The 71,853-nt window shown below is 43.8% G+C and overlaps 1 protein-coding gene and 1 long non-coding RNA gene across 2 annotated transcripts; both read left to right on the forward strand.

The window, feature by feature from the left end:
* Positions 1-21,768: 21,768 nt before the first annotated feature.
* On the forward strand, positions 21,769-39,060 carry LOC311243427 (uncharacterized protein; the record flags this gene model as incomplete). Its single annotated transcript, XM_084332658.1, has 4 exons — positions 21,769-21,819; positions 35,488-36,432; positions 38,748-39,001; positions 39,057-39,060. Exons 1-4 carry the CDS (start codon positions 21,778-21,780, stop codon positions 39,058-39,060), a joined length of 1,245 nt encoding a protein of 414 aa, XP_084188784.1. The 5' UTR covers positions 21,769-21,777.
* Positions 39,061-39,064: 4 nt separating this feature from the next.
* On the forward strand, positions 39,065-56,642 carry LOC311244388. Its single transcript, XR_014620693.1, has 3 exons — positions 39,065-39,267; positions 40,014-40,069; positions 56,454-56,642. It is a non-coding gene; the product is annotated as an uncharacterized lncRNA (long non-coding RNA).
* Positions 56,643-71,853: the final 15,211 nt, after the last annotated feature.

Consider the following 71,853-nt stretch of genomic DNA (forward strand, 5'->3'; position numbering starts at 1 on the left):
GTTCCAGTTATCCACAGCGATCCTGTCTCCGACGTTATTGGGCATTGCACTTCAACGGGCGGGCGGGGTCAGTTGTCCAGGCCATCCCTACAAGCGCGTGTTTTGCCCGAGTGTTTAGGACCCGCCGCAGCTCGGTAAAAAAATAAACTACATTGTTTCTAATGGAGTGCAATAGCGGCCGAAGGCGTTAGAGGGCGGTATAAGACCGTCTGCCAGCTCAGACACATTCAGTACAGCATGCACAAGGTGCCCCGCTGAATTATGAATGGCAATAGCCAATACCGTGAGAAAAACGTAATCTACGTTTCCGGCACTCAACCGTCGGGCGACAGAAACGTAGTTCTACATCAATCTATATGTAGCATAGATGTTTGGCACCGGGATTGGGTTTCTTCATTGAGTGCTTATCCTTATCTTTAGGGCACAAGTATCTTGTGTTTTACTTCAAATTCAGACCTAATTACTAGCTCCTACTCAAACCCAGCAATAAACAACTACTACCCACACATAATTTTGAATCGGAATACAATTTGCCTAGCCTTTAATAAACATTAATATTTGTGGTTGTCTACAGTCTGGTTAAGATGTGGGGACTGACCCTGCTGTTGATCATGGAGGCTTCTCACACAGCTTATAGTGAATATGGAGTCTTTGGTATCAGCCTCCTCCAGGCCTTGAAGCTGCTCTCCCTCCTGACTGCTCCAGGTTTCCTCCTGTTCCTCTTTAATCTGTGAGGGCTCTGGGTCCTCCTGGTCCAGACTGAGGCTCCTCTCCTGCTGCTCAGGGGGAACCTCCTTACAGACTGACAGCTGTGGGGGGTCTGGGTCCTCCTGGTCCAGACTGAGGCTCCTCTCCTGCTGCTCAGGGGGAACCTCCTTACAGACTGACAGCTGTGAGGGCTCTGGGTCCTCCTGGTCCAGACTGAGGCTCCTCTCCTGCTGCTCAGGGGGAACCTCCTTACAGACCGACAGCTGTGGGGGCTCTGGAGAGGAGAACAGAGAATTGAAGAACAGGAAAACTGTCAACCAGAATTATCTTTGCTAGTCCGACGCCACACGCGGTATTTCCCTCAACTCATACTATGCACCAACTAGCCTACATCAGTGACTATCACGACCATTATTGATGGTAAAGCTATCACAAATGCTCCACATAGATTCCCTTTATAACTTTATAAGCGTACATGGTAGAAACATGGGGGTTTGATTAGTGTTTTACTACAGTTCTAATGTATCCAGTAAACCCTCCAATGTACAGTTTCCCCCCCCACCCCCCAAACACCTCCAATGTACAGCCCCCCCCCCCACATACCCAACCTCCTCAAATGTACAGGAGCAGCTCGATAAATTAGAATATCGTGGAAAAGTTATTTTATTCCAGTAATTCAATTCAAAAAGGGAAACTCTCGTAGATTATAGATTCATTACACACAAAGTGAAATATTTCAAGCCTTTATTTGTTTTAATTTGGATGATTATGTCTTAAAGCTCATGAAAGCCCAAAATTCTGTATCACCAATAAAAAATAGATGTATTTTTCTTTTGTATATAGAAATGTCAGCCTTCTGAAAAGTATGTTCATGTATGTTCACACAGTACTTGGTTGGGGCTCCTTTTGCACAAATGACTGCATCAATACAGCTAAATATATAGACTTTTCCACGATATTCAAATGTATTGAGCTGCACCTGTATATACTCTCCTTTTAGACTATTTTTGTACTCATAAACAGTACTGTATATTTGTAGATCTGGTATGTCATAAATGTCTAGACGTAACAGTACTGTGTGTGAATGAATGAATGAATGAAAACTTTATTTAACAGATTGCAGAATGGGTACAATACAGTACGGCTCAATACACACAATTGTTAAGGGGATGCAGACCAGAGAAAGACATTTGTCTTGTTTACATCAGGGTCCCCCATTTTCAATTCATAGTGACATTTATGACATACACAACATACATGACATCATGACATTTATGACATAGTGACATACATGACATACAGGTATATAGTACTGTTACATTTGTGACATATACGATATGCAAATATACAGTACTGTTACCCATAGATCCTGACAGAGAATATATACATATGATGGGGACGAGACTGTACATTAGGAGGGGGTGGGTGGGTGGGAGAGAAATATACATACGGTGGGGAGGAGACTGTACATTAGATGGGGAGGGGGGGTGGGTGGGAGAGAAATATACATACGGTGGGGAGAGAATATATACATACGGTGGGGAAGAGACTGTCTATTAGTAGGGGGTGGGGGGGTTTGGACATTTACGGTGGCCAGTTTCGAATTGCAGTCTCCGTAGGTGCTCTTTAACACTTTGATTGCCACTAACGGCTAATCTCGGGTTTACGATAGTTACGTTGAAAGCCACGTCGCGGCTTTTCTCGGATTTTTTTTTTTTTTGGCGATCTGAAATCATATTGCATCACCCGAGCCTACCGTTGGAAATCCAGGGGCCGCCGGCGATCAGATGTGAAAAAAGCGCCCCCCCTATCGTCTCCCAGATGGTAAATCACCCTTTTGGAATGGACTCAATGAAAATGGATGGGGAAAAAAAAAATTCCAGTCCACATTTTCCAGTCCACTGATGCAGCCGGAGTTAACAGAGTTCATTCTGGATCCTCTGAGCCGCGGCGAGCATGGGTTATACTGTACACACGTTGGATCAATATACTTATCGATTTTTTCAAATGGTGATCAGGAATTGGAATATACCATTTGGATACCATCTGATGTCAGGTAAGGAATCTATGTTATCAGTGTTAGGATAATCAGACTTGTTTTCGAGGAGATATAAGCTTTTTTGTGATATCTGCTCTAGCTGTTTCACTGTAAAATCCATGAGGAAATGAAAGCAGCTATTATCAGCGTGCGGCTCGAACGTGCGTGCACGTATACTATTGATCATCTAGCGTTTATTTGAAAACGATTCATAAATAGGCCGACAAATATCAACGTTCTGGAATATTCCAGTAAAAGGCGATTATCATAGAATGTGTTGTTTTTCACCTGAAAACGGGTGCTTTTCAAAATGCTCTCAAACGGAAATGAAGTGATAAAAAACCAATCTGCCTTGACAACACTGACTGGAAAATGATTCTTTGATAAGCGACGGGCAGATTAGACACATAGCCATAATTTAAAACATTATTTGGGTAGGGCGTTCCACATTGATGTGGCATAATTGCTAAACGTGTTTAGTCAATCAATCAATCAATCAGTCCCTTGTTTGAGCTGAATCTGGGTTTAACATGATTTGTTGAGCTTCCTCTGGTGTTGTGGTCGTGGTATTCACTGACCTTTGGGAAGTATTTTGACATGTACATGGGTACCTTCAAAAAAAATTAAAAAAAATCTACCGTACTTTTCGGACTATAAGCCGCGGCTTTTCCCCCCATTTTTCGACCCTGCGGCTTATATAGCGGTGTGGCTTATATGTGGACAAAACCCGAAAATCGAAATATTGCTTTTTTTACTGCATTGAAATGTTATTTATCCCTTATTTGCTAAACTTAATACAACTTGTAAATGAGTTAATTCTTGTTATTTGTCCGACAGTATTGTGTCCCAATGGGAGTCATTCTCTGTAGAGGTGGGAACTTAAAGCTCAATATGAGAACGGCCATGCACCACCACCCACAGAATCGAGAAAGAGCAATCAATCTGTCAATCCTTTCCGTGTCCGGGCCGGGTGAGGTTTCCCGTGTTGAGTCAAATTAAGCCGCAGGCTCCACTCCTTACATATGGTAATTAAACATTAAAGCACATGCGGCTTATAGTCCAGTGCGGCTTATATATGTACACATCATTCAATTTAGCTGCTGCGGCTTATAGTCAGGTGCGGCTTATAGTGCGAAAAGTACGGTAACCCTGACTAACCTTACTGTCATGCACTTGTCCTAATAAACGAACCTACACTGTAACACGCACCACTTTGATGAACATTGTTACTCAGCTGATAGAGTTGTACCCTTCTTGCTGTCTTGTCGTACAGAACTTGTAAGTCGCTTTGGATAAAAGCGTCAGCTAAATGACTAAATGTAAATGTATAGTGTATCTTGTAGACCAGGCCCATTGCAAGTTGCTGTACTCTGTCGTCTACTCTAAGCCATCCTAGGTAGTCAAAGTGGGCAGGGGTGAGGTGGGTTCTAGGAGTAAGGTCAAGTAGTAGTCTGACCAGTTTGTTTTGTGATGTTTGTAATCTTGTTTTTAGCGCCTTTGAGGTGCTTTGGTACCATGAGGTGCAAGCATAGTCGTAGTACCCTTGAATGAGTGCTCCTGCCAGTCTTCATGGTATTCTTGTTTACCAGAGAGGAGATCCGGTACAATAATCTTGTTCGTTGGTTGACTATTTTTATTACCTTGGATGCCATTTTGTCACAGGAAAGATTTGCCTCTAGGATGGAACCTAGGTATGTAATTTCATCTTTCCTTGTGAGAATATTGTCACCCACTGTAACTGAGAAGCCGTCGGTCTTGCTGAGTTTGTTATTTGATCCGAAGAGAATGGACTCTGTTTTACCCAGGTGTAATGATAGTTTGTTATCAGTGAGCCAGGTGCAGATTCTGCAGAGTTCTGAGCTGAGGGTTTTTTCAACCTGTAACTTGTTCTTGTCAGAGACCAGCAGGGCTGAGTCGTCCGCGAACAAGAACAAGTTGCAGTCACAAGCTGACAACATGTAATTTGCATAAATTAGGAACAGTAGCGGTCCTAGTATGCTTCCTTGTGGAACACCACAGCTCACTGTGAGGGGGGGGGGGTAGAGTACCGTTTACCATCTCCAGGTAGGATTGCATCCAGCTCACTGATAAACTATCAAAACTAGGGATGCTCAATATTGGCTTTTTTACCGATACCGATATACCGATATTGTCCAACTCTTAATTTCCGATACCGATATCAACCGATACCGATATATGCAGGGTTTCCCCCCCCCCCAAAAATGGAATAATTTCAGGTAATTAACATTACATATCGCTTGTTGTGGAATTAACACAACATTATGCATACTTTTGACAATAAATAAAATCTGAATTTGTTCTTACTTGCTTGCCTGGGTAAATAAAGGTTATAGTATAATTTTTTTTTTTCCTTTTTTTTTTAGAAAACCGATACCGATATTTTACGATATCACATTTTAACACTATGATCGCCGGGGACGAGTTAAGACGTCATTCCTAGCCATGCTCATTCTGCCGAAGACGCCGTAACTCGTCTTTGATGTCAATATTTCAAAAATCTGTGACCGAAATCATATTTCCCCTCCGGAGCCCTGAGACACACTGCAAAGCTCCACTCAACTCTCTAGCGGTTCAAGAGCGCCATCTGGTGGCCGATCGGCAGATCGCCAACCGGAAATGAGCCTTTGAACCGGTAGTGCTCATCCATATGTGGTCCGGGCACTCGCTATCGTTAGAGAGACTCCGTCTTGATACACTGGACATCGATCGGTGCAAATAACTCGAAAAAACAACATGATTTGGACGTATATACTATTATACAACCTGGAAATGGATCGGGCATTTCTCCATCCCATAATAGAATAAATTCTGTTCCACGCTCATCTGCCAGCGGCGCGAGGAAGCCACGGTAAGATTCAGCGTTATATTCTAACATGTTCCATATAAACTGCTATGATGAACATATGACCCACTCTGGATGAATCATCTAACGCTGCCCACGGAATTATAAACGATCCCCCGCCCATCCGGTCATCATCAGATGACACGTAGTAACTTCTAGAACCACGTCCAGTTGACATTTTTTATCTTGCGCCGATTGCTATCAAACTGTATTTCATCATCAATATAATGCATTTGGAGCTATAAATCAAGTTCTGGAGAAAGCTGCAGAAAACGATAAAAACATACTTATACTTTAGACCATATTTTAGTATGAATATGTGAATGAAAAAGTTTAACGTTGCTACACCCTGAACAATACATATAGGACATTGAATGGGCCATAATAATGGCAATTTAGCAATAGAATTAAAAAAGTTATAGCCCTGCAAAGAAGGGGAACTTCTCCATAGACAAATAGAGCTGGCGAGGGATGGTAAATTATGAATTTTAACCCATGGCGATCAAAGTGTTAATGCCGATATCGGCCGATAATATCGGTAGGCCGATAATATCGGACATCCCTAATCAAAACCAATTGCTTTTAGCTTGTCAATCAGAATGGAGTGATTGACAGTGTTGAAGGCCTTTTGTAGGTCCAGCATGACCATGCCGCAGTATTTGCCCGCGTCCACCTCTTGTTTGATGTGGTCGTTCAAATAGGGAAGGCATGTGTCAGTGGAGTGGGATGTTCTGAAGCCAGATTGGAATTCGTAGATTAGATTTTCTCCCGCTAGGTACTTTTCGACCTGTTCGTAGACTATTTTCTCCATGACTTTCGAGATGGAGGTAAGAGTAGAAACAGGGTGGTAGTTGCCTGGGTCTAATTTGCTGCCCTTTTTTTGCAGAGGGGTCAATCTCGCAATTTTGAAGTCCATGTCTATCTGTATGTCATGTATGTCATATATATGATGAATTGAAAATGGGGGATCCTGATGTAAACAAGACGAAAGTCTTTCTCTGGTCTGCATCCCCTTAACAATTGTGTGTATTGAGCTGTACTGTATTGTACCCATTCTGCAATCTGTTAATAAAATTGTCACTCAATCAATCAAACCTATTGTATTGATATTTGGAGAAAGGATACATATGTGAGTAAAACACGCGCTGCTAGTTTGTGATATTGAACGGTGCTGTGCGTTACCTGCTTCGTTCAGCCATAACCTGTCAAATCATCTGCAAAACATTATGAAAACACAAACCTGCTCTTTGTAACTTTATATCTTGGCTTTCACAAGGATGTCCAGCAGCTTGTTTTGACGCTCGATCTGCCATTTTGACCGGGAATCCTTTTCCTAATAAACGTTAATCATATTTTCAATTATATCCTCAACAGCTGTTTTTAGTCGCTCTTTAACAAGAGCCTCCATCTGTACTATTAGAGACATCTCTAAATGTGAAATTAAAACTAAATTCCTTCCTGATGCTCTACCTCGCCTAGCACTCGCCTCGCCTAGCACTCATGTTAAGCAGGAGAATAGTAAATGCCGTTTCAAAATCGTGGTAAAACAACATTTTCAACCAAAGAAATTGACATTCCCTAATAGATAGTGTGTACGTAAATTAAAATGTATGTGTCTGATAAAGAGATAGGTATATATGGATGAAAAGGCATGTGTCTGATAGGGATATATTATAAAAATATTGTATAATTTTGTATTTTTATATTGTATTATGAATTTGATTAGGGTTTTTACTGTTGTTTTAATTGTCTGTATGACATGTAAATGTTGTGAGTGTATAAGGGTTTTTATTGTTGTTTTAATGGTCTGTATGTCATGTAAATGTTATGAGTGTATAAGGGTTTTTATTGTTGTTTTAATGGTCTGTATGTCATGTAAATGTTGTGAGTGTATAAGGGTTTTTATTGTTGTTTTAATGGTCTGTATGTCATGTAAATGTTATGAGTGTATAAGGGTTTTTATTGTTGTTTTAATGGTCTGTATGTCATGTAAATGTTGTGAGTGTATAAGGGTTTTTATTGTTGTTTTAATGGTCTGTATGTCATGTAAATGTTATGAGTGTATAAGGGTTTTTATTGTTGTTTTAATTGTCTGTATGACATGTAAATGTTGTGAGTGTATACGTCTGTAACTGTATTTTATGTGTTATGGACCCCAGGAAGAATAGCCCCAGCACTGCTGTGGCTAATGGGGATCCAAATAAACTTAAACTTAAACTAAACTTAAACTCTGCCTTTCAGGGAATTGGGGAACCGTCACAGGGAAGCCACACAGTTTTTCAACCGTGCACGGTGCATGTTTTGTTTGTTTTCAGTTGTTTGGAGTTATTTTCAGGTTTATTTGCAACATTAGTTTACTTGTTTAAGTTACAGTTTAAACACAGAGATTATGTTATGCTTTGCTTTTCCACCCTGCAAGCGAAAATAAAACGTTTTAAATGCACTCAACGAGAAGACGTGATTTACTATCAACAGCACCACGCGTTGGAAAGAGCTTCTTACCTATTCCCTCACTGGCATCTTTTTGTTGTTCGGTTGCCCTTAAATACAAGTTGAAAAACTAGCTTCCAAGCGGTTCCGGTTCCGGGTTGAGGATGGAGTAGTCGCTCATTGCCACATTTGACTCCCGTATTTTAATATTTTGTCCTAAAAGCCTCTTTTTATATTTTCAACTCGGTTAAACCTTTTTGTATATACCCCCTTTATGTTTCTACCTATTTATTTTGGCTGCAAGAACCACAATGGCGACGAGACAACTGAGAAATTAATCCAAGAAGGACGACGCTCCCGCTGATATAACCGCCATTGCTGGGCTAATTGAAGAGCTCAGGCAATCCCCGCTGCCTTGCTCGAAACCAAACTCGACAGCCTCTGGACGTCGGTTAATGACCATGTCGAGCGTCTGGCACGGTGGTGTAGTGGTTAACACTGTCGCCTCACAGCAAGAAGGTCCAGGGTTCGATTCCCGCTTGGGGACCAGGTTTCCATGATGCCAGTTACCCAGGTAGGGTATCTCCCAGGCCTTTCTGTGTGGAGTTTGCATGTTCTCCCCGTGCTCCCAAGGGTTTCCCCCCCGATAAGATAAACCCAATGGAAAAACATGCACAACAACAGATCGCTAACGCTGTGGCGTCCTTGACGAAGACGGACAGGAGCACTTGGATTGGTCCCCTGGCGCGGCTCACGTTGACGCCTGTCTGCTCCCGGCTGCCCTTGGGGGGGAAGGACGACGGGATGGGTTAATCGCAGATACGAATTGCATGCATGCATCGCATGTGTGCCGATTGATGACCTCTGAGCAGGTCCTAAATTATTTAATTATTATAACCTCCGTGGAAGATGGCTTGAATACTTGGACTGGCAGGGTGGACGTGCTAGAGGCTAGGTGTACGGCGCTAGAAGAGAACAATGATAAGCTAAAGGCTAAGCTAACCGACGTCGAGTCCCGGAGCCGCCGGTCTAATATTCGCAGATGTGGGGACTGACCCTGCTGTTGATCATGGAGGCTTCTCACACAGCTTATAGTGAATATGGAGTCTTTGGTATCAGCCTCCTCCAGGCCTTGAAGCTGCTCTCCCTCCTGACTGATCCAGGTTTCCTCCTGTTCCTCTTTAATCTGTGAGGGCTCTGGGTCCTCCTGGTCCAGACTGAGGCTCCTCTCCTGCTGCTCAGGGGGAACCTCCTTACAGACTGACAGCTGTGGGGGCTCTGGGTCCTCCTGGTCCAGACTGAGGCTCCTCTCCTGCTGCTCAGGGGGAACCTCCTTACAGACTGACAGCTGTGAGGGCTCTGGGTCCTCCTGGTCCAGACTGAGGCTCCTCTCCTGCTGCTCAGGGGGAACCTCCTTACAGACTGACAGCTGTGGGGGCTCTGGAGAGGAGAACAGAGAATTGAAGAACAGGAAAACTGTCAACCAGAATTATCTTTGCTAGTCCGACGCCACACGCGGTATTTCCCTCAACTCATACTATGCACCAACTAGCCTACATCAGTGACTATCACGACCATTATTGATGGTAAAGCTATCACAAATGCTCCACATAGATTCCCTTTATAACTTTATAAGCGTACATGGTAGAAACATGGGGGTTTGATTAGTGTTTTACTACAGTTCTAATGTATCCAGTAAACCCTCCAATGTACAGTTTCCCCCCCCACCCCCCAAACACCTCCAATGTAGTTTGTTCCCCCTCAAATGTATATACTCTTTTTAGACTATTTTTGTATCATAAACAGTACTGTATATTTGTAGATCTGGTATGTCATAAATGTATAGATGTAGCAGTACTGTCTATCTGTATGTCATAGGGGTGTAACGGTACACCGAAGCCACGGTTCGGTACGTACCTCGGTATTGGGGTCACGGTTCGGTACGAGTTCGGTACAACAGAAAAAAAATATTTATAATAATTATATAATTTCTTTTATTATTCTTTTTTTTATATTATATTTATGATAATAATAATAATTATTATTAAATAGAATAATTTTCTATAGGCTTGCCGTGGTAGTCAGTGATACTGGTGTCATTCTGTGTTCAGGCATCCACTTGCCTACTGCCCCTTTAACAACTAATCCTTGCGCATCCTTAAGTTTCAGTTTCACTTCCAGAGAGAATTAACTTAACGACGGGACTGAAGACTAGAGAACAGATGACATGTTACTTACAACAATGGCAGAGGATTATTTGGATTTAAACACAGTGGAGCTCAGATGATCTGTCCGGAAAAGTAGTTTCTTCTTTTTATTTGATTGTGCCTGTGAGTCCGGCGGGGGAGAATGTTGATGTGTTTGTTGGCGCGCGTGTGTGTGTGTGTGTCTGCGACGCGTGTGTGTTTCTTTCCATTGGTTTCATTTGGTTAACGTTATTCAGCGAACAAGAAAACGACCCTGCAGCTGTTCCAATGTAACTGACTACACGCTGTTGTCGACTCGTTTTTTTTGCGTATCTCCAAACGCAAACACAATTTTGCGTTTCAGCCGTATCCACAAAAAAACGCCAAAAAACGCGTTTCTGTGTAGATAGGACATCATACGTCGTCAAAAACGTATAAAAAAACGCCAGGAATACACTAGTCTAACCATAGCCTAAATGTGCCTTTCTCGTGCACTTTCGCCGCTCTGAACTGAAGTCGGAGAGGGAGGGATGCGGAGCGTTTTGCGCGCGCTCCCGACTGCGTGCGTGCGTGTGTTTCCCCACGCCGTGTGGGTGCGTGTGTGTGGGGTGCTCCTTGTCCCTCTCTCTGTCTCTCTCTCACCCTCTCTCTCGCTCGCTCGTCACAGTCTGTATCCCGACTGTGACGGTGTGCCGCGCGCTGTTCTCGCATGTGCGACTGGTGTGTTTGCGCTGAGGCGTTTTCGCCGTATGGCGCGCGTACCACACCGTGATGGCCACGCGTACCGTAAACTCACGGGACGAATACACGTACTGTTACAAAACTTACACCCTTATGATTAATTGAAAATGGGGGACCCTGATGTAAACAAGACAAAAGTCTTTCTCTGGTCTGCATCCCCTTAACAATTGTGTGTATTGAGCTGTACTGTATTGTACCCATTCTGCAATCTGGTAATACAATTGTCACTCAATCAATCAAACCTATTGTATTGATATTTGGAGAAAGGATACATATGTGAGTAAAACACGCGCTGCTAGTTTGTGATATGGAACGGTGCTGTGCGTTACCTGCTTCATTCAGACATAACCTGTCAAATCATCTGCAAAACATTATGAAAACACAAACCTGCTCTTTGTAACTTTATATCTTGGCTTTCAGAAGGATGTCCAGCAGCTTGTTTTGACGCTCGATCTGCCATTTTGACCGGGAATCCTTCTCTAATAAACGTTAATCATATTTTAAATGATATCCTCAACAGCTGTTTTAGTCGCTCTTTAACAAGAGCCTCCATCTGTTCTATTTGAGACATCTCTAAATGTGAAATAAAAACTCTATTCCTTCCTGATGCCCTGCCCTGCCTCGGTCTGTCTCACCATATATGTCTCACTCACTTCCTGTATTTTGTCATGTGGGTAACACAAGGCGCGTCATTGGCGGGTTTACTCCTCCTATCCACCACAGGCAAGGAAACTATCAAACAAGGAAGAGTCATGAATGAATGAATGAAAACTTTATTTAACCGATTGCAGAATGGGTACAATACAGTACGGCTCAATACATACAATTGTTAAGGGGATGCAGACCAGAGAAAGACTTTTGTCTTGTTTACATCAGGGTCCCCCATTTTCAATTCATATAGACATATATGACATACATGACATACAGATAGTCAGTACTGCTACATCTATACATTTATGACATACCAGATTTGCAAATACAGTACTGTTTGTGATACAGCATGTCATTACGTCAGAACACCAGGCAGACCTCACGTAATGACTCTTCCTTGTGTTATTAGGCTTGTTCAAGATGGGATAGGCGGACGCAGATCTGCGCAGGTTTTACTACGGCCTCGCCAAGCGCGTTGCATGACGGTTAGAATGTTGTCCGATTTGCTCTGAAAAACTGACGAGGCGAGGCGCGGAACTCCCGCGGGAGCGAGCCGCGCGCAGCATTCAGAGCGAGGCTCCATGACTGTAACCATATGTAGCAGGGTGGATTATCCCTGCTTCGTGGGAACTGTGGGGTGCGGTCAATAGGTAGCGAGACACAGTAGCACCCTGGCCAGCTGCACCTCCGTCTTTGGGGTCCGGAGCGTCAACTGGAGGCTGGTAGTGGGGGTGAATGAGGCCCAGGGTTTACAAACCTGGTCCGGTACTCTGGTCTTCCTCCCTCTCTCTGGAGTAGTCCGCAGTACTCCCCAACACACCCTCACCCTCCACAGTTGCCCCTTTTTCCCTCCCACACCTACTGACCGGATGGTAGAGAAATAACTGGGTTCCCCCCGCAAGCAGTACCCTCCCTTAGTGAGACGACCAGAACCCTTACAATGGAAAAGGTAGAATAGCAAGGGGTTACGATTACATATATTACCCGTAGCAAAGGGTTAGGGTTAGGGTTAGAAATAATGAAAGACACACACAGTGCTCCCGCTCTGGATGACTGTATTGTAACTCAGCCTGGTTACAACAAAGCTACGGCTGGTGATTACTGCACCATGGGTATCCATACAATAATTACTGGCATGAATTATTAGCATAAGTCAATTACAGTATCACACACAGGCACCAAGTGCTCTCAGGTACCCAGACTAAACGCTGCCCACGTCTGGGCGGACCACAGTATCCACCTTCTTTAAGGAATTACACTCTTACTGTCCCCGGTTGAGAATATGGGGAAGGAAGGGGGGAGCATAGGGAAGAGAATAAAGGGATTCACAGAACGGGAATTATTTAGGAAATACACACCTTATCACGCTCAAAGAAAAGGAATAAAATAAAAGAGTGAGCCCACAAAATACCTTGCAAAAGTCCTATGCTAATACCGGTATATATTGTCTGGGGTACCCCTATTGAACTGTGGTTAACAACGTTAACTTCGCCCGCGGGCAGCACCACACTGTATACTGTATATGGAGTCGGGAGCATCAATGCTCGTTTGTACTCATCCGAAATGGCCGCCTCGTCACTCCACTGTTGTCCGGGAGGCAAGATGGCGTCGAACACTCGCGCCGCAGGGGCTAGCAGGCGGAGCTATAGCAGAGAGGCAGTGCTGGCTGAGCTGGTGCTGGGCGAACTCTGCCGGTGGTAAAGAACTCCCCGTGTCCTGCAGGCAGCCTGGGGCAGGGTGTGCTGCTGCTCTCCGGTGCAGACAGCTGTTGACGCCCGGGCAGACTGCTTGGATGTCCCGTACGTCTCTGGCACGCAGACTATACCGTCACTGTAACTAGGTATAACACGAGCAATGCTACTGTGAACCTTAGCCGCACGCTACTTATACCGCTCACTGTAACTAGGTATAACTCGACTCTTAGTGCCCGACTCTGCACTTAATGTTCGTAATATCATAACACTGGTACTGCTAGGATATCGTCTCCACTAGCCAGTACTTCCTATCACCCGTCACGGTTCCACGGGGCACTCCGGCATAAACGTCAGCAACGGGGCTGTCTAGAGCTCCCCCGTTAGACGTGACTTCTCGTGGTCAAGTTCACTGCCGAGAAGAGAACGACTTCCGCTGCACTCCTCTCTTTATCATCTCTCAGCTCTCTCCGCCACTCTCTGCCTGCTACTGCCCCCTGCTGGTCCCGCCTGCCAGTCACACGGGGAGACGCACTGTAAAATATGAATCAATACTGTCATTTATGATCCGTATTCACATGCTCTTGGAACGGGGACGTTTGTGTCATTGTTCGTGTGAATCAATGACACTAGTTAGAATGTCTTTGTGTACAAAAAGGGATATAAACACAGTCAGCAGTTCTGAATAATATACCATATTTTCCAGACTGCTACATTTCCCCCCACTTTGAACTTGCTAAGTCCTCTGCAAGTTAACAACAAAACAAACGCATGCATGAAAACGGTCCTGAGACCAACAGTTTCACACATCGGTTGACAATTACACATTATGCCAACAGTTTTACACACTCCCTCAGGAGTTGGACACACTGTTCCGCGAACACGCTCTTGAGCACGTAGTCCTGGCGATACCGAGCGGGTAGCCGACCTCTGGTGCTCCTCTGGGGCCGAGCGGCCTCCACTCTGGGGGGTTCCACCTCCCCCGCCTCCGACTCCGTGTCGGATTCCTCAGTGTCCGTCGGCGGGTCACGGACCACGGCCTCACCCTCCGGGGCCATCGGTGGACCGCCCGCGGCCTCCTCTTCGACTCCGTCTCCGCCGCCTTCCCCCTCCTCTCCTGAAGGGGTCGACTCCACCTCTGACTCGGCGCTTACGGCCTCCTCAGGGGCGTCCCGCAGGGGACCGGGGTGGTTACACGCCCTAGGATGCGGTTCCCGCCGGTGCCCGCAAGCACCTCCGATGTCTGATTCGGACGAGCTCCGCGGTGCCACCGGGATCTGTCGAGGGGCCCTCCCCCGCACTTCCGGGTCAGAAGCCGGGAAGGGACAGGTCTTGAGCTGGTCTCGATGCACGGTCCTTTCTGGACCCCCTGCTTCGGGCCTGACCGTGAACACGGGCGTCCCTTCGTGGCTCTGCTTAACCACCACATATGACGTAGGCTCCCACTTGTCTTGTATCTTATTACGGCCCCGGATTCGGTGGTCGCGTATCAGGACCCGGTCTCCGGCCCGCAGGAGTGCACCTCTGCTCTTCCTGTCGTAAATTCTCTTGCGTCGATGGGAAGCCTGCTTCGCCGTGGCCTCAGCGGCCTCCGCGGCGGCCTTTAGTCGCTCGTGGTGACTCTGCACCCACTCATCTAGGTCCGCCGCCCCCTCCTCAATGACGTCTCTGCCCCCTAGGACATCTCGGGGCATCCTAGCGTCCCTCCCGAAGAGCAGGTAGAAGGGAGAGTATCCAGTGGAGGAGTGCTCGTGGCAATTGTATGTAAGTACCAACTCGGGTAGGTGCTCCTTCCAGTCCCGCTTCTTCTCTGCGGGCAGACTACGCAGCATGTCGTGCATTGTCCGATTGAATCTCTCGCACTGCCCATTCCCCTGGGGATGGTAGGGCGTGGTGCGGCTCTTTGAAATCCCATACAGTCGGCAGAGCTCCTTGATGACGCTCGACTCGAAATTTCGCCCTTGATCAGCATGGAGTCGGGCAGGGCAACCGTAGTACACGAACCAATACTTGATGATGGCAGCGGCGGTGGTCTTCGCAGTCTGGTCTTTGGTCGGTACGGCAATAGTGAATCTGGTGAACATATCGGTCAGCACCAGTACGTTCTCATAGCCACCCACCGACCTCTCCAACACGGTGAAGTCCATGGCCAGGACCTCCATGGGTGCCGTCACGTTAGTGCAGGTCATCTGTGCCTGGGCTTTAGGGAACACGTCGCGGGCTAATGCACATCGCTTGCATTGCTTCACCCATTGCTTCACCTCTTCTGCCATTCCGATCCAGTAGTAACCTCGCCTCATCAGGACCACCGTCCCTTGTCCCCCGTAGTGTCCCGCGTCTTCGTGCTGGGTCTCGTAGATCCTCCTTCGCAGGGCTGTGGGCACCACCAGCTGGAGAACCTCCTCTCCATCCCGGGGATCGCTTACGCGCCGAAACAGCACTTGCTGATGCAGACGGAATCGTTCCCACTGCCCGTATAACTTGCGGAGTTTCGGGTCTCCTTCCTTCAGCTGTACTTTAGTGGGGGGGACCCCCTGTGCCACCGCCCGCCACACCGGACCCAACTCGGGATCGTCCGCCTGGAGCTGTCGCATTTCCGCCCAGTCATATCCGCTGTTCCCCTTCTGTGCCGCTATCCGTCGTGCGCCGACACTCGAGACCTCCCGCGTCTCTGTCGGTCTCCCAGGGCACAGCAGGGCCCGCACTTCCTCCGCTGGGACCATGACGTAGCCCTCGCGGGCGACTGGGGCGGGGACGGACAATGGAACGGCCCGTTCTTGGAGACCCTGACGGGTGTGGGTGCCAGCCGCGGCTATCATTAGGAAGTCTTTCTCGGTGTCTTCCACTTCAGGTTCTGATCGCATCGGCATGCGAGACAGAGCGTCTGCGTTCTGGTTGAGTCGACCAGGTTTGTAGTGCACCACGAAGTCATACTCCGCGAGCTGAGCGTTCCACCGCTGCTCCACTGCTCCCAGGTTGGCCGTGCCGAGGTGTCTCAACGGGTTGTGGTCGGTGATCACGGTGAACTGGGCGTACATCAGGAGGTCTCTGAACTTCTCGGTGACCGCCCACTTCAGGGCGAGGAGTTCCAGCTTGAACGCACTATAATTTTGGTCATTCCTTTCGGACCCACGCAGGCCTCGGCTCGCAAAGGCGATGACTCGCTCCACGCCCTCCTGTTCCTGACTGAGTACCGCTCCCAGTCCCAAGTAACTCCCGTCGGTGGTCACTATGAAGGGGAGCTGGAGGTCGGGGTAGGCCAGCACCGGGGGTGTCAAGAGGCACTGCCGCAGATGATCGAAGGCCGTCTGACACTGCGGCGTCCACTTGAAGGCCTCGGGCCGGCCCTTGGCGAACCCCCTTTTTTCTTTCCCCATCAGGGCGTGCAGTGGCTGGGCCACCTGGGCGAAGTGGGGCACGAACCGCCGATAATAGGACAGGAACCCGATCACCTGCCTCACTTCCTTCGCTGAGCGTGGCGCCGGCCAGTCCTCCAACGCCTTCACTTTGTCGGTGTCGACCTGTATGCCGGCCGCGGAGACGACGTGTCCCAGGAACTTGACTTCGGTCTTCAGAAGGAAGCACTTCCGGGGCTTGAGTTTGAGTCCATGCTCCCGAAGCCGTCCAAACACCAGGTCCAGCTTCTGACAGTGGCTCTCGAAGTCGCTGGCGAACACCAAGACGTCGTCTAGGTAGACGAGTAGGACGTCGAAGGCCAGGTCCCCCAGCACGGCGGTCATCAACCGCTGGAACGTCGCTGGTGCGTTACACAGTCCGAAGGGCATACGAGTCCACTGGTAGAGGCCGAAGGGCGTCGTGACAGCCGTCTTCTCTTGGTCTTCCTCTTTCACCGCCACCTGGAAGTAGCCGGCGGTGAGATCGAGCGAGGAGAAGATCTTGGCCTGCCCCAAGGCGTCTAGGGACTCCTCGATACGAGGTAGGGGGTAGGCATCCCGGTGTGTCACGTTATTTAGGCGGCGGTAATCGCAGCAGAACCGCACGGAGCCGTCTTTCTTTATGACGATCACGGCTGGTGACGCCCACGGACTGCAGCTCTCTACCAGGACACCCAGGTCCACCAGATCTTGCACATGTCTCTTTACTTCTTGGAACACGTGGGGCGGTATTCGGCGGTGCCGTTGCTTGACCGGGTGTGCGTCACCAGTGGGAACGTAGTGTGTGACCGTGGTTGTGTAACCATAGTCCCCGTCGTCAACGGAGAACACCGCCTTGTGTTTCTCCAATACTTGATTCAGCCGACTCACTTGGGCCGGTGTGAGATCCTGCAGGTTCGCCTGTACGTCCACGGCGAGCCCGCGGGTCTTCCCGTCCGGCTCCGCCTCTGGCGGGCGGTCCCGAGTCTGAATCGCCGTCACTCGGACGCCTCCTTCCACTTCCTCCACGGTCACTCTCTCCTTAGGCCGTACCTGACGGGGGCAGTGGATCTCTGCCAACCTGGCCCGGGGTCGGAGCACCATCTCGACGTTGGTCGGGTTCAACACCCGCACAGGCACTCTCCCCTGTCGGGCGTATGCCACCACGTTCGCCACCAATAGTCCGGGAGGCAGGTTGGCCCTCGGCGTGTGCTCTATCATCACGGGACGCCGCATCCCCGCTGTCGTCTCACAACGGCCTGGGACGACCACTTCGCTGTGCGGGGGAATGACCACTGGTTCCCTGCCGGCCACTTTGACGTACCCCATCCTTCCCGGGGCGATACACTCTCGGGCTTCCTGGGCCATGGCGGCGACCACACGGCGGATGGCGACGCTCCCCGCGTCGACACGTCTTCGGCTCGCCGGCCGCATCCCCTTGATCCCCTTGAACAGGCCATCTACCCCGCCGAGCACGTTCATGCCCAGAAGTCCCGGGATAGCGTCTCCTGTGGCCACTCGGCCTGGATCGTCTTTTAGTATGAATATGCATTTCCCCGGAAATGTCATATCCAGGCACTTCACTTCGGCGTAGAGACACCCCACCACTGGGATCTCCAACCCGTTGGCGGCGAAGAGAGTGATCCAGTTGGAGGGGGTCAACCGCGACCGCGGGAAGTGTCTGCGGAAGTGGCTTTCGGTCATGGTGGTGACTTCGGCGCCGGTGTCGAAGAGGCAGCAGGTCTCGACCCCGTCAATCTGGACGTCTAAGGTGAGACATTCCCCCATGTCTTGCGTCTTAGTGCCCCCTGCGGCCGAGTCGGCGACTCCGGTTACGACGCCGTTGACTGCCCTTCGGGATCCGGGTCGGTCCCCTGACGAGCCCGGAACTTCGGGGGTGGGGGCAGGGGCTGGGTGGGGCTCGCTGGCGTGGCGGGGGCACTCCCTGCTGATGTGGCCCGGCTGATTGCAGGCATAGCAAATCAACCTGCCCTCTTCGTCCCGGCGGGGCAGTTCCCGCTTAGCGGCGGGCGCGTCGTCTCTGCGTCGCCGTCCGGGGCCGCCTCTCTGGGTCGCGTCCCGCGTCTGTTGGACGGCCTGGAAGAGTTGCTCCTGACGTGCGTCCAGCCGCTCTTGCCCTGCGAAGAGCCGCTTAAAAGCTCCCTGTATTGCGTCTCCGCTCATCGGGGCCTCTCGTCCTTCTGCGGCTGCGGCGTGGACCAGGGCCTGGGCGCCACCCCTATTGGGGGGCAGGACCATCTCCTCCTCCGACCAGTCTATCGCCGCCATCATCAATTCGAGAAACGTCTGCTCTCCGTTCTCTTTTATGGACTTCTTCATCTCCCGTCGCAGCATCCCATCCTTCAGGCCTACCACAAACTGCTCCTGCAGCCGGGCGGCAGGATCCGCGACTCGTTGGGGTTCCCGGCCCTGTATGCGACGCATCTGTTCCTGTAGATCATACGCAAACTCCCTCACGGTCTCGCCATCTCTTTGTCGGCGGTCGAGGAACTCTCTCAGGCGTTCACTGACCGAGGTCTTGTCTCCGTACGTCTCCTGCAGCACCCGGAACACGGCGTCCGGCTCCGGGGCGGTCCCTTCTAGCACGAAGCGCACTGTCCGTTTAGCCGCGCCCTTTAGATGCTGCTGTACGAACTCCGCCTGTTCGTCACCGGGCACTCTGCTGCTCCGAAAATGCACCTTCATGTCTCGGATCCAGTCGTCCACCAGCGGCTCTCCTCTCTCTTTCCCCCCTCCAAATTCGCTGCACTTCCGCTCTCGTTGGACGTACACCACTGGGAGGGGCGCTGGAGGAAGCTGTTGGATCATGGCTTGGGCCAAGGCACGCGACTCTCTGTGCCTGGCCTGCTCCAGTTGTTCGTGTTGGTGGTCTAGGGCTTCCGCCTGGTCTTGGAGTTGACCCTTTAGGAACTCCACTTCGGCGGTCAAGGTCTGCACCGTCTCGGCTCCCCCCTCTTCCTCTTTGAGCGGGGGCGGCGAGTCACCTCCTTGCGTCACCCGGGACGGCCCGGCTTTGGCATCGGGCTTCGGGTTGTCGTTGTCCGACATCTCAGGTCTCTGGGTCGTCACTTACAAGGGAGTGGAGTAGGATGTTGATCCTGTTCGTGACGCCAAATGTAGCAGGGTGGATTATCCCTGCTTCGTGGGAACTGTGGGGTGCGGTCAATAGGTAGCGAGACACAGTAGCACCCTGGCCAGCTGCACCTCCGTCTTTGGGGTCCGGAGCGTCAACTGGAGGCTGGTAGTGGGGGTGAATGAGGCCCAGGGTTTACAAACCTGGTCCGGTACTCTGGTCTTCCTCCCTCTCTCTGGAGTAGTCCGCAGTACTCCCCAACACACCCTCACCCTCCACAGTTGCCCCTTTTTCCCTCCCACACCTACTGACCGGATGGTAGAGAAATAACTGGGTTCCCCCCGCAAGCAGTACCCTCCCTTAGTGAGACGACCAGAACCCTTACAATGGAAAAGGTAGAATAGCAAGGGGTTACGATTACATATATTACCCGTAGCAAAGGGTTAGGGTTAGGGTTAGAAATAATGAAAGACACACACAGTGCTCCCGCTCTGGATGACTGTATTGTAACTCAGCCTGGTTACAACAAAGCTACGGCTGGTGATTACTGCACCATGGGTATCCATACAATAATTACTGGCATGAATTATTAGCATAAGTCAATTACAGTATCACACACAGGCACCAAGTGCTCTCAGGTACCCAGACTAAACGCTGCCCACGTCTGGGCGGACCACAGTATCCACCTTCTTTAAGGAATTACACTCTTACTGTCCCCGGTTGAGAATATGGGGAAGGAAGGGGGGAGCATAGGGAAGAGAATAAAGGGATTCACAGAACGGGAATTATTTAGGAAATACACACCTTATCACGCTCAAAGAAAAGGAATAAAATAAAAGAGTGAGCCCACAAAATACCTTGCAAAAGTCCTATGCTAATACCGGTATATATTGTCTGGGGTACCCCTATTGAACTGTGGTTAACAACGTTAACTTCGCCCGCGGGCAGCACCACACTGTATACTGTATATGGAGTCGGGAGCATCAATGCTCGTTTGTACTCATCCGAAATGGCCGCCTCGTCACTCCACTGTTGTCCGGGAGGCAAGATGGCGTCGAACACTCGCGCCGCAGGGGCTAGCAGGCGGAGCTATAGCAGAGAGGCAGTGCTGGCTGAGCTGGTGCTGGGCGAACTCTGCCGGTGGTAAAGAACTCCCCGTGTCCTGCAGGCAGCCTGGGGCAGGGTGTGCTGCTGCTCTCCGGTGCAGACAGCTGTTGACGCCCGGGCAGACTGCTTGGATGTCCCGTACGTCTCTGGCACGCAGACTATACCGTCACTGTAACTAGGTATAACACGAGCAATGCTACTGTGAACCTTAGCCGCACGCTACTTATACCGCTCACTGTAACTAGGTATAACTCGACTCTTAGTGCCCGACTCTGCACTTAATGTTCGTAATATCATAACACTGGTACTGCTAGGATATCGTCTCCACTAGCCAGTACTTCCTATCACCCGTCACGGTTCCACGGGGCACTCCGGCATAAACGTCAGCAACGGGGCTGTCTAGAGCTCCCCCGTTAGACGTGACTTCTCGTGGTCAAGTTCACTGCCGAGAAGAGAACGACTTCCGCTGCACTCCTCTCTTTATCATCTCTCAGCTCTCTCCGCCACTCTCTGCCTGCTACTGCCCCCTGCTGGTCCCGCCTGCCAGTCACACGGGGAGACGCACTGTAAAATATGAATCAATACTGTCATTTATGATCCGTATTCACATGCTCTTGGAACGGGGACGTTTGTGTCATTGTTCGTGTGAATCAATGACACTAGTTAGAATGTCTTTGTGTACAAAAAGGGATATAAACACAGTCAGCAGTTCTGAATAATATACCATATTTTCCAGACTGCTACACATAGATATCTATGACTGTAACGACCCTAGTATCGGGCTCATTGGTCGGCCGGGCTGTCACTCTGCTCTCCACCAACCCGGGGCTGGCACGTGACGCTGTTCGCGCGAGCCTGCGGGTTGGTGGAGGGGAGGGACAAGGGCTGAAGTGGATGAAGCCTGTTGACGGTTGTCCGGAGAAAACAAAGATACAAGTAAGTAAGTGATCTACAGATGCTTTCATCGTCCATTCTGTAAGTTAGCGAACGGAACAGAATGAAACAGCATCTCTTCGTGTTCTTCTTGTTCTTCTTGTTCTTCTTCTAACGTGAGGGAAACCAAACGTGAACATGTAACGGCAGCCACTCAAAGATAAAATGGCGATTGCTAACATGCAAGAGAAACACACGGCCAGCTGCTAGTTTGCTCAACTTGTGAAAACTCACGTTACAAGTAAAATGCACCACATTAAATGAGGTAATACATCAATCACAATATTACAAATAATAAATGCATGTGCCCAAATAAATCAAAGTTAGAACTTTGAATGTTTGTTATAATCATGCTGTTTTAGAAGCGCAGTGCAGACTATCCTGATTGATTGATTGAAAAGTTTATTAACAGATTGCAGAATGGGTACAGTACAGTACAGCTCAATACATACAATTGTTAGGGGATGCAGACCAGAGAAAGACTTTCGTCTTGTTTACATCAGGGTCCCCCATTTTCAATTCATCATACATCCTACATGTCTGATCAGTACATAGAACTATCCTACATGTCTGATCAGTACATAGAACTATCCTACATGTCTGATCAGTACATATAACTATCCTACATGTCTGATCAGTACATAGAACTATCCTACATGTCTGATCAGTACATAGAACTATCCTACATGTATGGGATCAGTACATAGAACTATCCTACATGTCTGATCAGTACATAGAACTATCCTACATGTCTGATCAGTATATAGAACTATCCTACATGTATGGGATCAGTACATAGAACTATCCTACATGTCTGATCAGTACATAGAACTATCCTACATGTCTGTGATCAGTACATAGAACTATCCTACATGTCTGTGATCCGTACATAGAACTATCCTACATGTCTGGGATCGGTACATAGAACTATCCTACATGTCTGGGATCAGTACATATAACTATCCTACATGATTGTGGTCTGTACATAGAACTATTCTACATGTCTGATCAGTACATAGAACTATCCTACATGTCAGTGATTAGTACATAGGAGGGGTTGGGGGGGGGGGAAACACTGTACAACTGTACAAGAAAAACTGTACATTGGAATATTGACAACCATACTAGGTAATTTACTGTACATTGGAGGGGGTTGGGGGGGGGGGGAACACTGTACAAACAAGCAAGACTGTACATTGGAATATTGACAACCATACTAGGTAATTTACTGTACATTGGAGGGGGTTGGGTTAGGACATTTACAGGGGCCAGTTTCGAATTGCAGTCTCCCGTAGGTGTTCTTTGAGAGTGGTTTTGAAAGTGGGTAGTGATTAGTGTTGTCACGATACTGGAATTTCGACTTCGATACGATACCTTGAAAAGTATCGATACTTCGATATTATTTCGATATCAAAAAAAAAAATATATATATATATATATATTTTTTTTTAAACAAATTTAGCTTCAAATTTAGCTTCTCTCTGGTACTATAAGAGAAGATAAATATAACAATTTTAAAACCCTTTGTTTATCTTTAGATCACACATTTAAAAATAACTGTTCATCTCACTTCAATGCAGAACATGGTATTTTCTCAAGCAGACAGATGTAAACACTAATCTGTGTTGCATGTACCTGACAAACTGAACTGTTTATATTACAGTTAGTAACAGTTTCGTTTTTATAGAGAGAGAGAGAGAGAGAGAGAGAGAGAGAGAGAGAGAGAGAGAGAGAGAGAGAGAGAGAGAGAGAGAGAGAGAGAGAGAGAGAGAGAGAGAGAGAGAGAGAGAGAGAGAGAGAGAGAGAGAGAGAGAGAGAATATGCTCGGAGCATTTTAGTAACGTTACATTTTCAACAAGATTGCTGCTATTTAAACACTTGATGGAAACGGGGTAACGTTAACCTTATGTCGACTGTAGTATTGTATGACCTCGACATAACGTTTACACGTTAACGTTACTCTGTTACCATGCAGTAATTATACAAGTAGCCAGCTAAGCTAACAGAGCTAGCAGTAGCTAACGTTAGCTGGTAGCTGTAACGTTACAACGAATCAGCTGTTGATATTATGCGCCATCAGTAGACAACGTATCATGTATTAAACTAGAGTTAATGGTTTAATGCTTCAGTCACAGTGACGTTGAAAGAGCAGCTGTCACGAACCTCTTTAATTTCTTTATGGAGATCGGCGCTGGCACTGCTCTAACACCGCTTGCAAATATCATTGGGGCATTTGTAGCTTGTCCCTCGTTGTTTACTTGAAACCCGAAGTACCTCCAAACAGCACTTCTGCTGTTTTCTTTATCCACAAGCACAAGTTGCGGAGGCTCTGCATTTACCATCTTCAGCTAAAATGTTTGTTTACTAACTGAAGAAGACGGCTCTCTGTGACTCTGTGAGGGGGAGGGCTGGACTCGGAGGAGCTGGGGAGCAAGCGCGCTGAGCGCTCTGAACAGCGGCGCGTCAACAACTTGCGGTAGAACACTCGCCAGCTGGTACCGATACTGCAGAAAGTATCGGTACTTCGGGAAATGAGTATCGAAGCCGTTTTAAATATTCAGTATCGATATGTATCGATACTTCGATATTTTTGACAACACTAGTAGTGATTCACATTCCTTTACAGCTTTGGGTAGGGCATTCCAGAGCTAGGTTTTGATAGCTAGGAGGCTACCTTAGAAGAGACTCAGAGTGAGGGGGTCAGGTGGCGTAGCGGAGATTGCGTTCGTCACCAACACCGGAGACGCTGGATTCGCCTGTTCGAATCCAGCTCACAGCTCTGGCGTTGTCACCAGCTTGGCTGGCCGTTCACACTAATACAATTGGCTGTATTAGAGGGTGGGAAAGCTGGCGGGGTGGGTCCGGGTCGTTGTAAACAGCGACTCCTACAGTTCGGTCGGGGCGCCTGCTCAGCGCGGATAGGATCTAAGGGGGGTAGTGTGATCCTTCCACACGTTACACCCCAGGGTTAGAAATAAAAAAAAAAAATCCAAGGGCTTTTTTTGCCCCCCTTAATTGATTTTCGGGGGCTTTTTTTTGTATTTCGGGGGCACAACATTTTTATAATGAAAATTAACATAAAGATTATAAAACATTGTTGACATTTTTTTTTACAGTCTTCGTCCCTATGTTTGATAACGTAATGTTAATGTCTCCATATATAGGGCTCTACGCTAACCTTTTTCCCAAGGAGCACATGTGCTCCTAAATAAAATGTTAATAAATAAAATCTAAATACAAATTTAGGAGCACACAGAAATTTAGGAGCAGAGTGACAATTGTTCAAGTAACACACACATTGATTGATTGAAAAGTTTATTAACAGATTGCAGAATGGGTACAGTACAGTACAGCTCAATTATACATACAATTGTTAAGGGGATGCAGACCAGAGAAAGACTTTCGTCTTGTTTACATCAGGGTCCCCCATTTTCAATTCATCATAACATATATGACATACATGACATACAGATAGACAGTACTGCTACATCTATACATTTATGACATATCAGATTTGCACACACACACACACACACACACACACACACACGATGTGTGACATGGCTTGGTTTCATGTTTTGAGGTACCTTCAATTATCTGTAAATAATACACACATACTCTATCTAAATAGATTAAATATGATTGTCCCTGAGGGCAAGTTGTGTTGTTGTCAGATCGATCAATGAAATACGTTGCCCGCTCAGCGCTGTGGAATGAAGGAAATGCGCATCGGGATCATTTGGATGTTATTCTTTGGAGTTGAGTTACAAATGGAACGGTCTTTCCCCGCCGAACACAAGTTACTTAACGTTACACAGGTCGCGCTATGCAGATGCTTAGCTTGCTAACGTTAAGATAGCAGTGTAACTTAATGTTACACAGCACTATGCATGCTTGCTGAAAAGCAGAGCTCTCTGTCTGTCTGTCTGTGTTCGCACCTCAAGCACCCTTAACACGCAGCGGGCCCCGCCTCCCTCCCTCCCTCTTTGCATTCCACCCAAAAACTGAATTTCAGTCCAGTTTCTTAACTATTAACAGCGGAGCTGTTTTGTAATCTACACTCTGCAAGTAAATGATTTTTTCGGTTCGCACACACACATATTATTAGGGGCAAATACGGGGGAAATGCTCGCACTGTAGAGCATATATATAATTATATATATAATTAGTAAACTGTCGGGGGCTTTTATTGCCCCCCTTAACTGATTTTCGAGGGCATTTGGTCAATTTTCGAGGGCATTTTGCCCCAAGCCCCCGTTAATTTCGAACCCTGTTACACCCTCTCAGTGAGAGTCCGCGCTGCCAGGTGAAAAGAAGCGGTTGATTGGCTAGACGTGTGTCGGAGGAAGCACGTGATAGCCTCCAATCTCCCAGACCGACTGTGGGGGGTAAGTGCGCAGCGACCAGGAAGGGGATTGGGAATTGGCATAACGACTAACATTGGGATGGGAGAAAATCGGAGGAAAAAGGAGGGGGGAAAAGATCAATAAAAAAAATTAAAATAAGAGACTCCGAGTTCAGTGTAAAAGTGAGAGTAAGACAGACTAAAGTAAACACGCTCTAGCCTAAAGCTAACATTTCCTTTTCTCCCGTCGCAAACCGTTATTTCAACTTGTTAGGAAGTGGAGGCTTCCCTCATTTAGATTAGATTAGCTGTCATTATACAGCACAAGTACAGTACAACAAAAATAAGTTTGGCAAATCTAGGCTATTTTCGGTACATAATGAACCATGACATGAAGGCATCTTTCTCTCTTAACACTTTGGTCGCCGGCCAGAAATCCGGAAATTACTGTGCATTGCCAGGATTCCTGGGCGATTTTAGCATATCTCATGATCTTAGCAGAGCTATTTCTATATTTTATATTATAACTATGGGGAAATGGTTTGGCTCATTTGACGACACAATGAAAAAAAACGTTTGTTTCTGCATGTCTTCGTTCGTTCACAATTACAAGTTAAAAAAAGGTCAACACAGGTAAAAATCCAGGTGGATTCTTTAGAAAAGGAGTTACAGGCCTTTTTATGAACGGTGCGCCGCCTGGGTGATAATAGGTACTGAACGTGTTATAAAGCAATTTAGACTGGGATGGATGGATGGATGGATGGTTTGTTTGATAGTTTGTTTGATAGATTGTTTTATTGTTTGATTGATAGATTGTTTTATTGTTTGATTGATAGATTGTTTTGTTGGTTGTTTGATTGTTTTATTGTTTGATAGATTGTTTTATTATTTGATTGATAGATTGTTTTGTTGGTTGTTTGATTGATAGATTGTTTTATTGTTTGTTTTATTGTTTGATTGATAGATTGTTTTATTGTTTGATTGATTGTTTTGTTGGTTGTTTGATTGATTTATTGTTTGATTGATAGATTTTTTATTGTTTGATTGATAGATTGTTTTATTGTTTGATTGATAGATTGTTTTATTGTTTGGTTGATAGATTGTTTTGTTGGTTGTTTGATTGATAGATTGTTTTGTTGGTTGTTTGATTGATAGACTGTTTTATTGTTTGATAGATTGTTTTATTGTTTGATAGATTGTTTTATTGTTTGATTGATAGATTGTTTTATTGTTTGATTGATAGATTGTTTTATTGGTTGTTTGATTGATAGATTGTTTTGTTGGCTGTTTGATTGATAGATTGTTTTATTGTTTGATTGATAGATTGTTTTATTGTTTGATTGATAGATTGTTTTATTGTTTGATTGATAGATTGTTTTGTTGGTTGTTTGATTGATAGATTGTTTGATTGATAGATTGTTTTATTGTTTGATTGATAGATTGTTTTATTGTTTGATTGATATATTGTTTTATTGGTTGTTTGATTGATAGATTGTTTTGTTGGTTGTTTGATTGATAGATTGTTTGATTGATAGATTGTTTTATTGTTTGATTGATATATTGTTTTGTTGGTTGTTTGATTGATTGATTGTTTTATTGTTTGATTGATTGTTTTTTTGGTTGTTTGATTGATAGATTGTTTTGTTGGTTGTTTGATTGATAGATTGTTTTGTTGGTTGTTTGATTGATAGATTGTTTTGTTGGTTGTTTGATTGATAGATTGTTTTGTTGGTTGTTTGATATATTGTTTGATTGATAGATTGTTTTGTTGGTTGTTTGATTGATATATTGTTTTATTGTTTGATTGATAGATTGTTTTATTGTTTGATTGATAGATTGTTTTATTGTTTGATTGATAGATTGTTTTGTTGGTTGTTTGATTGATAGATTGTTTTGTTGGTTGTTTGATTTATTGTTTGATTGTTTGATTGACAGTCCGACTGACTGACTGACAAACTTGAAATGCAGTAATACTATTATATCGATCAGGTGGGAATATATTGTATTGATCAGGTTAGTAGATATTGTACCGATCAGGTATTATAGATCATGTGCATGCAATAAACAAAAAAAAAACATTTTGACTGTTTCTCATTCATGTACTGTGCATAATCTGCTCCCGTGTTGTAGACACTGTGTTGCTCTGTACCTACCTGTTTTCCAATTTATTCGTCCATACATGATAAACACATTCATAAAGTAATAATAGCTTGTATTGATAATATATCAATTAGTTTCACTTGGAAATACTACTACCTTATCAACCACCATGCCTGGCACTAACGAACAAGTAAGTTATAACTACTGGTGTAGGTCCAGAAAACATTATAAAATACAGAATACTTTACAATGCAGAAAACTTGAAACTTTGATGAAATGAACATTTTTATTTCAAAATATGTTCAATAAACTGGGTGACAAGTCATCAGTACCAACCATTGTTGCTGTGCATTAGACACATATGCTGGTAACATTCACAGTATAAAATTATGGTAATTTACCAAGACAATATCTTATAAAAAGTGAACACTGGCTGATGATAACCAACCATTGTTTCAGTGCATTTAGAAGTTTGCTGGTAACATTCACAGTATAGGATTATGGTAATTTACCAAGACAATACCTTATAAAAAGTGAACACTAGATGATAACCAACCATTGTTTCAGTGCATTTAGAAGTTTGCTGGTAACATTCACAGTATAGGATTATGGTAATTTACCAAGACAATACCTTATAAAAAGTGAACACTGGCTGATGATAACCAACCATTGTTTCAGTGCATTTAGGAGTTTGCTGGTAACATTCACAGTATAGGATTATGGTAATTTACCAAGACAATACCTTATAAAAAGTGAACACTGGAGGATAATCAACGCATTGATAAATAAATGCAATGAAGACGTTCCACAAGACAGACAGACCGGCGCATGCAGTTCAGCGTCACGGAGCATTTAGCCTGCTGGCTACCTAGCTCCACTTCAACCAGCATCGGGAGCTCCAGCAGCTTGTCGATGTGCTAATAGCCTCAGCAAGCTAACGTTAGCTGGCTCCAGCAGCTTGTCGATCTGCTGGAGCCAGCTAACGTTAGGTTGCTGAGGCTATTAGCACATCGACAAGCTGCTGGATCTCCCGATGCTGGTTGAAGTGGAGCTAGGTAGCCAGCAGGCTAAATGCTCCCGACGACATCAACAAGCTGCTGGAGCCAGCTAACGTTAGCTTGACTGGTTGCTGGCTAACTAATGAAGCTACTCGTCCCGGGAGATGTGAACACGAGGAACTTAAAACTGCTGACTCTCTCCACTGCAGCCCTGTCGATGGTATTGGGGTCCAGCTTCTCTCCCTTTCTCCTGTAGTCTATGACCAGCTCTTTGGTCTTGTCCACGTTGAGAGAGAGGTTGTTCTCCTGGCACCAATTTGCCAGGTTGTCAACCTCCCTGTTTTGTCTGTAGGCATATTGGTATCCAGGCTGAGCAGTAGGTTGCTGTTGATCAGTGTCTTGATGTGCTTCTCAAAGCATTTGCTCAGTATGGCGGTGAGAGCAACTGGGCGCCAGTCGTTGAGGCTTGTTACCTTGCTCTAATTTGGTACTGGCACAATGTGGGCTGATTTGAAGCAGGAGGGGTCTACACTCAAGGAGAGGGACAGGTTGAATATGTCCGTGAACACCCCGGCCAGCTCCGCCGTACATGCTCTGATCACCCGGCCTGGGATGTGATCTGGCCCGGCTGCTTTCCTGGTGTTGATGCGCTTAAACTCTGCCTCTGTGGCCGATTTATTTTCTCGGCACAACATCCTCAGTGCATTTCTGTAGGAAACCAGTGATTCCTCTGTGTTTTCCTCAATGTTATTGTCCGGTGAGTCACGGAACATTTCCCACTCTGCATGATCAAAACAGTCTCATAGTGCCTCGTCCGATTGGTCAGACCAGATCTGTACTTCTTAACACTTTCGGGGCCATCCAAGTGTATATATAAGTTATTGGGCGCCAACGGGTAACGTGTATATATACGTTTTTAGATCGTTTTCCCTTTTTTTTGATTTTAATATCCTATTCAATGTCAGGGACCTGTATGTTGCCTGTAAAAGGCATACTGGGACTCCGAAGGTGCAGTACCAGCCAGATCCTGCTAGTAGGTGCAGTAACCCCTGTTCCAGACCGGGTGCTACACTCAAATGTCTCCGGGCTCTCTTTTCTAGTAATGGGGAACCTAGGGCTTCACCCGATCCCATTGAATCGTTTTCGGGACCCCCGATCCATATGCTGTGGTGGGTTATGTCGTGGACCAAATGGACATACAATCTACCAGATGGCGATCAAATAATTTGAATATTCTTTTTGGAATACCACCGACTACAGGACAATTTGACGTAAATTTCAGCTTGATCGTGCATAGTTTTCATACCCATCATGATCCCCCTGATTGGCGTGTGTTGTGGTAAAAACGAATGCCGTTATTGGCAATCAATTAATCAGAAACGCCGCCCCCCCCCCCCCCCCCCCTTTCATGCACTCATGATTAAACATAATACCTATCTTATGCATTTGATTTTTAAATAGTAGCGTGTGTAGGGACGAAACTCTAATGGCTTTAGTATAATACACGTTGCGGGCTATAACCAGCCTCCCAGGAATTAGCCTGGATCATTCCGAAATTATACTCATTTTCACCACGGTATAAAACAGGAACGTATGGATGAAAAATTTATTTATTTTTTGCATCTTGAACAGAAGATAGTTACTGTCAAATGACCATGGTATTGTATCCATAGCTATAATATAAAATATAGATTTAGCTCTACAAACAACGTGATGCACAGTGAAACTATGTAATGAAAACCTGGCCGTGCTTAAACAGGATGGGGAATTCCAATGGCCCCGAATGAGTTAACGGTGGGCGGTGCTTGCTTCAGTTTCTGCCTATAGGCAGGTAGAAGCAGGATGGAAGAATGGTCTGACGGAGGAGGGGCTTGTATGACTTCCTGAATGGGCTGTAACGATGATCCGGGATGTTATTTCCCTGTGTTTTCACATCGATGTGCTGAAAGTATTTAGGTAATACTTCACACAGAGATGCTTGGTTGAAATCTCCAGAAAAAATAAATAACGCACATCCTCCATTCCTTGGTGCTGAGCCAAACTGTAAAAACAGTAGTACATGAAACAAAGCGGGGCTCGCAACTCACTTTTGATGCTCTAATGTGTTTTAATTGTGACAAAAAATAGCAGATACAACGTTTCGACCCTTCCGGTCTTTTTCAAGTATGAACACAACAGAAAATTGCATCTTTTTTATACAGGAAATTAAATTAATAAATTAGCTATCAGCCCCACCTGGTGATCAGGGGCGGTACCAAGACTTGCATGATTTTCTTATACATTTTAGACATGATTTAGTAACAATTTATCTTTTACATTTGACCTTTTTTAGAAAAAGATTTTTTAGAGAAATATGTATATATATATATTAAACACGGTATTAGACATGATTTATTGCATCTATAGACAGCAGTGTGTAAAGTACTTTCTTTTGGACCCGGTCCAGGTCCTAGCCACTGAAAACAAAAAGGAAAAAACAGTGACCCAGAATGAAGACTATCTATTGACTGTCTCCCTCTATTGGTTTATTTACAAATAAGGCCTAATGTCAAAGTCCTCATTGAGTCCTGCTGGTGCCATAGTTTTGAGGTAATGGATCCACCACACTTCTCTCCTCAGTAGGAGATGATCTATATCTCCCCCTCGTCTTGGAAGATGCACTTTCTCTATTCCAAGGTATCTTAATGATGAGACATTGTGGTGTGCCTTTTTGAAATGTAAAGCTACTGGGCTTTTTTCATCCCCATTCCGTATCGTACTCCTGTGTTCAGCAATACGTGTTTTTAAAGCACGTGTTGTCTTACCGACATATGCTTTACCACATGGGCAATTGAGCATATAGATTACATTGGTAGTTTTACATGTTATTTTGCCTCTTATTTTGATCTCTTTCCCAGTTGATGGGTGATAGAAAAAAGTGCACTTTTATGTAAAGTGACACTGAGCACACGAATCACAACGTCGGTTTCCATCTGGCAGGTCATCTAAAAAAGTTTTTTTTTTTAAGGAGGCAGGTCTGATTTGACCACAATGTCTCTGATGTTATGTGCTCTCTTGTATACTAGTCTAGGGAGGATCTGAAAAGATTTATCCAATGTTGGATCAGAACTGAGAAGATGCTTTTTTTTTTTTATAGTTTGCTTAAAAAGGTTGCCTAGAGGTGAGTATTGTGTAACACACTGTAGGTTGTGCAGAGGTAGTTTTGTTTCTTGTAGATTGTAAGCAATCGTCTTGTGTTTTATGGCCTACTTTCAAAACTGCTTTTTCTACAATGTCCTGTGTGTACCCTCTGGTTTTAAAGCTCGTTTTTAAAGTATCTGTCTGTTCCTAAAAAAACGCATCTGTACTACAGATCCTGTAGAACTGGCTGATAGGTAAACTGTTCTTAAAAAATAAATAAAAATAAAAATGTATCTCCAACCACGATGAAAGCAGCCTCTGGGTGTTTACCTTCTTTGCTGCTGATTGTTCTGGCGTGGAGTCTCCTCGCCCAGCCATGTCTCCGTCAAACATATGATGTTGCAGTAGGGGTGGACGTTATAAACGGTATACGGTATAAACGGTATGAATTTACTCTACGGTAGGGGTGGACGGTATAAACGGTATACGGTATAAACGGTATGAATTTGCTCTACGGTATGGATTTTGACTATACCGTCTAAACCGGTAGTGCAGCTCTAAAATACCAATGACGTCATGTAACCACAGCGCGACTATTTCACTCGCATTTGCCCCTAAAAATAGATAGAATTAGTCATAGATAATAGATATGTGCGAACTGGAAAAAGTTATTTAGGAGGCTTCGCGCAGTGGGCGTGCCAGCCCCTACCGCACGCATGTAAACACGGATCTAGTAGTCTAGTGGGACGGGACACGGGAGCTCAGCTGTCGGCGGCGTCTCCCTGAGCTAACGTTAGCTTAGCTACCGTTACAAAATGACCCAGTCAACTATTCACTTTTAGTTTAATACATGATGAGGCATTGTCTAACCGAACGGTATCTAGTCGGCCAGCTACCGATAGCTCCTGACATCAACAAACGCTCCACAAAGTCTAGTAGAGAGAGACGTGTGTGTGCTACCTGTTAGCCGTTAGCTCACGTTAACGCGAGTTAGTTCACCGTTCAAAACGAAATGTCCCATTGAACTAAATAATTCACTGAGGCGTTGTATTAACGTTATATATCCGGCTTAGCCGGATAGCTCCTGATATCAATGTCTTATAACACTGATTCGATGCGTATTCGAGCTGAGGGCTTGCTAACGTTATTCCAATATAATAGGGTCCAGGTGCAGCGCCGGAGAATCCTGGCCGTAGCTCTGCTCGAGGCTACTGAGTATAGGTCCAGGTGCAGCTCCGGGGAAACCTGGCCGTAGCTGGAGGCTACTAGAGTACACACAGACAGTGGAGCTTGTTGCGTGGTGGCGATGTCTCGCATGATAATACAAGTACAAGTCTAATTATATAATATATATATTTTATAAAAAAAAAAAAAAAAATTATATAAAATAAAAAAGTTTTTTTTATCAAAAACGATGATACCGTGATATATACCGTTACCGTCTATGCTTCAAATTATACCGTGATATAAATTTTAGACCATACCGTCCACCCCTACTCTACGGTATGGATTTTGACTATACCGTGTAACCGGTAGAGCAGCTCTAAAAGAGCAATGACGTCATGTAACCACAGCGCGACTATTTCAATCGCATTTGCCCCTAAAAATAGATAGAATTAGTCATAGATAATAGATATGTGCAAACTGGAAAAAGTTATTTAGGAGGCTTCGCGTAATTGTCACGCAATTGTCATTTCATAATAAACACATATCACCGCGGCGCACAGCAAGTTTCAATTTCAGTTCCTGGCATTTTTAACCAGTGGAGAAAGGTAAGGGATTTCCCTATCGTTTTTCTTATATGAATTATTCTACGTTAATAAAACATACCTGGTGATCAACTACAGTTTGCTGTAAACATTATGATATGTGTGTAGTGTTATGATAACGACGGCTGCAGCGGGAGGACGGCTGCAGCAGTGGAGTTGCGAATAGCATGTAGCTGCAGAGCCGCAGAACCATGGGCGCTTTTAGGTCTGGTCACAGGCCCGCTCAACAGCGCCCCCCCACCCAACGGCTGAATTGCCAATGGCTCCTGAAAGCGCCCATGGTTCTGCGGCTCTGCAGCTACATATGCTTCTAGCAAAATCCAGCATTCAGCCTCGCTGTTTGCAATGGGAGCAGCACGGAGTCTCGACTCTGGACTTATTTTATTTGGAATATAATGACTTTATACGCAAAAGTAGCCTAGTTTTAAGTTAAAATATTATAAATCTACATGCCTTGAGGATGTCATTCTTTATATAGCCTGCCTATCAGGCAAAAAAAATTATTCTAACGGAAACACTGATACCGTGATATATACCGTTACCGTCTATGCTTCAAATTATACCGTGATATAAATTTTAGACCATACCGTCCACCCCTATGTTGCAGTCCCTCGTTTCTTGTTGGAATCATATTCTTGCTCTTAGCTCGCACAGTTTATTATCCAGAGAGTGTACATTGGCAAGCAGAATGCTGGGAGGCGGGGGGCTATTGGCTCGCTTTCTCAGTCTCACCAGGAGGCCGGCTCTGCATCCCCGCTTTCTGCGTCTCTTTGACCTCGGCAGCACTGCGTTGAACGGGTCTGCTGCATTTCGTATGAACAACGGATCTTTGTGTAAAAACTCCAGTTCTGGAGTGATCGTCAAATCTTCTATGTCCAGTAGTGCCTCTCTGTCATATCTATCAATGCTGGTCACCTTTTTGTGTAAAACATTACTAAAAAACAACATAATAACGAAGAGTTGCTAGGTCGATAAGGAGCGCACAACACATCTTACTTACTTACTCTTACTTACTGTCCAATGGAGAATGAACAGTCACCTCATGCTATGTATCCAATGGGGAATGAACAGTCACCTCATGCTATGTGTCCAGTGGAGAATGAACAGTCACCTCATGCTATGTGTCCAGTGGAGAATGAACAGTCACCTCATGCTATGTGTCCAGTGGAGAATGAACAGTCACCTCATGCTATCTGTCCAGTGGAGAATGAACCTCTGTAATTTCACTGTAAGGCACGGTTCCTCAGGTCTTAAAGCATAAATCTATACATGGCCTTAGACTGCCAGTTTATAAACCTATCTCTTTATTTGAATGTTTCTTTCTCTCTCTGTTCCCCAGATCCATCCCGTGTCCTGCTGCCCGGCAACCAATAGAGACATGGAGGAATTGAGACATAATTCCTGTGACCAGTGTGGGAAGAGCTTCAAGAGAAAGGCAGAACTTAAAATGCACCACATGGTACACACAGGAGAGAAACCTTACTGCTGTGACCAGTGTGGGAAGAGCTTTAAGATAAAGGCAGAGCTTAAACAACACCACATGGTACACACAGAAGAGAAACCTTACTGCTGTGACCAGTGTGACATGAGCTTCAAGAGAAAGGCAGAGCTTAAACGTCACCACATGGTACACACAGAAGAGAAACCTTACTGCTGTGACCAGTGTGACATGAGCTTCAAGAGAGAGGCACATCTTAAACAACACCACATGGTACACACAGAGAAACCTTACTGCTGTGGCCAGTGTGGGAAGAGCTTCAGGAGACAGGCAGAACTTAAAAGTCACCACATGGTACACACAGGAGAGAAACCTTACTGCTGTGGCCAGTGTGGGAAGAGCTTCAGGAGACAGGAAAACCTAAAAAGACACCACATGGTACACACAGGAGAGAAACCTTACTGCTGTGACCAATGTGGGAAGAGCTTCAAGACAAAGAAATATCTTAAAATACACCACATGGTACACACAGGAGAGAAACCTTACTGCTGTGACCAGTGTGGGAAGAGCTTCAAGACAAAGTTGCAGTTTAAAGTTCACCACATGGTACACACAGGAGAGAAACCTTACTGCTGTGACTTGAGCTTCAAGAGAAAGGCAGAACTTAAACACCACAGACGGCGGAGGCAGCCATGCAAGGTGCCAACCTGCTTAACAGGAGCAGTTAGGGCTTATGTGTCTTGCTCAAGGACACTTCGACAAACTGCCCGGGACGAGCTGGAATCGAACCAGGAACCTTCTGATTACCAGACGACCGCTCTACCTCCTGAGCCACTGTTTATGGAGGTGATTATATCACTGTAATGATGTATTTTGATCTAAATCAAGATCCGTGGTCCGAGGTATTAAGAATAGAATCGGAAGGCGGTTAGGTGGCCGAGCGGAGATTGCGTTCGTCACCAGCCCCGGAGCTGTGAGCTGGATTCGCCTGTTCGAATCCAGCTCACAGCTCCGGGGTTGTCACCAGCTTGGCTGGCCGTCTGCACTAATACAATTGGCTGTATTAGAGGGTGGGAGAAGCTGGCGGGGTGGGTCCGGGTCGTTGTAAACAGCGACTCCTACAGTTCGGTCGGGGCGCCTGCTAAGCGCGGATTGGACTTGAGTGGGATAGTGTGATCCTCCCACACGCTACGCCCTCTCAATGAGAATCCGCGCTGCCAGGTGAAAAGAAGCGGTGATTGGCTGGACGTGTGTCGGAGGAAGCACGTGGTAGCCTCCACTCTCCCAGATGATCTGACTGTGGGGGGTAAGTGCGCAGCGACCAGGAAGGGACTGGGAATTGGCATACGACTAACATTGGGATGGGAGAAAAATCGGAGGAAAATGGAGGGGGAAAAAGACCAATAAAAAAAAAAAAAATAGAATCGGAATGCTAATATTGAGATGAATATCCGAATGATTGGGAGACAATTCCTAAAGTTCAATAAGGTTGTCTATTATAATATGGATCCATACAGTTTGTGAAATAAAAATGCTCTTTCGTTAGTAAAAGAGTGGGGAAGAAGGGTGGTGAAGAGGAGAGGATAAAGAGCAGAGGATATGAGACAGTAACACAGTAACAGTGTACATGTTTTATATCTCACAAAGACAAAGTCATATTACTTGATACATATTTAACATGTAAATTCTGATGTGTAAGTACTCATGATGCATCTACTGTGTCTCGACTGTCCATATTAGTCCATAAGGTACATCTCCCTTCACTGATTATATATCATAGGCCGTTTACATTATAGTGTCAGAAGCAGATACTGAGCAGAGACAGGAGCTATAGAGCGACTGAGAACATAGTGTACAGAATATGTTCATGTAAGGATGTGTGAATCATTTTTCCTCCTTACATTCACATTGTAGGAGTCATACAGTATCATATAAACATCAGTAGCTATACTCTATTTTTACTAACTGAAGTTAAATATGACTTCTCTATATTTACAACTGACGTTAAATATGACTATTTTTTATATTTACTAACAGAGTAAATATGACTATTCTCTATATTTACTAACTGAGGTTAAATCTTGACTTCTTTATATTTACTAACTGAGATTAAATATCACTATCATCTATATTTACTAATATCATATAATTTATATTTATTAAATATGACCATTTATATTTACTAACTGAAGTGATATCTGACTATTATCTAGTATATATAGAGGTTGAGTCGTTTCCTGTGATATATCACATTCACACTCCAAGTGAGTTTGATTAACCTCACAACTGCAAATATACCCTAACTGCAGTATTTTAGCCTGGTATCACCCTCAGTACCTGCAGTATTTTAGCCTGGTATCACCCTCAGTACCTGCAGTATTTTAGCGTGGTATCACCCTCAGTACCTGCAGTATTTTAGCCTGGTATCACCCTCACTACCTGCAGTATTTTAGCCTGGTATCACCCTCACTACCTGCAGTATTTTAGCATGGTATCATCCTCAGTACCTGCAGTATTTTTGCCTGGTATCACCCTCACTACCTGCAGTATTTTAGCCTGGTATCACCTTCAGTACCTGCAGTATTTTAGCCTGGTATCACCTTCAGTACCTGCAGGAATTTAGCCTGGTATCACCCTCAGTACCTGCAGTATTTTAGCCTGGTATCACCTTCAGTACCTGCAGTATTTTAGCCTGGTATCACCTTCAGTACCTGCAGTATTTTAGCCTGGTATCACCTTCAGTACCTGCAGTATTTTAGCCTGGTATCACCTTCAGTACCTGCAGTATTTTAGCCTGGTATCACCCTCAGTACCTGCAGTATTTTAGCGTGGTATCACCCTCAGTACCTGCAGTATTTTAGCCTGGTATCACCCTCAGTACCTGCAGTATTTTAGCCTGGTATCACCCTCAGTACCTGCAGTATTTTAGCCTGGTATCACCCTCAGTACCTGCAGTATTTTAGCCTGGTATCACCCTCAGTACCTGCAGTATTTTAGCCTGGTATCACCCTCAGTACCTGCAGTATTTTAGCCTGGTATCACCCTCAGTACTGGCATCAGTATCTGTGTATCCACATCAGTATGCATGGGACAAAAGAATCAGAGACATGAGCCTATAACGTACTGAATCTTCTAAACATGCACTCTTTAACTCTTCACAGTGTGAAAATGCGGTCAAGACTGAAGCTTCACTTAAAGAGCAAGGGTTGGAACATGAAGATCTGCAACGTGAACAATCCATAGATCAAGACTCCACCTCAAAACTAGCAGCGGCGTCTCCCTCCACTGACATAGAGGTGTTCGACTCTTTAGACGGGTTCCTAAAGGCCAAGAACATCAATTATGCGCACTGTCCCATTTTATCTGGCCCAGAGGAGGAGGACGGCGACATTCAGACCGGGGATCAGAACCCGAGGCCACAGATGACACCTTCATGTGAAACTGAGTCTGAGCCTGAACATGATGGGGAGCTAAGTACCTCTGAAACTGAACACAGTTCTGATTACTCAACATCTTCACCAAAATATCACTATTTAACGCTGTCCAAAAGGTTTTCCAAAAAGCTTCCGAAAAGCTTCCGAAGAGCTCCCTCCAAGTCCGATTGTAAGGAGGAAGAAGGCGAGGACACGTCAGACGTATCGCAGAGTCATCCGGTACCCGAGTCTGACTCCACACATCAAGGTTGAAAGAAAGTGTTCTTTTCAGCGACTGTTTATTACTGTTATCAATATTGTCAGAACAGTAATATGTTTGTAGTTGAAGTATTTACTTTGTTTAAAGGTGCTATAGATAATCTTTATGTAGAGTAATCATTACAAATATATAGGCTACATCCACAGCTTTTAGATTTGAGTATTTCTTTAGTATAGTATTTATTTCCCCCTCAAAAAAGGATTGGTTAATGGATTTAGCATTAAAAACTAATTGTGGGTACAAAATGAATGTTGCAGCAGGCATGTATCCCCTCCCGACTTCCCATTTCTCCACGTGGAATACACCTGATAAATGACATGCTGGTGCTCTAGTGCGACACCTTGTGGCTGAATGTTATCTATAACACCAGCCAGTGCTTCAACCAGGAAATGCCCAAGAGAAAGTTTATGTTGTAATCCATGCACATAATTACTTTTTTCCCCAGGTAATCTCTTGGTTACAACAAGATTGTAACAGTAATGCATTTTTATAGTTTATACGTGACGAGGCTTTCATTTTGGGTAAACGGAGTTTGTTTATCATGGTGACTTGCGGCCCTGTAGTGGTCTGAAAATAGTTACTGCCTCTTAAAGGTTTACAAAATAATAAAAAATGAATGTGTTAATTTTGACAGTCCTAGGAAATACATGAGTGACAATTCAAATGTAAATAATTCATCATATTTGATTGATCTAATTTGAATTCTTGTTCAGGACCTTTGTTTCTTTTCATAGGCCACTGAGTCAAGGTTACAAGTGGAAAGATGGGAGACAGTCATGTGAAACAAAAGGTAAGACCTGCCATTTTGCTTGATAGGGTTCCTTCCATGCTCTAATCATACACATTACTTAACCGCAATTCAGTTTCAGTTTTGTACACGTAGGCAAGCAGACAGGGTTAGGGTTCTGAAGGGCTGTTGTGTTCACATGTTTAGTTATTTCTTAACCGTGTTTTGAGATTGTGCTTGAATGATCTGTGTGTTTCAATATGGCGGATGTAAATTGGTATGGAGTTCCAGGTCTTAGCAGCTCTCACGGAGAGGGCTGATTGGCTAAATGTGCTTTTCCTTAGTGGAACAGCCAAGTCATCCGGTACAACAGTTCTGGGGAACCTGCTGCTCAGAGTGAAAAGAATCGGAAAGTGGGGGCTAGACCACAATGGAACAAATTTGCACGTAGTCACAACAATAACAAGCACACTTTCAGGTAGATAACTCCCAACTCCAACAGATTTTCTGTGGCTTTAAATATATAATATAAATAGTATATGAAATATATAGCCCTATTAAATATACATATAGATTTAGATTCAGATTTCAGAGTTTTATTTGCCACATGGAAACAATACAATCAGAGTTCTTCATACTAAATCATAAATACCATACCATGGACAAAAGGAGCAGGAAGAAGAATAAATCGTATAGTCACATTACCTGAAAAAATACAATCAAGCTCACAATAAACTTAAGTCATCATATTCACCAAGACTGAGAGAAAGAGAGAGAAAGAAGTCTGTGTTTGCAGGTTAAGTATTTAAAGATCGCTATTACCTATTACTAGGCCAGGGCCACGTAAACATGGGGAGAACATGCAAACTCCACACAGAAAGGCCCCCTGCTGGGGTTTGAACCAAGGACCTTGTTGTGAGAGTGACAACACTGCTAACCACTGCTGGGGTTTGAACCAAGGACCTTGTTGTGAGTCAACACTGCTAACCACTGCTGGGGTTTGAACCAAGGACCTTCTTGCTGTGAGTCAACACTGCTAGTGCTAACCACTGCTGGGGTTTGAACCCAGGACCTTCTTGCTGTGAGTCAACACTGCTAACCACTGCTGATTTGATTTATGGAATGACTGTTGTTATGTGTCCAAAGCCCGAAATAAAAAATTACTGAACTGAGCTGAACTGAAGCCCGATCGGCCCAGATCAGGCAGAGGTTAATTTCACGTCACAAATAGATCAATACAGTCCGTAGTAAGTAATGTTGCATTTCCTTTTAAAATGTAGCCAAGAGTAAAGACCCTAACCCTATCAAAACGGCAGTCAAAGTGTATATTTTCAGCACTACGTTTGTTTAGCAATGATTTTAAGTGTTATTAGCTAAATATGACCCCACACATAAATCCCTACCACATCCCCATCCAAGACACACACCCCAATAAATAGCACGCCATGACCGAAGAAAAACACGAACAGCCCTCGCGCCACTCACACCGCCAATGTGTCAATGTACACCTGAGAGAAGAAGAGGTGGTTCGTACTGTGGGAAAGGCTTTCTAGAATCATTTGAAAAGACACATGTACACACACACCTGCCCGCAATGCTCCAAGAAATGTCCAGTCGGGTCACCGAAAGAAACATTACATGAGAGGCAGATGCTGTATTACCTACAATGACACCCTGCTCAGTAGGTTTTACATCATTTATATATTTTCTTCCTTAATTGAGACCCTTAGTATGTGATTGGACACACATTCAGCATTCTAATGCAATACATTTGGCGTTTGTGTTTATTTGTTTTGTGTCTGGGTTTAACAAAAAAAAACGTTCTACAGTGAAAATCTAATTTATTTGTAAGGCCCGACAACACACATTAATGTCCCCATGGGCCGGACATGTCTTCTTTAAACAAGTCAAGAAGAAACATCACAATTAATCAAAAACAAAACAAAAACACCATGAAATCCAAAATAAAATGTAAAATACATAAATGCAACACTCCCAGACATGCCCCACGCGAAGGTACGGAAAAACTCACTAAAAACCTAGCAATTGGAAAAAAGCACCACAGGCAAGGTGGCGGAGAGAAACCTTAGAAGAAGTATCAATGGGTGGAGAATAAAACGGGTCTAAAATTTATATCACGGTATAATTTGAAGCATAGACGGTAACGGTATATATCACGGTATCAGTGTTTCCGTTAGAATTTTTTTTTTTGCCTGATAGGCAGGCTATATAAAGAATGACATCCTCAAGGCATGTAGATTTATAATATTTTAACTTAAAACTAGGCTACTTTTGCGTATAAAGTCATTATATTCCAAATAAAATAAGTCCCGAGTCCGTGCTGCTCCCATTGCAAACAGCCGCGCGCGGGCTGCGTGAATATTAAAGGCAACCAACTTGTGTTCGGCTTTTCTCTGATTGGCCGCGCCCCCACGCGCAGGCAAGCGCAGTCGTCCCACGTCCCAAATGAAATCCAAGGAGCGCAAGCGAGTGGCAGCGCGGGCAACCAACTTGTGTACCATGGGCTGCTGTTCCAACGCACTTGTGTTGGGCTGCTGTTTCACTCGTGTATAAACAAAGCCCATACAGTTATCAAATGCGCTGAACTAGAAAGCGTAAAGTTATTATGTTTCGCGTTTTTAACAACCAACTACCAGATTCACTCGTGTATAAACAAAGCCTATACAGTTATGAAATGCGCTGAACTAGAAAGCGTAACGTTATTATGTTTCACGTTTTTAACAACCAACTACCAGATTCACTCGTGTATAAACAAAGCCCATACAGTTATGAAATGCGCTGAACTAGAAAGCGTAACGTTATTATGTTTCGCGTTCCATTGATTAACGCCATTACCTGCTGTGCTGTAGGAAGCAGAGGTACAGTAAGTTACAGTAGGTGTAGGTTACATGTTTAATCAAAGCCCATACAATTTTTTAGATGAATGATTGTGGATATAATATAGAAAACACATCATTATGATATTGTCAGAGGGAGAGGCATGACTTCGCGACAGCCATATTAGACACTCACTGTACATCAGTGTGGAACTGTAACGTTATATGTTATTTCGCCCGTGGAGGCTGCTGAGCCTGAAGCGCCAGCGGGGCGACGCAGTGGTTTATCCCCGGCTTTCGTGCGCCGCCGCCGGCTTGATACAGCTTCAGCAGCAGCAGCGGCGGTGCTCTGTTGTAGGAAGCCCTTCAATGACAGCGGCGCGCTCTCATATTTTGCGAATGCATAAACTATATCTTAAATTATGGCTATGTGTCTAATATGGCTGTCGCTTATCAATGACTTCGCGACAGCCATATTAGACACATCGCCATAATTTAAGATATAGTTTATGCATTCGCAAATATGAGAGCTCTGTCATTGAAGTGGGTGGTGGCAGCATTACTAACAGTAACGATTTTTATTGTTTTGTCATGACCAAACATAATCCCAACATAGATAGGAGGTGTACTGTATGTCAAATGTCGGTCATGTGGTGGAAGAGTTTAGTACAGTCACACAACAGAACACCGCTGTAGTACAGTCACACAACAGAACACCGCTGGTTCGACCAGCGCTCCTGCCGCGTCTCTCTTGCCGCAAGGGCGTGTGCTAGTGGATTGATTGATTGGCCGTGTGGCCAATCAGAGAAACGCTGAACGAAAAGCTGAACACAAGTTGGTTGCCTTTAATATTCACGCAGCCGGGCTGGATGCTGGATTTTGCTAGAAGCATATGTAGCTGCAGAGCAGCAGAGCCAGCGGCGCTTTCAGGTCTGGTCACAGCTTTCAGCCGTTGGGTGGGGGGGGGCGCTGTTGAGCGGACCTGACCTGAAAGCGCCGCTGGCTCTGCGGCTCTGCAGCTGCATGCTATTCGCAAATCCACTGGTGCAGCCGTCCTCCCGGCTCCCGCTGCAGCCGTCGTTATCATAACACTACACGCATATCATAATGTTTACAGCAAACTGTAGTTGATCACCAGGTATGTTTTATTAACGTAGAATAATTCATATAAGAAAAACGATAGGGACATCTCTTACCTTTCTCCACTGGTTAAAAATGCCAGGAACTGAAATTGAAACTTGCTGTGCGCCGCGGTGATATGTGTTTATTATGAAATGACAATTGCGTGTTGACACGCCCACTGCGCGAAGCCTCCTAAATAACTTTTTCCAGTTTGCACATATCTATTATCTATGACTAATTCTATCTATTTTTAGGGGCAAATGCGATTGAAATAGTCGCGCTGTGGTTACATGACGTCATTGCTATTTTAGAGCTGCGCTACCGGTTACACGGTATAGTCAAAATCCATACCGTAGAGCAAATTAATACCGTTTATACCGTATACCGTTTATACCGTCCACCCCTAGTATGTATGTAATAAAACACAAATATGTACATGCAATAGCAACTGTGATTAAAAGATGGTATAAGAGACCTGTTTTATTCAAAGTGGACATATTTGAGTTGACATATAACAAGTTAATATACTGTACGTAGTTCTTTGAGGTGAAGAAAGAGGTGTTTTTGCTGAAGAAAAAGCATTCTAGCAGCATCTATACCTCTCTGTTTCAGTCCTGTTCTCATTGGGCTGTTTCTGTGCCTGTAATGAGCGAGCTGCTTTTATTCTACAAATACAATAATTATCATACATCTAGCAGTGGTGCGTGACCCTGTACCATAATTATCATACATCTAGCAGTGGTGCGTGACCCTGTACCATAATTATCGTACATCTAGCAGTAGGGCTGACCTTCGAATTTTTTTTGGCAATCGAAGCTTCGGGGCCGAGCTTCGATTTTAATTTGAAGCTTCGAATTAAAAAAAGATTTAATTAATTTTTTTTTTTATATAATATTTTTTTTTTTTTTCTTATGTTGTGGGACTTGTACAGTACTTTGGTAAACTTTGTTGTTTTTAAATGTGCTCTATAAATAAAGTGGATTGGATTAATGAATTAAGTAGCCCCTTTCGTGACTGTGACACAGCCAACACGGCTGTGTGATTTAATTAAAGGTGGATCGTTTGAACAACTTCAGATTTCATGGGAACTACCAATCCCCCAAATCAAGAATGTCTAAGATGAATGAAGTAAGATTTTGATTATTTGAAATATGGCCTGTGTAGACTAAACTATGCACAGAATTATGTCAGTCTACAAGGTCCGGCATTGTAGACCTTGTAGACTCCACTACAGACCAATTATCAGTGAATGTTCATGCATTTTTAAGAAGGGCTACTTCCACAAAAAAACAAAGAACTCACCAAAACATCTCAGTAGCACCTTATCTAAATGTTCTATTTCATATATGGAGATTCATATTTATTTATGTATTGCATGCATTTCTACATTTTATTTCCTATTTTGTTTATTCATCCCAGTATCTTTCTTTCTTATGTGTGGAATTCTACAAGGCATTTACATTCACATTTACATTTAGTCATTTAGCTGACGCTTTTATCCAAAGCGACTTATAAGTTCTGTACGACAGGTCATCAGGAAGGATACAACTCTATCAGATGAGTAACAATATTCATCAAAGTGTTGCGTGTTACAGTGTAGGTTAGTTTATTAGGACAAGTGCATGACAGTAAGGTTAGTTAGGGTTAGATTTTTTTTTATTTTATTTCAGATAATGGTTGAAGAAGTGCGTCTTTAGTCGACGGCGAAAGATTGGGCGGGATTCGGCTGTCCTAACTGGGGTGGGTAGTTCATTCCACCATTGTGGGGCAAGGACTGAGAATAGGCGTGTAGGTGGTGTATATGTGTTTGAGGATGATATCCTTCAAACAGGCAATAGTGATGATATAATTTGGGCAGTGCTGAGCTGGGTTACTTTCCTCCAGTGTATTTGTCCCCCGGCCCCACCCAATGGCCCCATGCACACACACACACTGAAGTAAAAAAAAAAAAAAAATGAAAAAAAAAAATTGAAAAAGAAAATTTATTTTTTATTTTATTTAATTTTTTTAACTTCGATTTTTTTTTGTTCGAAGCTTGTGCCATCGAACGAAGCTTCGAAGTATTTAAGACAGCCCTATCTAGCAGTGGTGCGTGACCCTGTACCATAATTATCGTACATCTAGCAGTGGTGCGTGACCCTGTACCATAATTATCGTACATCTAGCAGTGGTGCGTGACCCTGTACCATAATTATCATACATCTAGCAGTGGTGCGTGACCCTGTACCATAATTATCGTACATCTAGCAGTGGTGCGTGACCCTGTACCATAATTATCGTACATCTAGCAGTGGGGCGTGACCCTGTACTAGGGATGCACGATATTGCTTTTTTGACACCGATACCGATAACTTTATGCTCCTCAAGCCGATAACCGATATCGATAACCGATATTTATTGTATTATAATTTTTTTTTAATGTATATATTTTTTTTGATCATTTTTTTTTTTCAATATGAAACAAAACATATCACAATACAATAATAAAGACTTCCCAGGACAATAACTTAACACCAACTTAAATGTGACCTAACCAGACAACAGAAACAAAAGCCAAGAGAACAGTTTTGACTGATAAAGTGACCATATTTATTTTTCCAAATGAAAATTCACAATCCGTCAACAGCTTGTGGTGCATCCAACCTAAGACGCTCGAAGCTTTTTGTTCTTCTTTTTTCAAAGCGGAGCCTTGAAAAAGAGGCTTTGAGTGGACACATCACCACCTCACATCACCACCACAACAACGGGTCACCTGCGGCATCACCACCGCCACGGTGTTGGGGGCCCGCGACGACGGCGCGAGCACGCTTGTACCTATTGACGAGTCGTTTGCTAAATTAAAGAAGTTTGACAGAAGGGCAACCAGCCAGGCAGCGCCGTTATCTCACGGGACGAGTAGCTACATTAGTTAGCCAACAACCAGCCAGGCAGCGCCGTTATCTCACGGGACGAGTAGCTACATTAGTTAGCCAACAACCAGCCAGGCAGCGCCGTTATCTCACGGGACGAGTAGCTACATTAGTTAGCCAACAACCAGCCAGGCAGCGCCGTTATCTCACGGGACGAGTAGCTACATTAGTTAGCCAACAACCAGCGCCGTTATCTCCCGGGACAAGTAGCTTCATTAGTTAGCCAGCAACCAGTCAAGCTAACGTTAGCTGGCTCCAGCAGCTTGTTGATGTCGTCGGGAGCATTTAGCCTGCTGGCTACCTAGCTCCACTTCAACCAGCATCGGGAGATCCAGCAGCTTGTCGATGTGCTAATAGCCTCAGCAACCTAACGTTAGCTGGCTCCAGCAGATCGACAAGCTACAGATCGACAAGCTGCTGGAGCCAGCTAACGTTAGTTTGCTGAGGCTATTAGCACATCGACAAGCTGCTGGAGCTCCCGATGCTGGTTGAAGTGGAGCTAGGTAGCCAGCAGGCTAAATGCTCCGCGACGCTGAACTGCATGCGCCGGTCTGTCTGTCGAAGACCGAGGGAACCGCAGAAGGGCTCAAGCCGCTAGCTTTTAAGCAGTCCTTGGTGGTGCAAATTAACCTGGCTGCTACGGAGAAATAAGTGACTGCGTATTCAACCAAGGGTTGCATCACAGCCACGAAAGGGGCTAGCTTTGCTTAGCTCCTCGCGTCGTCGTGGGCTTCTAAGTTAAAGGGGAACTCCAACATTTTGGGAAATTAGCTTATTTAACATCTTCCCTGGAGTTAGACAAGAAGATACATACCTTTTTTGTCTCTGTGCGTGCATTTTAGCTTTGGGAATAGACGCTCCGTTAGCATAGCTTAGCTTCATCACTGGAAGTGGGGGAGGGTTAGAGCCTTACAGTGTATTGCAAGGTCTGACATTGACCAAACTTGATATGCATGACCTTGGTGGGCTCTAGGTCAACTCCTGAAAAGGGGGTCAATGTCAGACTTTGCAATCAAAAGTTAGGGGGCTAATAACCCTTGCCATAATTTCAGTGCGCCCCTAACTTTTGATTGCAAGGTCTGACATTGACCCCCTTTTCAGGAGTTGACCTAGAGCCCACCAAGGTCATGCATATCAAGTTTGGTCAATGTCAGACCTTGCAATACACTGTAAGGCACTGTAAGGCTCTAACCCTCCCCCACTTCCAGTGATGAAGCTAAGCTATGCTAACGGAGCGTCTATTCCCAAAGCTAAAATGCACGCACAGAGACAAAAAAGGTATGTATCTAATTGTCTAACTCCAGGGAAGATGTTAAATAAGCTAATTTCCCAAAATGTTGGAGTTCCCCTTTAACACAATAACACGCCGTCGTGGTGGTGGTGATGCCGCAGATGACCCGTCGGGCTGGATGTATTGCAAGTTGTTGCCATTTTCCCTCCTTGTGGAACGTCTGCATTGCATTTATTACAAATAGCAAGCGATCTTTTTTCTCTGAAACTCCGAGTACCGACGCGGCCATCTTTGTTGTTAACGTTAACTTGCGTGGCTACGTCACAGCCAAGAAAGGGAGCGCTGGATTTGTGTAAAACGCCCTGTTCCTAAACCACACGCTGTCAAGTCGTAGCACAGTACTGACAAAACGGGAGGAGACTTTAGTCAAAACAAACGCACTTCATTCCAATTCACCCACACCGCATTCTTTTTTTTACAAAAAAATATATTATATTATCGGAGCTATTAATAACGTTATCGAGTTTATCGGGATGACGTCATAATTGCTGGTATCGGCCCGATAATTATCGTGCATCCCTACCCTGTACCCTGTAATTATCGTACATCTAGCAGTGGTTTGTGACCCTGTACTAGGGCTGCACGATTTTGGGAAATAATCGAATTGCGATTTTTCTGACAGATATTGCGATTGCGATAAAATTTGCGATTATACTTTTTTTTTTTTTTTTGCAGCCCCACAGAGGTTTATTGTAAAATGCGGCTTGCATCTGGCCTACGCGGTGGGTCTTTTTGGGACACCGAGCCTGAAAATGTTTCTTTTTACCTGGGAATCGATACCGGTACCTTTTTTTCTGTACTTTACTCTCCCTCTCTGAAGTCTAAACTGTAGAACACCTTACCTCCCTCTCCCAAACCGATCTTGTATCTCAATGGGACTTCCTGGTTAAATAAATGCAAAAAAAAATAAAAGGAATTTGCAATTTTTTATTTTTTTTTATTAGCTAATTGCATCATTCCAAATCGCGATTTCGATTTAAAATCGATTAATCGTTCAGCCCTACCCTGTACCATAATTATCGTACATCTAGCAGTGGTGCGTGACCCTGTACCATAATTATCATACATCTAGCAGTGGTGCATGACCCTGTACCATAATTATCGTACATCTAGCAGTGGTGCGTGACCCTGTACCATAATTATCATACATCTAGCAGTGGTGCGTGACCCTGTACCATAATTATCGTACATCTAGCAGTGGTGTGTGACCCTGTACCATAATTATCGTACATCTAGCAGTGGTGTGTGACCCTGTACCATAATTATCGTACATCTAGCAGTGGTGCGTGACCCTGTACCATAATTATCGTACATCTAGCAGTGGTGCGTGACCCTGTACCATAATTATCGTACATCTAGCAGTGGTGCGTGACCCTGTACCGTCAAACGGAATTCAGATCCAACTTTCAGACTGGACTCTGCAGATCAAATATGACTCCAGATCCAGCAATAGCATAGCAATCCTGTCGTTACAAATGTTGTCAGAAACATATTTTAGGTTCCATGAAAATAGAAGATTTATGTATCTTGTACATAAGCATCAAGATATCTTTACACGCACATTATTAACCACAGCGTGGCTGCAATTCTGAATGGCTGGTTTCACGAGGGACGGTTCTTGTCACAGCTGAACTGCAGAAAAGCCACAATGCACACTAGGGATGCCCCGATCGATCGGCCACCGATCGTTATCGGCCAATAATCAGTATAAATATGCGATCGGTGATCGGTGATAATGCTTTATTTTCGCCGATCGTCAAAATCGATCTGTTCTGTCTCAGACACCGGGTGGTGCGGCGTCTGCTCATCCCTCCAGCACCTCCCGCACGCATGTAAACACGGGTCTAGTAGTCTAGTGGTGGGACGGGACACGGGAGGACGGCGTCTCCCTGAGCTAACGTTAGCTTAGCTACCTTTACAAAATGACCCAGTCAACTATTCACTTTTAGTTTAATACATGATGAGGCATTGTCTAACCGAACGGTATCTAGCCGGCCAGCTACCGATAGCTCCTGACATCAACAAACGCTCCATCAAGTCTAGTAGAGACGTGTATGATACCTGTTATCTGTTAGCTGTTAGCTCACGTTAGCGCAAGTTAGTTCACTGTTCAAAACTAAATGTCCCATTGAACTAAATAATTCACTGAGGCGTTGTATTAACGTTATATATCCGGCTAGCAGTAGCTACAGATAGCTCCTGATATCAATGTCTTATAACACTGATTCGATGCGTATTCGAGCTGAGGGCATGTTGAATGTGATATGACCACAGTAACGTTATACCAATAGGGTCCATCTGCAGGGCAGGATAATCCTTGCCGTAGCTCGAGGCTACTCGAGTATAGGCTCCAGGTGCAGCTCCGGAGAATCCTGGCCGTAGCTGGAGGCTACTAGAGTACACACAGACAGTGGAGCTTGTTGCGTGGTGGCGATGTCTCGCAGATAATACAAGTACAAGTCTAATTATATAATATATATATTTTATTAAAAAAAATATATATAAAATTAAATTAAAAAGATTTTAATCAAAAACTATCGGTATCGTATCGGTATCGGCCGATATGGCTCACGACGATCGGTGATCGGTATCGGTGGCAAAAAACGTGATCGGGGCATCCCTAATGCACACATTTAAAGTGTTATTTTATTTGTTCAACTAAGTGGTCTACATTCCAACAGCCATCACTGTGTTTTGGTCAGTAACATGGATTAGATTCGATTCAAATGTATGTAGATGAGAGAGAGAGAGAGAGAGAGAGAGAGAGAGAGGAGAGAGAGAGAGAGAGTTGCCCAGTATGTAGCAGTAAAGTGCAACAGCAATATACAATGTACAGGTGGTTAACTGGGTACACAATATACATATTACTACTGAGTGTAGTGCTAATCAAATGTATGTACAGAGTTATATTATATATATATGAGAGAGACAGTATGACTACTACTGGCCAGCAGCGTAACTAGTAAGTCATGAGTAGGATATATATAGATATAGTAAGGGACTGTGCAGGTAAGTACAGACATATATATATGGTATATACAGAATTATAGTACATGCTATCATATAGAGCGATGGGTTATGTGCAGGTGTACAAGCAAGTATATGAGGGGTTATATGTAGGTATATTCAGACAAATATGGGTATATGCTGTGATATAAAATTTATTTGTAAGGCCTGACAACACACGTTAATGTCCCCATGGACCGGACACATCGTCTTTAAACAAGTCAAGAAGAAACATCACAATAAATCAAGAACAAAACTAAAACATCATGAAGTCCACATTTTTTTTTATAAATAAAATAAATGAATGCAACACTCCCAGACATACCCCACACAAAGGTAAGGAAGAACTCACTAAAACCTAGCAATAGGAAAAAAATGCACCACAGGCAATGTGGAGGATAGAAACGTTATATATAAGTGTAAATATGTGGTATATTCAGCACCATTGTACATGCTATCATGCAGAGTATATGGGTAGACAGTGGAAGCAGTTGGTAGGTATAAATTGAGTATAGGCAACAGAGTTCAGAGTCGTACAGTATGGGTAACAGAGCCTAGGGTGTAGGCAATGGAGTCAGAGTTTATATAGTGAGGGGGAGGGGGGGGGGTCTGTCAACGTCGCACAACGTCGTGAGTTCAGAGAGATGACCGCTGAGGGAAAGAAGCTGTTCCTGAGTCTGCTTCTTCTGGCGTGTGTCTTTAGACCTGCAGCTCCGTTGAGGCAAGCCAGGCCAACGTTTCATCGTCCAGTTCCATCAGACGGCGTTCTCCATACGGTGGCCGGTGTTTGGGGCAACTGGTGATGATATGTTCCACAGTCTGTGCAGGGGCTCCACACTCGCATGAGGCACTGTCCTTGAGGCCCCACCTCTTCGTTGAGGCGCCGTAGCGTCCAACGGCGGTCCTTAGGCGGTTGAGGGTTGTCTACTGCTTCCGGGGCAAGTCCTGACCAGGGACGTCCAGAGGGTCATTGATGTAGAGGTGCAGCCTGGATGGTTCTGCTGACCTCCACTGGTCCCTCCATCTCGTCCTGACCCAGGAGGCCTTGGAAGTGTCAGATGGTGTTGTGTGGAGTAGCCTGTAGGCTTGCATGGAAAAGGGGCGCCGTGACTTTAGGCGCACACGTCGTGGTGTCTCTGTGGTGCTATTGTGAAGGAGGTGGGATGCACCAGTGTGGCTGCTTCTCGTCTGATGGTAGCCGGGGCAATACCAGCGAGTATGGGCAGTTGGTTTACCCGTGTGGCTTGTGGGCAACCAGAGACTGTTCCTGAGTCTGCTGTGAACGTGGTTCAGAGTTCAGAGAGATGACCGCTGAGGGAAAGAAGCTGTTCCTGAGTCTGCTGTGAACATGGTTCAGAGTTCAGAGAGATGACCGCTGAGGGAAAGAAGCTGTTCCTGAGTCTGCTGCGAACGTGGTTCAGAGTTCAGAGAGATGACCACTGAGGGAAAGAAGCTGTTCCTGAGTCTGCTGTGAACGTGGTTCAGAGAGATGACCGCTGAGGGAAAGAAGCTGTTCCTGAGTCTGCTTGACCTGGAGCGGAGGTTCCTGGAGCGTCTTCCGGAGGGGAGAACGTCAAACAGTCCATGATTGGGGTGAGAGGTGTCCTTGACAATGCTGCGTGCCTTCCTCAGACACCGCTTGTGGTGGATAGACTCAATAGTAGGGAGTGGTGTACCGGTGATGCTTTGTTTTCACCACCCTCTGCAGTGCTTTCCGGTCAGAGGCCGTGCAAAAGACGTACCAGACTGTGATGCAGTTGGTGAGGATGCTTTCAATGGCACACTGGTAAAGGTTCACCAGGATCTGAGGGGACAGGTGGGCTTTCCTCAGTCTCCTCAGGAAGAAGAGGCACTGGTGAGCCTTCTTGACCAGTGCTGAGGTGTTGAGGTTCCAAGACGGGTCCTCTGAGATGTGGACGCTGGGTCTGGTCTTCCTGAAGTCCACCATGAGCTCCTTGGTCTTCTTGGTGTTGAGAGCCAGATGGTTGTCGGCACACCACGCCACCAGGTGCTGGACCTCCTCCCTATAGGCCAACTCATGGTTGTTTTTGATGAGGCCCACCGCTGTTGTGTCATCTGCAAACTTAATTATGGGGTTGGTACCATGTATAGGAGTACAGTCGTGGGTGAAGAGGGATGAATGAATGACTTATTTTATTTTGAACATTTACAAATAAGGAAGAAAGCCGAAGGCCGGACCAGCACTCTCAGATTAAAAAATTGTTTTTAATGGCAGCCTATAGTACAGACATGTTTCGGAACAGGTGTTGCATCTTCAGTGTTAATAGGCTAGCAATGGTAGCTTGTAAAAGTGGGAGCTATATACCATGTGGGCAGGAAGTGACATCATTGAGGTGAGCTTGGGAATGCTAGTCAACTTTGACCTCCATAGTAAGGATTTTATAATGTAGAATGTTGAAAACAAATATAAACCAGAAACTTAAATAAGCCAATAGCAAACACAAAATTCTATAAGAAAAAAACAACAAAAACGGAAGGAAAAGAGGACAACTTTTCACCATTCGTAAAAATTATAATAATAGTAATAATAATATAATCATGATAATAAAAGTAATAAAAGTCACTTATAGGAAACAGGATAACAAGTTTTTTTCATTCATTCCCTTTGGTACAGTACCATTAAACAAATGAATATAGTAGCCTGTCTCCCCCTCTAGAGGACATTGTAGACTAACTCGCCAGATACAGATACATGGGAGGGGCAGCTGTCAGATACTGAGAGCGCGGTCTACCTTGACTTTGAATGTTTACAAATACGAATAAACAAGCGAAAAGGATAGGTTTGAAGCCGAAGGCTTATAGAGCAACCTACCCCTAATTCAAAAACGAATTCAAAACAGTTAAAGGTTTCAAAATATAACAAACAAACAAACAAAAAAATATCAACATCAAAAATCAACAAGAAACTATCCTGATGAGAACAAAAACAGTTAAAGTTTGCAAGAAAAAACAAACAAAAAATCAACTATCAACAAAAAACGTTCCCGAAAAGAACATAAGCCAACATAGGAAAATCAAAACTTAATCTGCAATACCCAAGTTTCATGGTAGAGAAAAAACGGAGTAGAGAAAGGGGACTCAGCACACAGCCTTGCGGCACGCCGGTGTTCAGGGTGAGGGTGGAGGAGGTGAGATTAACCTAACAAACTGAGGTCTGTTCGTTAGGAAGTCTAGTATCCAGTTGCAGACCGAGGGGTTGATGTCAAGGTCCTTGGTTTCCAGAAGGTCACCACTGGTTTGGAGATGAGTTTGGAGGCGATGGTGGTGTTGAATGCTGAGGTCTATGAACAACATTCTCACATGGGTATTGCTCTCATCCAGGTGGGAGAGTGTAGCGCTGAGGGGATGGCGTCCTTCGTGCTCCCGTTCTCACGGTAGGCAGATTGGTGACTGTCCAGTGAGGGTGAGAGGCCAGATTTGAGGTGAGCCAGCACCAGCCTCTCAAAGCACTTCTTGATGATGGGGGTGAGTGCAACGGGGCGGAAGTCATTAAGGCTCGAGGCAGAGATGTGTTTTGGACAACTCCCTGGGATAGTGACAGGTTGAATAGTGTCAGTTAAGACCCCGGACAGTTGCTCAGCGCACTTCCTGAGCACTCTGCCGGGGATGCCATTCAGGGCCAGCTGTGTGGGAGTCCAGGGTGTCCTGAGTGGCAAACATACTCCAGTCTGTGTGGGAGTCCAGGGTGTCCTGAGTGGCAAACATACTCCAGTCCGTGTGGGAGTCCAGGGTGGCCTGAGTGTCAAACATACTCCAGTCCGTGTGGGAGTCCAGGGTGGCCTGAGTGTCAAACATACTCCAGTCCGTGTGGGAGTCCAGGGTGTCCTGAGTGGCAAACATACTCCAGTCCGTGTGGGAGTCCAGGGTGGCCTGAGTGGCAAACATACTCCAGTCCGTGTGTTGGAACAGCTGCTGCAGCTCAGAGTCTGTCCTCTCAGGCCATATTATGACTGTTCTGACTGAGGGCTTCACACGTTTGATGAGTGGGGTGTACTTTGGGAGCATCAACAAAGAGAGGTGGTCAGATGGTCCCAGGTGGAGGAGGGGCATAGATTTGTATGCATCAGCCTATTGGTGTGACATGGTCTACTGTCCTGTCTCCTCAAAGGTTTTTATAGTTTTTTCCTCCACAGATATGGTCCTGGCAGTCCAAAATGTGGGACAGCATGGAATTGAAATCCCATTACTCATGTAAACATAATCATGCAGATCTGTGCCACAAGAAGTGAGATGGAAAAACTGGGTTCGACTCGTCTGAAGGAAAAACTGAAGCACATCACTCGCTCCTATAGTTAAAGACTAGAATACTTTATTAAGAGTTTCCTGTTAAAGACGGAAATGACTAGTGCTGTTTTTTATTATTATTATTAGTAGTAGTAGTAGTAGTAGTAGTAGTAGTAGTAGTAGTAGTAGTAGTAGTAGTAGTAGTAGTAGTAGTAGTAGTAGTAGTAGTAGTAGTAGTAGTAGTAGTAGTAGTAGTAGTAGTAGTAGTAGTAGTAGTAGTAGTAGTAGTAGTAGTAGTAGTAGTAGTAGTAGTAGTAGTAGTAGTAGTAGTAGTAGTAGTAGTAGTAGTAGTAGTAGTAGTAGTAGTAGTAGTAGTAGTAGTAGTAGTAGTAGTAGTAGTAGTAGTAGTAGTAGTAGTAGTAGTAGTAGTAGTAGTAGTAGTAGTAGTAGTAGTAGTAGTAGTAGTAGTAGTAGTAGTAGTAGTAGTAGTAGTAGTAGTAGTAGTAGTAGTAGTAGTAGTAGTAGTAGTAGTAGTAGTAGTAGTAGTAGTAGTAGTAGTAGTAGTAGTAGTAGTAGTAGTAGTAGTAGTAGTAGTAGTAGTAGTAGTAGTAGTAGTAGTAGTAGTAGTAGTAGTAGTAGTAGTAGTAGTAGTAGTAGTAGTAGTAGTAGTAGTAGTAGTAGTAGTAGTAGTAGTAGTAGTAGTAGTAGTAGTAGTAGTAGTAGTAGTAGTAGTAGTAGTAGTAGTAGTAGTAGTAGTAGTAGTAGTAGTAGTAGTAGTAGTAGTAGTAGTAGTAGTAGTAGTAGTAGTAGTAGTAGTAGTAGTAGTAGTAGTAGTAGTAGTAGTAGTAGTAGTAGTAGTAGTAGTAGTAGTAGTAGTAGTAGTAGTAGTAGTAGTAGTAGTAGTATATTTCAATGTTCTTCTTATTATAATGTATTTGACCTGTAGCCCTTTATTTCGTTTTTAACTATAGGAACAAGTGATGGGTGCTGTTAGTGTTAGTGCTGGTTTTTAACTCCCATCCACTTTATCTTCCCAGTCTAGGGACCGGAGGTTGGCTGGAAACCTGGAGGCGGCCAGAAAGCACGGCTCCACCGCCCGCCGCCTCAACACCGCCACCCTGACGGGTTCATCGTCATCATCATCATCATCATCATCATCATCATCATCATCATCAAAATATCACTGTTGTAGACGCTCTGAGTGTGTTGTCTCACCGCAATATATAAAGCTATATATATATAGATAGATAGATAGATAGATAGATATAGCAACAACAAACCAAAATAGTTGAAACAATATATATATATATGTTAACTTTATGTCTGAAAAGGAGTAGGAAGAAGTATAAACATATTTAATCCTACCCTTTCTCTACTACTAAGTGATTGTAATTATACATCATTCTAAGTCTAAATGCATGCATACATACACATATCTACATATACATGTACTGTTCTTTATACATTTAAATATATGTACCCACAATAATAAATTCAATAAATAAATAATAATCTATGTAAACACCTGGTGATTGTCGAAGCCCTTCTTCATCCCGGTACCTGGTGAGAATCCTGTCCTTATAGCTCTTTTTAAACTGGTTCGTGTTTGTACCTACAGGTGAGAATCCTGTCCTTATAGCTCTTTTTAAACTGGTTCATGTTTGTACCTACTGGTGAGAATCATGTCCTTATAGCTCTTTTTAAACTGGTTCATGTTTGTACCTACTGGTGAGAATCATGTCGTCAGCTCTTTTTAAACTGGTTCATGTTTGTACCTACTGGTGAGAATCATGTTGTCAGCTCTTTTGAAACTGGTTCATGTTTGTACCTACTGGTGACAATCATGTCGTCAGCTCTGGCTACCAAACAGAGTTAATGGGGGAAGCTCAGAGAGAGAGAGAGAGAGAGAGGTGCTGTGCTAGCTTAACGGGAGAAACACTGCATTGGAGTGATTGATTGATTGAACATTTTATTATCGGATTGCAGAATGGGTACAGTACAGCTCAATACACACAATTGTTAAGGGGATGCAGACCAGAGAAAGACTTTCGTCTTGTTTACATCAGGGTCCCCCATTTTCAATTCATCATAACGTATATGACCTACATGACATACAGATAGACAGTACTGCTACATCTATACATTTATGACATACCAGATTTACAAATACAGTACTGTTTTTTTTTCTTTTTTTTTCATGGTCCATACAAACAATATCTTGACTTCTCCTTCATTTATCTCTGCCTTCTGCAGTACAAATTGCATCAATTGTTAATAATTCTGAGTTAAAGTGCAGAAGTACAAGCACACGAGGACCCATACAGTCAATAACATCAAGCACACGAGGACCCATACAGTCAATAACATCCTATAATTCTTTTTTTCTAGACAAACAAAAACAATAACCAAAAATAACAGATAACAAAATAATATGTTAGGGTGCATCTCCAATAAATCTGCATCTACCATAAAGCAAACTAATAACAAAATAATATGTTGGGGTACATCTTCCTGACACTCAACTCCTTTTACACAAGGTTCACTTAACAATTGACCCGAATGGACATTTCTATACACCTTAAACAAATGAAGATCGTAACGGTGTAATGTACATTATCCATCTTTCCCATTTCTTCCGAAACGTATCCTGTTGCAACCTAAAAGAAAAATGTATTCTTTCCATCTTAAAAATATCATAAATAATATCAATCCGATCATCCACTGTAGGAATTTCTGTTCTTTTTTTTTAAACTTAAATTTGTATTAACATTTATAGACAAACAACACTTACACAAAAATGAAACTAACAACACAATAAGAAAGAATGCAGTGCACAAATGTTACTGGGTTACATGGTTAGTTATCTGGTTCCACTTCAGTTGTTTTTCCAGGTACTTAATACAAAGACTGATTGTGTACCGCCCTTAAACAGGTATACAAATATAATACCTACTCAAAAAAATTAAATACTGACTAAGGCATACATGTGTGATATGGGTCCAGAGACCCTCCTTGAACTTCTTTCTTCCCTTATCCTTCGCCTTTTTTTTTTTTTTATTAAATTTCTCTTTGCCTTTTGATTCACCCATATACAAACCACATCATCCCTGAATATTAATACAACACTGTTAAACAGACATAAATAATAAAGTACAAAAAACATAAAACAATTGTAATACCCAAAAAAAATTCAATTAGAAACTACTAACTAAAGCAAAAGTGTGTGACATGGGTTCAGAGACCCTCCTTGAACTTCTTTCCTCCTTTACCCTTCGCCCTCTTGTGTTGCATTTGGTTCTTCCTCTGTGATGTCGTTTTCGTTCCCTTTATAATCATCCCACTTTCCCCATCTTTCCCCAAATGTCTCTTCCTGTAACCTCAGCATGTGCGTTATTCTCTCCATATCCTGTATCTCCTCTACTATTCCTACCCATTGTGCTATTGTCGGTGGGTCTTCCTTGTACCACAGTCTCGTTATTGCTTTTCTGGCCGATATCAACATTATCTTTATTAAATACTTGTCCCCCCCCTGTATTCCCTCGTGTGTCAGGTCCCCTAAGTAAAGCACCAGTCCCGTTTGTGGTAATCCGTATCCTAATATTCTGATCATTGCCTCCCCTATCTCCTCCCAATACCCCTTCAGCTTCTGACATCCCCAGAATATGTGCGTGTGATTTGCCCCCTCCTTCCCACACATCCTCCAGCATGCTCTTTGTGTTGGTGCATATTTTCCCTTCAACTCTGGGGTTATAAAGAATCTGATTATGTTTTTCCATCCAAACTCTTTCCATATCCTCGATCCTGTTGTTGAATGTTGCACCTCACATATGTTACCCCATTCCTTCCCTGTTATTCCTATCTCCTAGTTCTCTCTCCCATTTCTCCCTTATGTAGGAATTTCTGTTCTTAACCACTTTCTAGTAATGGCTTTCCTGCTAGCCGCACTTAGTATCTGAAATATCGAGCTGGTCAAACTAGAGGTGGTGGCAGAGAGGAGGATGAGAAGGAAGCTGGCCGCTATCCTGGAGAACCCCTCCCACCCCCTCTATGAGGAGCTAGCCAAGAAGAGCACGTTCAGCCACACTCATACCCCCCCCCCCCCCCCACACACTCCCCTAACCACCTCGGCCAGTCCTTCGTGCCAGCAGCCATCAGACTTCACAACCGTGGGCATAGACCGTGTCTTAACACTTTAAAATGTTTATTCTATATTGAATAACAATCTGTTTGGTTTATTTTTTCACCAAACACGTTTAATAAACTAGTTAAATGTCTCAGCAGCATCGCTGCACCTCTGCTCTCATTGAGAACTCATCATAATAATAATAATAATAATAATAAATTATATTTGTAGTGCACTTTTCGTTCGGATCCCAAAGTGCTAATGGATCTATGGTTAATGTACATGCTATCATACAGTTATATGCAGGTGTTTTAGTAGGTATACAGAAGGATTATATGCAGGTATATACAGACATATATGGATATATATTGATTATGTGATAAATATACATAGGTATATACAGCACTATAGTACAGAGTATACTGTAACGACCCTAGTATCGGGCTCATTGGTCGGCCGGGCTGTCACTCTGCTCTCCACCAACCCGGGGCTGGCACGTGACGCTGTTGTTCGCGCGAGCCTGCGGGTTGGTGGAGGGGAGGGACAAGGGCTGAAGTGGATCAAGCCTGTTGACGGTTGTCCGGATAAAACAAAGATACAGTAAGTGATCTACAGATGCTTTCATCGTCCATTCTGTAAGTTAGCGAACGGAACAGAATGAAACAGCATCTATTCGTGTTCTTCTTGTAACATGCTGCCTAACGCGAGGGAAACCAAACGTGAACATGATGTAACGGCAGCCACTCCAAAGATAAAATGGCGATTGCTAACATGCAAGAGACACACACGGCCAGTTGCTATTGATTGATTGATTGAAAATGTTATTAACAGATTGCAGAATGGGTACAATACGAATGAATGAATGAATGAAAACTTTATTTAACAGATTGCAGAATGGGTACAATACAGTACGGCTCAATACATACAATTGTTAAGGGGATGCAGACCTGAGAAAGACGTTTGTCTTGTTTCCATCAGGGTCCCCCATTTTCATTTCATATAGACATTTATGACATACACAACATACATGACATTTATGGCATAGGGACATATAGGTATTTAGTACTGATACATTTGTGACATAAGCGGTATTCAAATATACAGTACTGTTACCCCTAGATCCTGACAGAGTATATACATATGATGGGGAGGGGACTGTACATTAGGAGGGGGTCGGTGGGTGGGAGGGAAATATACATACGGCGGGGAGGGAATATATACATGCGGTGGGGAGGAGACTGTCTATTAGGAGGTGGTGGGGGTTTTGGGCATTTACGGTGGCCAGTTTCGAATTGCAGCCTCCCGTAGGTGCTCTTTAAGAGCGGTTTTGAATGTGGGCAGGGATTCACATTCCTTTACAGCTTTGGGTAGGGCGTTCCACATTGTTGTGGCATAATTGCGAAACGTGTTTAGTCCCTTGTTTGAGCCGAATCTGGGTTTAACATGATTTGTTGAGCTTCCTCTGGTGTAGTGGTTGTGGTATTCACTGACCTTTGGGAAGTATTTTGACATGTACATGTACATGGGCTGTACAGTACAGCTCAATACATACAATTGTTAAGGGGAACATATGATGACTCCTCCCTATGTCAAAAATACAATTCCTACAATATTACACATGAAACAGCAACAAGATAGATAGATAGATAGATAGATAGATAGAACACTTTATTGCCATTTCAACACATGGTTGATTGGGATTTGTCTTAGTGCCAAACATACAGTACATACAGTATAAAAACATACAATATAAAAACACACAAGAATACATGCGATGCAATCCCCACAATAGAGAAGAAAAGGAATACTCTTACTCTTTGTTTACGTTGGCCCCCAGCTGACATGATTTCTCCTCAAACAAATCCACTGACATCTCATTTACCGCTTTTTGCAAGCTCCGCCCACGAATCCCCAACTCTCCCAATAAGGATGAAGTTGATTTAAGCATTACATCACGCGCAGGAGTCGTTTGTGAACAATAAACCATGCCTAGGGGTGGTCGTTAGACCCCCCTAGCCCTAGGCATGGTTTATTGTTCACAAATCACGACTGCAAGTGGTGTAATGCTTTTATACAACTGCCACATTCATCCAAGCTTATTGCTATACAATAAACACACATTAATCGAAGATTTATTGAAAAAACCATCCGCCAGAAAAAGTAGTTCCCACAACTACAAAAAAGACAAGTTGCCTCCATGTGGAAGCAGCTTGAAGTGCATCCAACCAACTAACACATCCAACTGTGTGTTATTGAAATGATTGAGAGAAGTTGCCTCCATGTGGAAGCAGCTTGAAGTGCATCCAACCAACTAACATCCAACTGTGTGTTATTGCATCCAACTGCCTTTCAACTAAGGCATCGAACCAACTAACACATCCAACTGCCTTTCAACTAAGACATCGAACCAACTAACACATCCAACTGCCTTTCAACTAAGACATCCAACCAACTAACACATCCAACTTTTCTTTAGTTTTTAATTATGAAGTTAGTGGTTATTGGAATGATTGATTGAAAATTGTATTACCAGATGTAGAATGGGTACAATACAGTACGGCTCAATACACACAATTGTTAAGGGGATGCAGACCTACTTTCTATAGAACTTCATTCTTAGATGCTTCTATAGAAAGTAGGTCAAACAAATTAAAAAGTTTTCTTTGCCCTATAAGAAAAAAATTGTTTTCTTCGCCCTATTTATTTTTTATTTTTTTTTAGCCTAAACTTAACCAGTTGGAAACCAGGCGTACAGTAATAAAATTAGCAATCAACCAATCAATCAATTTAATAGACCATGCTCACTTAAAACAGCGCTGCTTCTCTCTCAGTCTGACTCCCCCGCTGTTGCAGACAGGAGTGTGTGTGTGTGTGTGTGTGTGTGTGTTTGTGGGTACGCCAGCGTCGGACAGTGTGAGAGTGAACGCTGCAGTCAGTGAGAAGGAAGTAGAAATTTAAAATAAAATTGCAAATAATCAATCAATCAATCCGCGATTTTTCTTTTGTTCTAAAATGACTCATGACCCATCAATTACATCATCCAACATTGTTTAAAGGACTAAGACATTCGCCTTGACAGAATCGCTTTATATTTAGTCGTTATGATGACGCTATCAATATATCCATTTGTTAAAGATTATTGTCCGCCATCTTGTTTTTGCAGCCGGAGTGATGTGATTCGGTTGTGGGCGGGTCCTGGGACCAGGACCGTAGAATGGTCCCTATACATACGTGTAAATGGACTGTTTCAGCCAATCAGAATAGAGAAATTTGCTTGCCGTTGTATAATGTGCTATAAATCATCTGTATCATACTTCCACCGACAAACCCTAGCTTTACATCCTCACTGTTCAGTTTCTGCTGCCAAGTCTGCATATATAAACTATCACTCCATCCAGGTAACACACAACGCCATGGTTCTTCAGATATTGGTGGATTTATTTTCTCTTCAATAATCTTCAATCCACACGTCAAACTGTACAAAAGGTATATACACAATGTAACATACATAAATAATACAAGTACATCTGTAGACAGTGGCATGCCAATATGTTATATACATGATGCTAATAAAAGTAAGACAGACCTCGCTGGCCGCACATAACCGTGAGGGAATGAGCTTATGAGTCCTTATGAGAGAGGGAGAGAGGGAGAGAGGGAGAGAGAGAGAGAGAGAGGGAGGGGGAGGGAGAGAGAGAGAGAGAGAGAGAGAGAGATTCCTTAGATGCCGTAGGTGATGATGTCACACCAGGATTGTCAACACAGCTGGAAACGAGAGCAGCCCGATGGATAAAACGATATAAAGAAATGAATAGCCAAATAAATGTGAAGTTATCTTTGAACCTCTGTTTTCAAGCCTCGTCAATATACCCCCCCCCTTTCCTCACTAATGGAACTGGTGCCGCAGAGTCACGTTAGAACGTTAGCTTAGTGCAGTGCTTCTCAAACTTTTTCTGTCAGGCCCCCCTTTGGCGGACCAAAATATTTTGGGCCCCCCCCCCCCCCTCGCCCCAACAAAATAGTCATGAAATGGGCCATGTTTAAATTTATTGAAATAACACCAATATCGTGACCTTTCAAATTGGCCCTATATTTTGTTTTCAGAGCTGTCCTGGATGAAAAGCCAGCTTCACACAGATACTGTATGTGGTGCTGAATGGTATCAACACCTTAACTGCTGCATCGTGAGATACTTGGTGGGCCATGAGATGATATACTTGGTACTCAGCACCACACTATCTCTCTAGGTCAGTGGTTCTCAAACTGTGGTACGCGTACCACTAGTGGTACTTGAAAACATTTACAAAAAAGTTTTTTTACTATTTTTTTTTAAATTATTTTTTAAACATAACATCAAATTAGACACACAGGCATTAACAGTAAACATCCAGTAAAAAAATGTTTTGCAGTCAGGCCACTGAACTTAGAAGCAGGCCAGGCCAGTGTTTCTGGTTGCGGTGGCGCGATAGTTAGATAACCTAAGTGGGGAACAACCAGGAGATCACTGTGGCAGAGAGTAATGCAGTCTAAACAGTCATAAATCTTTAATTCAACTTCAGCCCTGATCATAACCATTTATTTTTAGATTTTTTGTAATGTCAGATAAAAAATCTGACATTACAAAAAATCCATCAAAATCTGTGTTGCTGCTAATCATTGACACATGCCTAGCCTGTAACAATCCCCCCAGAAAAATGTACTTTGCATTTGATATATTGAAAATATTTTACTTTTTGTGTTTTTTTTAACAATAATTTGTGATGCCATCACACAAACTGGCATTTAAAGGGTAAACATTAAAAAATTCCTGCACCAGAATGCAGGAAATGAAGTTTTTGTAACAAAATAATTGTGTGTGTGTGTGTGTGTGAGTGAGAGAGAGAATGATGGACAATTGCTTGCTGTGTGAGAGAGAGAGAGAGAGAGAGAGAGAGAGAGAGAATTAAGTACATTTGCTGAAATACAGTTCTTAATTTTCTCACTTGCTATGTGAGAATGTTAGTTATTATGTTCTCAATGCCCCTTGCATTGTATGAGTTGTGTGGAAGCGTTTGCTAGTTCTAGTGCTATCCCTTTGTACATTGTGGCTGTGTCTGACAAAAGTTAACAATACATAATGGTATTAGGAATACATTTGCCTCCTGCGTGAACTGCGCATAGCTGAATAGACTGTATTTTAACGCCGGTCATAATATGATATTATGGTGGTACTTGGAGAGCCAGCTACGTTCTCAGGTGGTACTTGGTGTAAAAAGTTTGAGAACCACTGCTCTAGGTGGTATCAGATGAGATTTCAAAGAGTTCTTCCAAGAGTTTGGATGGAGATGTGTCAGGAAGCTTTGTCTCAAGGTTTTTTTTATCCAGAGTAACTTGGTGATCCTTTTCTGTGTTTTATTAAATAATGATTTTCAGATTTTGAGAAATGGTATTTTCATGGAGAACAGTGCAGCTGCAACAGATAGCACTTAGTGATAATTTTCTGTAATTAAAAAAAAAGATTAAAAAAAAAAGAAAAAAAAAAATCTCAATGCCCCCCCTGTCATGCCTCTGCGCCCCCCCCCCCCACTTTGAGAAACACTGGCTTAGTGGCTAACGTGAGTTAGCAAACATGAGTTAGCTTAGCGGCTAACGTTAGCCCGTTGCTGGGCTAAAGCAAGTCTCCTATCAGCCTCCTTAGCCAAATTGAAATGCCAAAACTATACGGCAAGGTCCGTGAACAAGTGGAGAAAAACTCAGTACAATTAAACACTATGCAACGACCCCTGCAAACGCTGAGTGAATCGTCAAGTAACGTTAACGTCATAGCTACTGCTGTGACTTAGCTGCTCTAGTGACTAGTCTACCGGTCACAAGGTATAGTCAAAATCCATACCGTAGCGCAAATTCATACCGTTTATACCGTCCACCCCTATATGTTACCAATCTTGCGTTGATCCGATATTTTTTTTCCGCGATCGAAGCGTGTCTGTGTGGTATGTGTGTGGTGTGTCCCATTGGTAGTATCACAGCACGGAGGGACGCCCTGCTCCAAACCCCCATGATGAAAGATAATACCGATAATCTAGCGTTGATTTCAGATTGATTGTTGATCCAAGCGAGGAATGGCAACGTGTTTAGTGAATTCCACTAAAACGCGGTTTTCACATATTTTCCTGGGATTACTCAGAATCACTCAAACTATACTCATATTCAGTGGTGCAGTCGTAATATGGGAACTGCCCGGACGCACACAGAACAGATTATTATTATGCAGAATAAATAGTAGGAAACATGTTTGTATAGGAAATTACTAGTTTTAGTTTAGTTTTTGTAAATATTGCCTTGAAATAGAGAAGCTGAAAAAGGTAGCAGGATGTAGCCTTCAATATATAAAGAAATTATATTGTCAACAGATATGGTTGAAAAACAAACAATGTTTTAAATGTAATTGTAGTTACAATTTCTTTAATTGAATGAACTTAAACTAGAAAAGTAAATACAAACTAAATTAACAATGTAACTTAGTTTACAGTAGGACAGTTTCCTTCTGAAGCACAACTTAATGCCTCATCCTTGATCGTTCCAGTCGGGACCATTGTCACATAGTGAGAGGTTCCACAGCTCAAGCAAACCCCTTGTTATGCTATCGGTATCTTATTATTATGCAAAGTCTAGGTCAGTGCTTCTCAAACTTTTTCTGTCAGGCCCCCCTTTGGCGGACCAAAATATTTTGCCCCCCCCCCCCCCCCCCCCCCCCCCCTCGCCCCAACAAAATAGTCATGAAATGGGCCACGTTTAAATTTATTGAAATAACACCAATATCGTGACCTTTCAAATTGGCCCTATATTTTGTTTTCAGAGCTGTCATGGATGAAAAGCCAGCTTCACACAGATGCTGTATGTGGTGCTGAATGGTATCAACACCTTAACTGCTGCATCATGAGATACTTTGGTGGGCCATGAGATGAGATACTTGGTACTCAGCACCACACTCTGAAACTAGCTCTCTAGGTGGTATCAGATGAGATTTCAAAGAGTTCTTCCAAGAGTTTGGATGGAGATGTGTCAGGAAGCTTTGTCTCAATGTTGTCTGTAAAGGTTTTTTTTATCCAGAGTAACTTGGTGATCCTTTTCTGTGTTTTATTAAATAATCATTTTCAGATTTTGAGAAATGGTATTTTCAGGGAGAACAGTGCAGCTGTAACAGATAGCACTTTAGTACTAATTTTCTGTAATCCAAAAAACAAAAACAAAAAAAACGTTTTTTTTTTTTTTTTTTTTTTTTTTTTTTTAATAAATCTCAAGGCCCCCCCTGTCATGCCTCTACACTGGTCTAGGTGATAGAGATAAGTGCTGGCCGCCGGGTACTTGGTGCACGGCGCGACGAGTCCAGTGACAATTGTGAACGCATTTGTGTGTGCGCGTTAGGGCTGGGCGATATGGCCTCTAAATGATATCGCGATACACGATATATATCGCGATATTTTGACATTTCCTCTAAAGCACTTAAAAATGCTTGATTTAACCCTTTGATGCATACAGTCACGCCAATATGATGATTATAATAAGTCCCTGCAAAATATGTTTGCATTATTAAACCATGAAGATGCTTTAAAAAATAATTAAATGAAAATGTACTAAGAGTAGTCTACTGACACACTAATAAAAAAAAGTATTTACATCTAAGACAATTTATATAAAAACTATTGGGTGCCTAAGACTTTTGCACAGTACTGTGTTTTTTATCCACTTTAGCCAAACACACAGAAAATAATAATCACACACAAAGGGATAATGGCTTATAGCAGACTTAATGATTTTAGAATATTTCAGATAATGAAATGAAATGTTTATATCATCAACTATCCAGTTAGTATTTATACTGTAACGTTTGGCTACTTTAAATCATTGAATGTAGAGAGAGAGAGAGAGGGAGAGAGAGAGAGAGAGAGAACGCGTTTGCGTTTTGAGCGTATAAGCTGCCGTAGGCGATGATGTCACACTCGAATGTAAACACAGGAAGTTGAACACACGGAGATTTAAACTGGATGCAAGAAACGAATAACCAATAAATATGAAGTTATCTTTAAACCTCTGTTGTTAAGCGTCGTCAATATAACCCACCCCCTTTTCTCACGAATGGAACTAGTGTCGTGGAGTCCGCTTTGACCGCCTATAGCTTATTCCCAGCGGAAGAGTGCTGCCGAGTGCTTCCGCGTTTTCCCTGATTGGCTGTGACACGCCCCGCGGCATCCGCAGAGCGGAGCTCTCCCGCGGAGCTCTCCCGCGGAGCGGAGCGGCAGAGCTTGCGGCATTATGTAGCCGTAATCCCAGATGTTTTTCATTCGACGCTTAGCTCAACTGGCAGCGCTGCCTTGCTGTGGATCCTCCGTTGGTGAGTTCGATTCCCGCTGTTAAGGAGCTGGTTAAGGTTAGAGTTTGTCTTAGAGAATGGCAATATTCTTTCGGAGTTGGTTATGGTTAAGGTTAAGGTTAGGCATGGTTAAGGTTAAGGTTAGGCATTGTTTTGGAGTTGGTTAAGGTTAGAAGGGTTAAGTTTAGGCTCTGTTAAGGAGCTGGTTAAGGTTAGAGTTTGTCTTAGAGAATGGCAATAGACAGCCTATTTCCGCGCTGCAGCGCGAGGCAATAGACAGCCTATTTCCGCGCTGCAGCTCTCTCGCGCTGCCGCGGTCACATGGGCGTCATGGCCAATCAGAGAAAACGCAGAAGCACGCGACGCACTCTTCCGCTGGGAATAAGCTACACGCGTTTTGACCGCTTCCAGGGTTAGCAGCTAAGAGCTAACGCTAGTTAGCTTAGCTTATTTATGGTTTAACTTAGCAGCTAACGTTAGCCCATTGCTCGCGTCAATTATATTACATGTCATTGAAGGTCCGCGCTGGTCTGTGTAATGAAATTACAATTGCATGTAATTTAAGGTCCGTGCTGGTCTGTCTATAATGAAATGAGAGGAACGCTCTGCACTAAAGCAAGTCTCATATCAGCCGCGACGTGACAACATATACTCGATGTTCACGATATAGTAATTTACTACATCTCACGTAGAACAAGCCGCGATACATCGAGTATACTCGATATATCGCCCAGCCCACTGCGCGTGCTTGCACATCCGTGCGCGACTGCGCATACACATCCGTGCGCGATTGCACGTACTTCTGCTCAGCGAACTACTAGGATGGCGTGGTACCCCGTCCACCCACCACTGCATCCCTGCTCATTTTCACCACGGTATAAAACGGAAATGTACGGATGAAAAAATTATCTGTTTTTTTGCATGTTGACCGGAAGAAACTCACTGACAATCGACAACGTTATTAGATCCATAGCTATAATATTTAATATAGTTTTAGCACTGCAAACACGGCATTATCCCCAATTGAACAGAGCACTGGCACTGACGGCCCACAGTGCCCCCTGCTGAACGGCACTTGATGTGTTAAACTCCCACCAAATCACAATTATTGCGATTTCACCTCACAATTTCAATTTCACACAAAGACACTTTGAATTCAATCTTACACGAATAACTGAATATGTATGAAAACGATAGACTGGCTTAGCACTACGTTTCCCTTGATTGTCTAGGATTGAGTTGCTGCCGCTTCACCTTTCAGACTCTTCCATCGGTGCAGGATACACCTCTGTTACTCTTGCAAATCTCCATCGACTTCGGGGGGAATTATCCTCTTGAAGGATGACAGTCATTCATCTTTGTGTTTCTCTTGTCCTTTTGCCATTTTTGTCGGTGCTGAAGATTCAGGAGGTACTCCTTCCACCTTGTCCAAGATTCATTTGCCAAAAACTGTACCTGGCGCCATCTTTTGCAAAGGTATAGATCCTGATTCACAAATTCACCTGGAGGGGGAGATATTATACTTGACTTCATCATGAGAATGTGATTGGGCGTGAGAGTTTTAATCAACATTTTTAATTACATTTTTTTTATTAAAGTTTGCTTTGATCACAGTAACCTTTGGCAAGCTAGCTAAATTATACATACATCGGTTTTCATATAAATCAATCTTCACTATGACTTTAAAATGATGGCACGGCACGGTCTACGGAGACACAGAAAAAAAGCTACCAAATCCATTCCGAGACAATTCAGAGACTGACTAGCGTCGCGCATAACAAGTCTCAGTCTCTCTCTCTTTCCTTCAAGTAACCAAACGTTACACTATAAAAACTAACTGGATAGTTGATATAAGTTGATATATGAACTGGATAAGCCATTCTCCCTTTCTGTGTGTGTGTCCCCTTTCTATGCAAATAGTGGATCCCACCCTTAGACTTGCATTATGAGAAATGAGTCTTCTGAAGCCATCAGAACATTACCTTCCAATGTTTCTTTAGCTGCTCCTCCAACATATTTCTGAAGGAAGAACAATCTTTCTGTGGTTGGGATATTTTTTCCTCTCAAGTAGTGTCTGGAAGGACAACTTCAATGATTAAACTTGAGTGGATCCCCACTAAAGATTGTAGGCTCTGGAATGGGTACCTGTTTGCTGGCTGGGGATCTGGGGGGGAGGAGGAGGAGTACACCTGTGACCCCTGTTTCCATCAGGGGGGTCGATGTGGACATGGTTAGATAGACAGTACTGCTACATCTATACATTTATGACACACCAGATTTGCAAATACAGTACTGTTTGTGATACGAAAAGAGTCCAGAAAAGAGAGTATATACATTTGACATAGAAACTGTACATTGGAGGAGGTTGGGGGGGGGGGGGGGGGGGGGGGGGTTGGGTAGGAGGAGTGGGTGGGGGACTGAACAAGCAAAACTGTACAACTGAACAAGCAAAACTGTACATTGGAATATTGACAAGACCATACTTGGTCATTTACTGTACATTGGGGGGGGGGGGGGTTGTGTTAGGACATTTACAGGGGCCAGTTTCGAATTGCAGTCTCCCGTAGGTGTTTTTTGAGTGTTTTTGAAAGTGGGTAGTGATTCACATTCCTTTACAGCTTTGGGTAGGGCTAGGGATGGGTACCGAATTCGGTACTTTTGAGGTACCGAACCGAAACAAGTCGGTACTACCGAGTATCGAATCAAGTGAGGAAAAAAAAAAAAAAAAAAAATCTCTTATTAATTTTTTTTTAAACTTTTTTTAACTTTTTTTTTTTAACTTTTTTCTTTTCATGTCAACGTTCACACGCACAATATATGCTTACCTAGGATTTGACTTGATTCAACAACAAAGCAGTCGGAGCAATGGCAAGCCGAAAACTGTCGAAATTGTAGTTATTTGAAGTTTGGATTTTTTTTTACGACTGAGGTAAGTAAGTAAGTAAGTAAGTATTTATAAAGCACCTTTCATACATGTCATGTAGCTCAAAGTGCTGTACACAATTATAGGCATATATAACGATAAAAGCAATAAAGTCATAGTGATCAGTTAAGATCAATGTTTAAAAAAAATAATAATAATATAATAGTAACGTAAAAATGAAAATAACGTAAAAACAGTCATTTGCTTACCAGTTTGGGAGAACAGGTCCGCACAAACATTTCCGCTCAGTGGCAACTGGAAGTGCACTAAACCAATGCACTTGTATGGTAGGTAGCAATGTTTAGGTCTTATAATGCTAGTGTAGTTACGTTTTTATCAGTGGTCATAGTTGGGTCCATAGTGCTTTACCAAGTCCCATGGATCCATCAGTGGCCGTGTATTGTGTGCGTATGTACCCGTTCGCTCATGTGGTCAGTGGCCAGAGTTGGGTCCACAGGACTTATCCAAGTCCCATGGACCCATCAGTGGCCGCGTCTTGTGGTAGAAAGAAAGAAAAAGAAAAACGTATAAAGAAAACAGTCTAAAGTTTGAAAGTTTGGGAGGTCCGCAAAAACACGCCTTCAGCTCAGAAGCTGAGGCGTGTCAAAAACTTTTGAAAAACTGGAGGCGTGTCTCCTATTGTACCCATTCCTTCATCTAAAAAGTTTGAAAGTTTGGGAGGTCCGCAAAAACACGCCTTCAGCTCAGAAGCTGAGGCGTGTCAAAAACGTTTGAAAAACTGGAGGCGTGTCTCCTATTGTACCCATTCCTTCATCTAAAAAGTTTGAAAGTTTGGGAGGTCCGCAAAAACACGCCTTCAGCTCAGAAGCTGAGGCGTGTCAAAAACTTTTGAAAAACTGGAGGCGTGTCTCCTATGTACCCGTTCCTTCATCTAAAAAGTTGGGTCCACAAGGCTTATCCTAGCCTCATGGATCCATCAGGTTTTTCCAAGCCATAACTATTTGTAAGCTAGACTGTATAGGTACGTTTTTAATTTTCCTTTAAAAATGTGTATAGAGCTGGCGTTTCTGATGTGTG

The sequence above is a fragment of the Notolepis coatsorum genome (genome assembly GCF_963971535.1).
Source record: "Notolepis coatsorum genome assembly, chromosome: 17".
In the NCBI taxonomy this organism is placed as follows: domain Eukaryota; kingdom Metazoa; phylum Chordata; class Actinopteri; order Aulopiformes; family Paralepididae; genus Notolepis; species Notolepis coatsorum.